General features: G+C 41.0%; 1 protein-coding gene across 1 annotated transcript; it reads left to right on the top strand.

Annotated features, from left to right (window-relative positions):
• The first annotated feature begins 44,835 nt into the window (after positions 1–44,835).
• On the top strand, positions 44,836–71,822 carry pik3r1 (phosphoinositide-3-kinase, regulatory subunit 1 (alpha)). Its single transcript, XM_061733934.1, has 15 exons — positions 44,836–45,027; positions 46,204–46,799; positions 60,779–60,871; positions 61,623–61,697; positions 61,898–62,029; positions 62,607–62,808; positions 63,115–63,197; positions 66,717–66,918; positions 67,008–67,188; positions 67,271–67,396; positions 67,475–67,617; positions 67,694–67,870; positions 67,956–68,030; positions 68,890–69,060; positions 69,308–71,822. Exons 2-15 carry the CDS (start codon positions 46,466–46,468, stop codon positions 69,495–69,497), a joined length of 2,184 nt encoding a protein of 727 aa, XP_061589918.1. The 5' UTR covers positions 44,836–45,027; positions 46,204–46,465; the 3' UTR covers positions 69,498–71,822.
• The last annotated feature ends 267 nt before the right edge of the window (positions 71,823–72,089 follow it).

Genomic DNA, 72,089 nt, shown 5'->3' with positions numbered 1-72,089 from the left:
GATGAGTGATATGACCCCGGTGTGGTCCCACACCGAGCGCATTATTGAGCGTCTGAGAGGGATTTAAAGTCCAGGACTTAACACAGATCAGGCCCCGATTCCCTGCCTCAGGAAAAGCCAGGATGGGGGTTGGAGCCACGGTTATGAAGGCGGAGGCTCCCGCTGAGAAGAACGCACCGATGTGGCCTCAGATGAAAGCAGCTCTGGAAGCACTGATTAGCTCTACGTAGTTGTAAAAGAATCAGTATTACTGTCGGTTAGTTCGGGACGAGTCTATTTGCTTTGGAATCAGGTGGAAGTTTTGAGTCTGCTTGAATATTTAAATCTCTTTTGCTCCCATGTTAGTTTCATTTCCTCTTTTTTTTCCCCTCTGTTTCAGAGAAAATAGTTTTCTTTTAAATTGTTAAGTCTTTTCTTGCAAATGCAAACAGCCTCTGTCTTCGGGTCACGGGACGCGGTTGGCGGATTTAATGTTTGTGTGCTAAAATGTCTGGAAGCTGTGATGGTACACAGTGAGTGTTCTATTCACATCTAGAACTGGACTTTCAACACCATAAAGTAAAAAAAAAAAGTGCTATCGTGTTTGTAAACTCGACACTATTACTTAACCGTCTGATAACCACGGAGCAATAAACCTGGCTGCGATGCTCACTGGCATTCCTGTACAAGTGCTTCTGACGCTCGTGTCCAACTCATGCAAGGACAATAAATATTCCACGTGAGACCAACTTTTTTAATCTCTTCATTCATTGTGAAACGTTAATAAAGTGCAACAGATAAAAACTAACTCTGTCTGCATGTTTTGGCCTTTATTTAGGACCTGCTACGTGAAGTGAAAAACCCAAAAGAGCGTTATGTAAACACATTCCCTGCACGCACAGCCCAAACAGCCACAGCTGGCTGAACTTGCGTAAGAGGCCCTGGCTCAGACTCCACGTATGCCATCTGGGTTTGTAGATCACTGGAAATCTGCTTTAGTTCAGGCCTGTGTCACAGGCACCAGCTGCACGGTCCTGCATCGGGTGGATTAACATAAGTGCAGGATTGAGGCTGTCCCAGATAACTAGAGCATCAAAAAGAGACCTTTTGGCCCCAGTGGTTGCCAAAAGAGTTGGTGAAACTTCACAGAGGTTGACTAAAGGTTGTGAACTTGACATTTTAGCCTACTGTGGTGCCGGATTCACCTGAACGCTGCAGGACTGAGCTCAGTGAATGCATCTGAAGAGGTTTGCTTAATGAGTGGTCTTTTACTTGAACTTCTGAGAAAGTACTGTACAGGTGTGTTAACGCAGATTTGTACAAATTAGAAGCGTGTACACCCAAAGGTAACTTCTTGATGCATGTTCATTTGCTCATGCTTTTGGGAAAAGTAAAACCTGCAAAACTCAAAAAAAGGAGTACAAGATGCACACCTCTAATACAAAACAGCTTTCATTAATCAAAGTATTCACATCCTCATTGGAGTTCTCCTCAAGCCTCCCCCAACCCTCCATGAGGACCGGCTATGTCAGAGATCCATCCACATATGGCTTTAATAAATGCTACAATAGCAGGTCATCTTAAAAATAAAAAAGGACTTTTCTTTCAAATCCACGATTGTTGTTTGTTCTTGCTAGTTTACCAGCTGTAAAAGATTAATGTTTTTCTATGTATCAGTTACTGTGTTGCATTAAAACAGTCTGAGCCCATTAAATATTTTATTTGTTTTTATTTTTGGAGGAGAATGTAAGAATCTTTTTTATTTCTTTTAATCATGTCACATTTGTTCAACCATGGATTATTTTGAGGTTTTCATCCCACAGAGAGCATGTTTCATCTACTACTTTCACTCAATGACATGTTTAAGTACAAACTTGAGCATACCTCAATGATTCTGAATAGAATGCAGAATAATACTGTACAATACTTCATAATACCGCACAATACAACATAATACTGCACAATACTACATAATACTATACAATACTACATAATACTGCCCAGTACTGCATAACACTGCACAATATTTCATTATACTGCACAATACTTAATACTAAGGTAGTATTGTGCAGTATTAGATAGTATTGTGCAGTATTATGAAGTATTGTGCAGTACTATGAAGTATTGTGCAGTATTATGAAGTATTGCACAGTATGATGTAGTATTGTGCAGTATTATGAAGTATTGTGCAGTATTAGGTAGTATTGTAGTATATAGTATTAAATAAATGTTGAAATGTATTTAATACTACTATTGAAATTGTTCCAAATCAATTCTTTGCAAACAGATTAAAAACACTCAGTCCCATATTTATTCATGTATTTGTCTGAATATTGTTACTGGCAATTGAAATGAATGATTTATTTTAGTAAAATTGTCCTTGCCGGAGGGAGCATATAACGACAGCCGGAGGGGAGGACCTAAATCAACTGTGGAAATGTGATGGTGGGGTCTGGGTGGAGCCTGTTATTGATCTTGCATACCTGATGACCGTTGACAGTTCAGATCTGTCTTTTACAGAGACAATGTTGTACCAAAATGAGATATTGTAGGTGAGAACTGGCTCGGTGATTGATTCATAAACCACTATCAGAACTTCAACTGTAGCTATTAAAAACTATATCTGAAACGAGCGTTGGCAGAACTGAAACGAGAGCTTGCAGACTCAGAGACGAGACACTGCCCCGGTGGCTGGTTTGATGTGACTTATAGTCAATGAAATTGCCCGTTCGGTCAAAGGGATGAAACAGTCTGGAAGGTTCTTTCATTAGTGAACTTTCTGCCTGCTAAACGTGTTGATTCATGACGTTTGATTCATCTTTGCTTGTCGGTGACGTAAACAGCACATTTTCCACACAGAGAGCGGCACTGTGGATACTAATTTATTCCGTTTTTTTTTTTGTTTCAACTCGAGGCCACAGAATGCGAGCTCACTGATCACGAGGTAAGGTCTCGGTGCCTACATCCATCTGTTACAGTCTAGCTCGGTCAGACATCTGACTAGAATGCCTCTTTTGTTGGTTTTATGTGGGCTTGTTCAGATGACCCAGAAATCACTGGACATACATACATTTGTTATCTGGCCTAGCAACACTTCAGGAACCCCCCCCCCCCCCCGGAGGAGCTGGAAAACACTGCTGTGAGAGGAATGTGTGGAATGGGCTTCATACTGTCCTGCAGCTGAGACCCAGTCCTGAGTAGGCAGAAGGAAATTACTTAACAGATGGATGGACAGAAATGTATAGAAGTTGTAGACAGTCAGGCTAACCTGTTGCAAAGCCCCCGCAACATGTGAAAATCTTGTGGTGAGATTTCTTTGACAAAATTCGACACGAAAGGATCCCCTTTTTTTTGAGGAGCTGTGGAAGGATATGAAAAAAAAAGAAATAGATATGGTTGGTAATAAGTTTACAGCAGGCAGGAGGCACCTCGTCTTACCGTTGTCACCATCTCAGATGGCAACATCCCAGGTTCCAGTGCAACTGATGCAGCAGCCATTGGCTCGTCTGCATTTGAGGGGTGGTATGACTTACTGATAGGTCAAGCAGAGTCATGAGCTTTGAGCTATTTACAAAAAGTTTATTTTTGGCATTATTTTACCATGAAATGTCATCAGCTCTGTATCACAGGCTACATTAAAATATCCCAGAATAACCCAGAAACAGCAAGGGAGTACGAATTATCGTGCTACATAACTAGCTTCGGTCCTTCCAGTCTCGTAATACCAATTTCTGCCATCTGTGGCGGTAGCGAGCAACTTAGCAGCTTCAGTATAACATGATTGCGCACGGTTCATGGGAGTACTTGAACTTGGTTTCCTTGACCAGGTCTTGTTTGCAAATAAGAATTTTTTCTCAAAGGTTTAGCTGGTAAAATAAAGGTGAAATAAAAACAAAAAACTTGTAGTTAATGTAGATATTGTTTGTGGGATGTCCTTCCTCCGCTTTCCCGCATTTATACCATCCTCCGCCTATACAGAACTGGATCAGCATGCTTATATTTATGACAAAATGGGCAAGTCCTTGAAGCAGAGGCTATGTACTCTCCTCTTTTTGTGCCCATTGACAGTCGTTTGCGTAACATTGGTAGTTGACTTTTAAGGACTTACAAGTAAGAACAAATAGTCCTTTTTATATATGTTTTGCACAGATACAAAGTTAAAATGACCTCTGTTTGCCTGTAGAGGCAGTCCGTTGGTTTACCAGAAGCACTTACCTATGAAGGAAAGTCATGTAGTAACAAGTACAGCCGTGCACTGATTAGGGGGTAATGCACTTAAATGGTGTAAAGTGCTCTGGCTCATAATTGGAGCAGAATGGATTTGCCTCAGTTGATCTGCCAGCATGGCACAGTCTTAGCAGTCACAGGAACCCACAGCTTACAGCTGCTGATTTCATCAGCTCACGATGGAGATCCAGACCAACAATGAGCTACTGTTTAATAGAAGCCTGCATAAAAGTGTGGAAAAATATCAGATATTTACATGTTTTACAGCAAACGTTTGCATAGATCACATGCCTGCAGTTACTGATGCAGTTTTGAAGGGGTCAGGATTCTTTCTAAGCAAACAGAGCGTAGCGTCAGTAGATGTGTTGAAACAGCTGACATGGCTGCATTTGATGGCTTTTCAAAACATTTTTCTGTTCTGTTGAACTTTGTTGTTTATAGTTGTTATATTTAAGCATTCCCAATTACTTATTAAATGTATGCAAGAAAGATTTGGAAAAGTCAGAGCCACACAATACACTTCCAGTTCCTCTAAAAGTAATTATGCCCAATATGTAATTGATTGTACCCAGTAAACATTAGCTGTTAGTATTTCTGGGCAATACTAGGGCAATTCTTTCGCCACAGCGATCCAGTGCACAGATTCCCAAGATTAAAGATTAAATATAAAAGAGTCACAAATTAAAAATGAAAAAAATTACCCACAACTTTCTACTGAGAAACATCAACATCAAGTGCAGGAAAAGTGCTGTCTCCAATCAAAACACAACTCAGACAAAATGACACAATTTTCACCAATCATCTACAAAAACCTGGAGGATATTATGGATCAGCTAAATTCTCCTCTGTGCTGTCTCTATACTTTACTCACAGCTTTCTTCAAGAAAGTTTCACCCGTCATGGCATCTGATCTAATTCAAAGAGTGAGCTCATCCCTTTTGTCAGGTGTTGTCCCCCCAAGACCTTGAAGACAGCAATCATCAAACCACTGTTGAAAAATAACAATCTGGTCAAGTTACTAGTGCAAAATTACAAACCCATCACAAATATTCCGTTCATCAGTATGGTTACAGAAAAAACACAGTTTAATACCTTCTTAACTCTGACCAACCTCTTAGACATTTTTCGGTCCGATTTTTCTGGTCCAGAGACTGCCCTTATCAAGGTGTTCAATGACAATTACATGTGGGGTTCCCCAAGGTTCCATCATAGGATCCCTCCTATTTAATATCTACATGCTCCTGCTAGCTCAGATAATAATAAACAACAAGATAAGTTACCATAACTATGCAGATGACACACAACTTTAAATTCCAATGTCACCAGGTGACAATGAGCCCATACAAATGTTGAGTAGATGCATGGAACAAATCAATGAAGTGGATGTCCCATAAGTTTTCTTCAGTTGAACAAAAACACAACTAAAGTAGTTGTTTTTGTACCAAAAGAAGAAGGTTTAAGAGTCGGCATACAGCTTCAGCTATTTCAGCTACAAACCACTGATGAGGCCCGAAATCTGGGTGTGGTTGTGGACTCAGGCCTGAACCTTCAGAGACACATTAAGATCAATTACAAAGTTGGCCTTCTATCACCTGAAGAACATCTCCAGGGTCAAAGGACTAATGTCTCAGCAGGACCTTGAAGAACTCATCCATGCGTTTATCTTCAGTCAAATTGATTACTGCAACAGTGTCTTCACATGTCTGCCTAAAGAGTCAATCAGACAGCTACAGCTGATCCAGAATGCAGCTGCCCAAGTTCTCAATAGAACTAAGAAAGTGGACCACATCACTCCAGTTCTGATATCTTTTCACTGGCCCCCTGTTCAGAGAACAGACTTTATAATACTTCTGTTAGTTTATAAATCACTGAATGGTTTAGGACCAAAATACATCAGAGACTTGATGCCATATTAACCATCCAGACCTCTCAGGTCTCCTGGTTCAAGTCTGCTCTTTGCCCCCAGAATCAGAACCAAACAGGGAGAAGCAGCTTTTATGCTCCACAGATCTGGAACAAACTTCCAGAAAACTACAGGAACGCTGAAACCCTCAGTTCCTTTAGATCAAGGTTAAAAACAGATTTGTTGTCTTTGACTGAATTATTTAAACCATCTGAATTGAACTTTAAAGGACCTTGAGGCTCCTTTTAAGAAATGAGACTCTCTAGCGCCACCCTTCACCACGACGGCCGTTGGGGGTACTGCAGCCAACAGTGAAGCCGGCACGGGAGAACGTGCATGCAGCGTCATGTGACGTCACATCCGCAGCCCAGCGCGGGAAATTCGGGACCGAATTGCAGCACATTTTGCAGCACACAGCCTGTTCAAGGCAAAGGAGAGATACACTAGAGGGCTCATTCTTTTTGGTTTGGAACGCTTCATCTGACATTATTACTAGAAAACTTAAAATGTATACAGATTTTTTTCATAAATCCTGCCACAATCCGGCCTCAAGCTCCTTTAAACCATGTTAATTTCAGTACTAAACTGTAACTAGCTTAACAAGTCTTTATTCTTCCACTGGACTGTAGCACATATTTCTTGTTCTACTTCTTTCCCTCTTTGCCATTCATGTTTTTATTATGTAAAGCAGCTTGAATTGCCTTGAAATGTGCTATACAAATAAACTTTCCTTGCCTTGCCTAACAGTAAAAATATTATCTATAAGTGGAAAACATTCCAGACAGTTGCAGATCTTCCCATGTGAATGTCCCTGAAAATGTATCCCAAGATCAGACCCTGACTATCAGACATACCACAAAACTCAAGAGCTACATTTCAGACTCTACCAGGCTCACTCAGAATGTTAAAAGTTGAAGTCCACGAAAGCACAAATAGGAGAGCAGCAAACAGGTTTGACTGGTTTGGAAGGGTTTACTGGACCAAACCTCTGGAACAATGTCCTATGGACAGATGAGACCAAAGTGGAGTTGCTTCGCATAAATGCCCAGCACCATGTCTGGTGAAAACCAAACCCAACACCTCAGCCCCACCGTCTAGCACGGCGCCCAGAGCCGGATTAAATAAATGGACTACACTAGGCAGACTGTGATTTTTGGGCCCCCCTCCATCGATGTTATTTATGAATTGAAATCTTAAACTTACCAAAGTTAATCTTAAAAATTAATTCACATTTACATAGCATAGTCATAGTCAAGTTGGTTCTTTGTATTCCAAAATAAGTCATGTGTTGTATATTAAACAGTCTATCAGACTAGTTCTTGATTTTTTTTGTCAAAACCCAAATTTTTGGGTTTTTCGGGTCGGATCGGGTGTCTATATGCGCAATTTTAACTCTCCAATTAGCAAAATACTGGATACCTTCCCCTGCCTCATCATTGGGCTTGCCTCGATGCGGGGTCCCACGGCTGCTTGAAACCCGGTCGGAATGGCGATTTTTGTAAAAAATGTATCAAACGAGCCTTTCAGAGAGGCATTAAATTCTTCCATTTTCTTTATTTTTTTCCTTTTTCATCCCCTGATGGAATTTTCCAGAATCTGTCTCGTTCTCTCGACATTGTGTGACAGTTTGTTCCAACTCCACCCATCTGGATCAGAGCACCTTGTGTCAATGCGCTTGGTCTGACGCAGTTGTATTGAACAACAGACACACGCATCATTGCACATATTGATATGCACAGACTAGTACACATTTAGGTCTGGAACGTGACTGTTGATATTCATAAGGGAAAAAACGAGAAAAAAAAAAAAATTGGGGAAAAAAAAACAAAAAAAAAAGGCCCCGTGCGGTCGCACGGTTCGCACACCCGTTGCGGCGGCCCTGTGCGTATGAATGCGTATATATATGTATGCATACTAAATATAGTAATAATGCACATATATATATATGCCTTAGGTTTTTACCGGCATGTTATCAACCATTAATATGTGTGCAGACAAAAAAAAAAAAAAAATGTTTTGTCCCTCTGTCTGGGCCCCTCCCCTGTCAATCGGGCCCTAGGCACATGCCTAGTTTGCCTTTGCGTTAATCTGGCTCTGACGGCGCCGGAGGCATTACGCAACTGTCTTGCAGCCACGGGTCCTGGACACCTTGCAGTCACCGAGTTCACTGAAGCTGGGTTGAAATGAGCTCATGTAAGATCACAATGATCTTAGACACATCAACAAATCTACACGAGAACTGCTGAAAAACAGCAATTAAGAAGGACCCGGTCAAACTCCAAATGATGGCCCAGTGGAAACAAAACACAGCTTTAAAAAAAAAAACAAAAAAAACGGGGCGCTTACTTTTGCACATGACCCTCTTGTTAATCTCGAAATGCAAAGTAACCATAGCTTTGAAATGAGCTTTGATCTTCACATTTTTACAATTCAAAAGTGCAGCGTATCATAGAACTTTTTTTTTCTCAATTAAGTTCCTTGAGCAACACCACATTTGGCTCGAAACAGGGCTCATTCTTCTAAGAGACAGTAGACAAATCTGCTTTTGGCAGATTTCTCACGCTGCGGGGACCGGTGGCGACAGTCAAGCTGCAGATGTTCACAGATTATAGGCTTGTGCAATAATCAGCTTGGTGGAGACGTGTTCACTCTCTCATTACCGGAGGCCGAGTGTTGTTGCAGACAAAGATGCTTGAAGACGTTTGTTCCTATTCTTTGCAAGCTGCACATGTGCATCTTTTTTTTTGTACGGTACGTATTTTCACAGCTTACATACGCATAAAATCAATCTTGCAAGAACACAAATAGAAGCAACGGTCCATTTACACAATTACTCATTTCATGTTTGTACAATCGCTAAAAAGCAAGCGGTTCGCACAAACACTGTTTCAGCAATTTCCCCTCCCCCGTATGGGAAAAGGTCATGAAAGGACTCTTCTGATGCCACGTACTGGGGCGCTGCTCTGCAGCTCGCTCGGGGTTAATAGCTCAACAGTCATCTGAGTATACACCCTTAAGAAAGCAGCACTTTTCAAAAGAGGTGCAGCGTCAAATCCTACAAGGCAAAGGGACACACGAATGAGTCCAAATCAAAGCCCCGCGTGCAAATGAAAGCTAACACAACACAAGTCCTCTTGCTTCGTCCTTTTTCTTTTTTTTTTTTTTTGCATGCCTCGGGCATGTATGAGATTATTTTCACTTGAAGACAAAACAACACCCACAGTTCAAGATTAATTAAGCAAGTTTACATGTGACATCCGAACTCCTGAATGTGTCCATTCACTTGGAGGTGGAACCCGTTCACCAAACCTTTGCTTGGGTTGCCTCCGAATCTGAAAATATGACGTTGCTCAGCTGAGTTACTGCTGGACTGAGACTCAAGTGACTTTTAAAACACCTTCTGGTTTCAGTTTCAGTTTCAGTTTATTTTATTTGTTAGAGAGGGACAACATACATTAAGAAACATTTTATAAAATAAAATGTAAATTGTAGCCAAAAGGCTAGTTTACATTGGCAGTCCCCCTGCCAGAAATAATAGGCTAGTACCTAGTAAAAAAAAGATTCAAACACAAGTACAAACACATCAGCAATAACATATAACATATATAATTCAACCCTTATAATATACACAGTTCATCCCCACATCGATATACACATCAATGTTCACATCTTTGATTATCGATCAACCAATTCCTAAGATTATATTGGAAGACATTGTATGAAATGGACTCTCTAATGTTCTGTGGGATGTTATTCCACTCAGGTGCTGTTTTATAAGAGAAAACCGATTGCCCAAATGCGCTCTTTCTAAACGGGATTTTGCAGTCTCCTCTGGTCCCTCTGGTAACTCTGGCTTCCCCTCCAGTAGCACCAGTTACAGGTTGATGGGTGTTCTCCTAAAATAAATAGTCAAAGAAACAACAGCAAGATGTAAACTAGCTGGTGTTCTTGGGATCATTGTTCTGTCACATGACTGATGTTTTATTGCTGTGATTTTTTATTTTCAGACCGAAGAGCCTTTGTCCTGGAAGCTCCTCCAAACAAACTGCACCTGTTCAATGTTCTTCTATTCGTGCCCTTGTGTACTTTAACATTCAACATCCTCTGTGAAAGATTTGGGGTCTGATTTGTAGTTTTGGTCATGAATTCTGTCGGATGCTCACTTGCATATGAACCAGAAATGGTTTAATTACCCCTTCTGTAGACGTGGGGTTACCACTGCATCTCAAAGAGCAATGCTTGTGTTTTTTCCTGTTTGACAGTAGGTTAACATACATGTTAATACTCCAAACCAGCAAATTTCCAAAACCACTGCTTTAATAGAGGTTTGCTTACCATCAAGAGCTGATAATTCGCTACATCTGGCTAGAAATGACCCTCCCAAATCCTATGGATGATGCAGAGTACGTATTACTTACCACATTTTCCTGTCCCCCCTCCCTTTTTCTTTCCTTTAAGTATAGTTGTTTATCTGACGTTGTATTTGTCCACTATCATCTGATGTTTCTTTGTTTTTTGTTTTGCATGTAAACAAGAAAGAAACGTAAGATTAGAAACAGAGTGCTAAAAAGAGTGCTAAATGCTAAACTTTGCTTGGGATTGTAGATAGAAACACACATTAACCATTTAAAGATACAAATAAAAAGCGTTGAATACATTGTAATGGTAATAACGATAATAAAAGTCTATTTCACACAAGGACTGCAGGAAACACTTTTCTTTAATGAGTGATTAATCTCAGTTGTTGACCAGAACACAGTCCAATGTTCCTGAAAGTTTCCTGCTGAAAAGCCTCTCACTCACATCAGGTCATCAGATGATGCAAACGCCAGATGCCTATTCCGGTAAAATGTTCGAATCTATGTTAAACGAAAATATTCATTAAAACTGTTATTTTCTGGGGAACAAGGCATTAAAATATAAGCAAAGTGATTTGGTCTTCAGACCAAGACGTTCAGAACTCTACTAATCAGATTTGACATGGAGGCATCTTCGATTTAATAGAATTCTCTGTGTGTGATGCAGAGTAGGGAAATACGAGGGAGTGGCAAATTAAAACGACAGACTTCTTGATCGTTTTATGCGATGAATGCATGAAGTCAGCGTATTTCTCATGAACTGGAATACAAATCAGTATCTGCCCTGCTGCTACACAGCGACGGACGGGGCCTTGTTTTGCTGTTACGCTGTTGATTTTACTTTAACACATACCACAAACTGTTCCTCAAAGACTAGTTGGACACTGAAAATAACAACCTGGAAATAAGGAGGGAAATACCCTGGAAAACATGAGGCTCAAAGTAGGAAAAGTTACAGAATCGTGGGGATTCCCTCTGCGCTGTAGCTGAACAGTATTAACAAAATAATACCACCTCCAAGACTAATCTACTGTATAAATGATAGGAACCAATCCCTGTATCCAGCACCATTTTAACAAGAAGACAGTCTCTTCAACTATCTACCCAACAGATATTGGTCATCAAGGTTTAAGGGAAGTAAATCAGGGCCTTATTTGGCCTGTTTGCCTCCAAACCGTTGGTTCGGGACCCGGTTACGTCTCGTCTCTTCATCCCCCGTTAAACTGCTGTAGATGAGACGAGAGCATCCGAATACAATTACATATTTACAGTGGTGTAAAGTAACGAAGTACAAGTACTTCGTTATTGTACTTAAGTAAGATATTTGAGAATTTGTACTTTTATTGATACTTTCATTTTTCTGTACTTTTACTTTTACTTCGTTACATTAGCAAGGAAAAAATCGTACTTTTAATCCGCTACATTTAAAATTGGACACGTCGTTACTCGCTACAAATTAAAGAACAGCACAGCGGGGGCTGATTTATGGTTCCGCGTTACACCGGCGCAGAGCTACGGCGTAGGGTACGCGGCGATGCACACCCTACGCCGTAGCCTACGGCGTAAAGTGTGCGTCGATTTAACGCGGAACCATAAGGCGGACGGGAAGGAAGGGGGGCCCGTGAATATACCGAGAAGGAGCCGCAGCTCCCGGGAGAGTTGCGCCGCAGAGGCGGCCCGGAAGGCCGGGGGAACCGCCGTCGCGTCGAGTACCGATTAGGACTGAAGCCTGAATTATGGTTCCTCGTTAAATCGACGCAGAGCCTCGCCGTAGGGTACGGGCCCTGCGTTGGTGTAACGCGGAACCATAAATCAGCCTTGAGCGGCAGCCGACGCGTGTCCATGAGCACCATTCTTTGATTCCACCCCTTCTAAGGTGGTTTTGGCATTTAAAAGTTCAAAAGTCTCATCCTTTATCAGCTGGGGTTGCTTAATGTTGTCACTGCATACTACAGGCTGGGGGTGGACCTGTCAGCGGGGCCAATGGGGTACAGCAGCAGTGATGAGCAAAGGGAGAAATTAAAATGGGCTAATGGAGACAAACGCTAAAGGGGTCAGAATAATATCACCATTATTTAGAGTTGTAAGCAAATTCTTGGATTCTTCATTCTGAAAATAATTTTGTACTTTGAATTTTGTACTTTGTACTTTGTACTTTGTACTTTTTACTTTTGTACTTAAGTACATTTTACACCATGTACTTTTGGTACTTTATTATATTTAAGTTGAAGTACTTTTATACTTTTACTTAAGTAATGTTCTTAATGGGTACTTTTTACTTTTACTTAAGTAATTTTCAAGCAGAAAATGTGTACTTTTACTTAAGTACAATATTTTTGTACTTTTTCCACCTCTGCATATTTATAATGATAGTGGTAAAACCTAACGAGGACCACAGCTACCCCGCTTACATCACGGGTTTGTTACCTGTCCCCATGAAGGCATCTACCCACTTAACGTCAGAATCTTAAATTAAGACATGTTATGTGCTTTACTGATGGATTTAGAGTTTAAAAAAGCCAAGAGAATAAAAACATATGAAGTGGAAAGACTGGGAAGTAAAAGCATGTATGTGTTTAACAGAGATGAAGTATGATTTATTTTTCCTAGGGAGATGGGAGTACCGGAAGAACACAGTCTTATGTTGGTGATTTGAGGCCAAACAAGGAGTTAAGGAAGCTCATCTGAGCCACTAAGAAAAAGCAATAAAAGATCTAAGAAATTAAAAAAAGCAGGCTGCATCCTCAGCAGAGTTCCTGCAGAAGTTACAGCTCAAAGCGGGGACATGAGTGAGAGCAGCTTTGTTGTGGCTGAAGGAATCGTGAACGTACACGAGCAGCTTTTTCCTGACCAGAAACAGGAGTCCAGGAGTTGGATCTGACAATGCAGCTGGTGGAGAGAGCAAAGGGAAACCAGCTCTTTGATGGTAACCATGACGCAGAGTCAGGCGCTTAGACATCACGCTACGTAACTTCACCAACACGGACTTAAACCCCTTAAATTATGTTATTTATTTATTTATTGCCTTTTTTTAAACAGCCATCTACATACAGTATATATTAATAGTTAGTACCTTAATCTGGCCAAACGTGAAAGGCACATCTGTATGCATTTGGACCTTGCAGCAGATGTGAGCCATCTTTATTGTCGACCCCTGAGTTCATCCTTAACTGTCAGTGGAAGTGGGCGTAAGCTTCAACCTAGTCCAGCAGCCGCTAATGCTGCGCTTCAGCCCCTTTCACTCTCTGCAATTTGGGAATTTTGCCTGACTGAAAGGATAAAGCCCCTTCTCTTTTCATTTTTGTTTATTGCCAAATGATCAAATTGGGACTTGGTATCAACAGGAGCTCAAAATTGAATGACCCGGACTCGCTATGTTGTTCCTAACTGACTCTACCCAACACTGGTGGATCCAAACATGGAAAACGGACTGAACAACCAAGCCTGGCAGGCAGTTGTGACACACCTATCTTACCTCAGTTACCACTAGGTAGCCATTTAAAGGGGACCTATTATGGCATCTAATACCTATTTTAAACAGGCCTTGAATGTCTTAAAAACAAGCTTTTGATTGTTTTTGCTAAATAAATTAGAAATTCAGCCTCTAAACCATGTCTTTATCATCCCAGTCTCTAACCTCATTCTCTATGAGGGATTCTGAGTGGGCGGGGAGGCTATGATAATGAGGCTCTGTGCTGATTGGCTGCCTGAATGACGCGATACACCGCTACGAAAAAATGGCGGAAGCTCCAGCCGGCGGAGTTACCGTGTCCTAACTGCATGCGATGCGAGCGAGCGAGCGTCAGCGGCAAAATCAATTCCATTGCTTTATTTTCTATTGGACTGTTGGACTGAAGCCACATCACACTGGATGGATCATCCGGGCGGTTGTACAGACACTGCAGAATTTGGTTGCTTTCCTCCTTCTCTGAGTTGGCAGGCTGAGGGGAGACCACTTTATATATGTTAAAGCAAGAAAAAAAAATTTCATAATTGGTCCCCTTTAAAATTAGTTCATGCGAATGAATGACGCTAACATTGCCTTATTTTTGCCTTATATCAGTCGTCATTTCAAAACGATACCTGAAATGGTGCCTGCCAAAGCAGCGGCTGGGCTGTGGTCACGGTCTACACCATTTTGAGCCATCCTGGTTTGGTCGGGGCAAAGCTGGCTGAAGGCAAGGGACGGAGGTCAGGAGCAGTTCAGGCCGGTACACCACTGGACGGAGGGGTGTCAACTGGTTGGCGGACTTCACTCCTGGACCCTTCTGTACCCAAACAGAGTCGGCTGCAGCGGTCCATTAGGACGGTTAACAGCACAACAAATCGTTTGATCTTTCAAATATATTTTTTGCTTTCTTTGCGCTCATATCACAGCTGTCAAGTTCACAAAAAAACATCAAGTGACTAAAGTGACAACAGCTGTCCTTCTACACCATCGATTACAACACTCGTGCTGAATTATGTACAGTAATCCCTTGCTATAACGCAGTTCACCTTTCACAGTCTCGCTGCTTCATGGATTTGCATTGTGTTCTGCATTCTCATTGGCTAAATAGTCTCCCTGCTTCTTCACTCCCTGTGTGTCAATAACATTGGTCGCTTAGCAACAATGGTGAGAATGGCCAATGAACTTCAGCGAGTATGAGACCCTTTGATGTATCGTTCATTACAGTTCTCAGATATAATCCATGGTGGCATTTCGGTTCATAAGAATCTTTTTGCCCAGAAAAAAAAGAGCGAAAACAACGACCCATAACTATGTTCTTATCTCGAAAAAACACACCTGCACCACGGGCTTTAGGAGAAAAAGACGCTACAGAGCGGAGTCAGGATGCAGCAGCACAGTCAGAAGAGCAGTGAAATATGCGCGAGTCACAATTTGTCCTACTGTACTTATTGTATTTCTTTTTTTTCATAATCATTTTTCAATTTCTCCCGTTCAAATCCAATTAGTCGTGTCGCGATGGGGCGGTGCTGATCTCCACAATTGGAAGCCTTGTATAATAATTGTAAAAAAAATAAAGGTTACTACCTCACAGATTTCACCTATCATGGGTTCATATTGGAATGTTACCTCCGCGAAAAACGAGCGATTACTGTGTACATTTTACCTGGTTAGGTTCATAAAGATTAACTCAATGTACAGTTGAATGTGACATCTAGCTACGCACACCAAAACATTATTCACACACGGCTGTAAATGTGTTTATTTTTGCTGTAAAGTTGAATATTAACAACATTGATGGACATTGAAGTGGTTTTTGGAGCCTGCCCCTGGTGGACACTTCATGTTACTACATTTACAAGATGGCATCAGTTCTACAAGCCAGCTGTTGTCCCATATATCTACCCCATGCCACAGACCTTCTTGGACTCTTTTCCATAACAAGTCAAGCAAAAACCTAATCTGACTGGTCCACTCTTAGGGCCTGATTTACTAAAGGTTTGCGTGCGTAAAAACCTGTGCAAACTTGACAGCACCCGCAAACCAAAGTGCCAGCTGATCTACTAACAGCGTACAAAGACGACTGCGTCTCTGAAATGCGCAAAATTGCACACGCAATTCAGTTAGTACTTTTGCCCTGATGAATAATCAATATGGGGCGTACCCGGCAGAAATCCTAAATACTGGGAGGGGAAGATGCAAATTGCTCCATTTACCACGCGCAATGAGATTTACCAAGCCTGAAAGTAATTGCGCGTATTGTGATTGCGTCTGTATTTAATACGTTTGAAAGGAAGGTGCTAATCTGCTGCTGCTGTTATTGTGGCAAGGAGGCGACATCCAAAATCAAAGAATATGCAGAGAGAGAGTCTTTATTCTGCTGCATGCTATTTTAAAAATGGTTGCACAAGTTTTATTAAAGGCCACTTTTTCTTTAGTTCTCCGCCTTATCTTGCCACCTTCTCTTATTGTGCCCCCCTCCACTCGCCCACAAGCAGGCCAAGCCTTTGTGCCAAAACTTTGTATTTTATTGATTACTTATCTTATTGAACGTGAAATCATCCTTCGTAAATTACATTTAATTAAAACCCGTGCTTATTAATCACAAAACACAGGTTAAACATCATGACCAAATCCGCTCCGACCCGCTGTGTGAGTGATCAGCGCAGGCAGACTGCAGCTTCGCCTGAATTATGCTTCTGCGTTAAATCGACGGCCATATGATGGTCCCGTCTGTCACACATTTACTGTCAGTGTTTGCTATATAATATATAATATTTGCAATATACTGTGGACATCTGAATAAAAACTTAACTCATAAATAGATGAATCAAAGCGTCTTTTTCTCCTCAGATCATGCCGAGCACCGCGGGGTCACGTAAACCCGACCAATTAAATATTAAAATCAAATTCAGTCCTGTGGCCCGTTTTTCTATTTCGTATTTTTGATCTGTGCCTAAAATTGAAATGTGAAAAACCAGACGTTTTTCCGTTTTTTGTGTTACCAACTGTATTAATTATAGCGCAGGTTTTCTCCGATATTGCGTTTCTTTTGGTAATGTTTAAATTTCTTTGCTGTAGTTCATGAATGTGTTTATTTGCCTCTTCCACTAATATCTCTAACTCCAACTCGTCAAATTTAATTTTGCACTTGTGACTTGTGACTGTGCTTTCCATCCAGACTCTCCATGGCGCAGATTTTGCGCTCGCAAACCTTAAGACACGCAACACCTCATTTAAATACTGCTGTTTGCACCTGTTATCAATTGCGCACGCAATCTTAGTTGATCACCCGCAAACCACACGCAAACAGCACGCGCAAACTTTTTCAGTGCACACGCAATTTAGTACTCTTTATTTAGGATCTTAGTAAATCGGGCCCTTAGTCGTCTCTGTGGTCTTCACTGCTCTTGTTTTTCTGGATATCGTTGAGCATAACATTAACTCGCACTTTAAAGAAGGGCTTAGGCGGTGTCATAAATTGTGTTGAATGCTGTGTTAATATTAAACAACCGCGGGTGCCCTTCCAGATGTACAGAAGGCGATGTTATAATCTCTATGAGACGGGTGAGACACGGGACTCCTCCAATATCAGAAAGGAGTTTTTTTAATGAGTTTGGCAGAGAGTTGAAGGCACAGGATGTCTGATTGTAAACAGGGACTGGAACCGGCTAATGTCTGTCCTCTTCATGCTAAATCAGATATGGGACTGCCCCAAGAGAGGGCCAATTCAAAGGGCACTATCAGCCCCATGAGTCCTTTTTAAAGCATAAAACTGAAGGGTTTTTGTAAACATGGAGGAAGCCTCTTCTAGGAAGCTACTGTAATGGATGCAGATGTAGTTCAGCTTCATTTTCCCAAAAGATGCATGTTCCCTGAAAAGGTTGTTGTCTGGATGGGAGGATATGTTTACCAAAACCAGATAAACAAACTGCCTGCACTCAACCGCACAAATGTACTCCAGCACCGTCAGAGATGCAGCCTCTTTGTCCTCGGTTTGCAGAAAGAAATCTGGATCCGTCAGATCACTGGACACTTTGGTCCAGAGAAGATGGTGCGGTTTCAGAATAATGTTCACATATGGCTTCCTCTTTGCCCAACGGAGCCTTAACCTGTGGTTGTGGATGGCACCAACAGCCGTGTTTACCTTCTACGAGCAAGGGCATTGTTGGTGTTGAAGCTGAGCAATGTGGAACAGCAGCATCGCAAGCGAAAGTCCTGGTAGGAGGTGGTCTTTGAATGAGTCGAGCCGAAGTTTTTACAATTTTATTTGAAGAAAAAAAAAAAAAATTAGAAATATTTTTTTTTCACTGAATTAGTAACTTATGGCACTTTTGCACTACGACTTACTGAGCCCGACTCAGCTCGTCACGCCTCTACCCGTTTGTTTTTCCACAGCCAGGTGAAAAGTGGGGGGGTTTGGGTGAAGCTGCTGTGACGTACTCGATTGCGCAACCGCTTTGTTCATGTCGGCGCTGATCAGAAATCAGCTGGAGCCGCGAGCGGCTGAGAGTAAAACAGCCCGTCTACATCCCTTTTTTAATTCTCTCGTCAGCCACCAGGTTTATGAACATCTGCACCTCAGAGTTGGATCACCAAACAGACGTTTTGTGCTTTATAATAAAATCGCTGCGAGCCGCGGGTCGCTCTCGCGCTGACTCCCGCTTCCTGATTCAAACGTCTGACAGCCCCGCCCCCCGACCAATCAGTGGCGCGGAGGGTGGTGACGTCAGAAATAGTCCCGGCTCAGCCCGCAAAGAACCTCGCCAGAATGGTTACAGAAATAGTATCGCTTGGAGCGGCTCTACCCGTCTCAGCCCCTAGTGAAAACGTGCAAGACGGTGCCGCACCAAGCCGAGCCGGGCGGAGGCGGGACTAATGCAAAAGCGCCATTAGTCCCACCCACTTCTCCCGATATACCTGCACATGTCCCATCTTTTATGATACTTGTTGCGGCCATCAAATTCAAAATTAACTAATGTTGTTCATGAAAATCGTAGGACGTCTCACTCTCAACATTTTCTATGTTCTATATGCTCTGTTGTGAATAAAATGTGGTTTTATGAGATTTAATTAGTCAACACCATTGTTACGAACCAGCCCCCCACAACATGATGAAACCTCCACCGTGTTTTACTGCTTATACTGAACGCTTTATAAAGGAATTGGACACCCTTATGCACTGCAGTACCAACATTATTTAAAAAAAAAAAAAACCTATCTCATATGAATGCCACTGTACCAAAGAATAAAAAAAGGCCCAGCGTTATACTTTCTGAGAGCATCAGATCAGATTCCAGATTTGAAAAGAATAGAGACTTTTTTCTCATTATTTGATAAGGATTAAGAGATACAGCAGTGGATGCATGAGATTGATGCCATGATCAGACGAGGGCGGGTGAGCAGCAATATTTTTTTAATGTGTCTTCCAGGAGTGATAAAACGCTGAAGAGCCATGTTCATAAAGTGAGTCATGCCCTGGCGGAGGACTGTGCTGCTGATTTAATGTTGTATGTCAAACAATGCTCGATCCAGTTTTATTGGTCTATTCCGGTTGCAAACACAGTCTGAGCCCCCAGTCATGCAGAGCTGTCCCGGCCTGCACGGCGAAGCCAGACGAAATAACAAGTTTGGTTTCTGGCATTCCGTTGACAGTTGAGAGACGTTTTAATGGGAGGGATCAGCAGAACTTCCATTGTTAATAATGTGTCTAAAAAAATCTAAACAATGCTCATCAATAGCTGCAAATGTATTTCTTCTTTTTTTTTGTTCACATAAAATCCAGCCTGAGATTTTACTAAAATGTGTTAAAAATAAGGGGTCTATTTGCTTGGTTTTCTTTCACTCTTATGCATTACACACTTTCATTATTGCTGCAAACTCAAACCCAGTCTTCTACACCTTAGATAAGAACCCAAAAGGATAAGAAAAGATTTATAATAAATTTGCTTGTAATTCCATCCATCAATCCCTCCATCCATCCATCCATGCGTCCGTCCGTCCGTCCGTCCGTCCGTCCGTTGACAGCAGCCTAAGCAGGAAGGCCCAATCCCTCTCCAGCTTTTCCAAGGGAATCTCAAGACATTCCCAAGCTAGCCCAGACATAATTTCTCTCCAGTGCATCCTGGATCTGCCTCGGGGCCTCTGCCTGGTTGGACGTGCCCAAACAACCTCCCTCCCCCTGGAGTCATCCCAACCAGATGCCTGAAACGTCTCATCTGTGACTCTCGTTTGAGTCTTTACCGTATGGGGGAGCGTTTCACCCTTTTTCTAATTGAGAGTCCAGCCACCCTGCGGAGGAAACTAATTTCTGCAGCTTACTTAATTCTCTTGGTCACCTCCCACAGTGTGTGACGTGGGGGTCAACTCATACAGGGACCACATCCCCGCAGACCCCGTGAGGATCCACCAGGCAATCTTTTACTCCACTCCTCCCTCACTGTTGAACAAGACACCAAGATATGTGAACTTGTGTGGTGGCAAAAATTGTTGTTCAAAAAGAATGTCAGGATACCTCAGCTGTCTTTCGGAAGTTTAATGAAAAGAGGAAGAACATTCAATTGAATGGAGCCACACAGAGCAACCGGTCACATGAACCGTCAGTCCGGAGTGAGCTGAAGAAGATTAGAAACAAGTTATTTTATACTTGGGAGCTGGAAAAGACAAAACATCACCCATCACCCTGGCAACCGATCATGTCAAGCAACACCTGATCCCAAACCCGGAGAACGGTTCTCCTTGAACTTCTCCAGCTGAGAATCTTGATGTCAGACTTGGAGATGACTCTCATCCACGCTTTCAGTACCGGCTGAAGATTAAACTAATAGGACCACATCATCTGCAAAAGAGTAGAGATGAAATCCTGCGGTCACGTCAAGGTTTGGTAGCGAGAATCTAGTCCTGTTTTTAATATTCTCTGTTTATATAACTACTTGCCTGTCTACCTTTAAAGCCCTTTGAGTCTCAACTGTGTCTGAGATGCGATGAATTGAATGATGCTGCGTCTCTAACAGCAAGACCAGGAGTTTTAGCACACTTAAAAGAAGGCCATCTCAGTTTAATGTTTAAATTAAAAAAAATCATACTTAATTATTAAAGAGGGAATGCTTCCAGCCTTCTCTGCTGAGAGAAACCCACCGACAAGTCCTGATGTCTGTGAACCGCCGTGGCTTGTGTTTGTGTTGCGGACGCTCCGCGGGGCCTCCCTGTTCCCAGCTTTTCTGTACAACGCCAGATGGTCGGCCTCATACACAATGCAGTGCCCTTTTCGCCATGTCCTGTACACTGATACCTAAGCTCGTGGTGGGAACTGAATGTGTAGCCTGGGTGGAAGAAGCAGCTCGTTGTTCAGACCCCCTCTTTTAACTGCTCTCCAGAGGCCAGGCCCTCTATCTCAGTGATGTATTTAAAGCCTTGTTTCTCCTCAGGTCCTCGTGCGATCTCTAATTCTCTTGCCATCTGCTGTCAGAGTTCAGCAGTCATTATTACTGCCCTTTTTGCCTCCTTGTGCCATAAAGTTGACTTCTGTACAGCGAAAGATGGATCCCTTTAATCAAATCTACTCAAGTCTACCATCACAATCTGCTCTTTTTTTCCAGTTTTTTCCGTTTTTATTTCCGTGTTTGTATGATGATCATGAAATGGCACATTTAAAAGTGATTTCCAAGTCAAAATCGTTATTAGCTGCTATTGTGCTGCTTTATTGTTTACAATAAACACAGCATCATTTAAATGTTGAATAACTATTTAAATTGTGAAGTTTTTATATAAGACATAAGATACATACGCTATTTTGATTAGTTTATCTAAAATATTCCATTCCTTTGCTTCAAAACTGATAACTAAATTCCTTTTATATTTATATCCATCAAAGTGACCTAAGATGATGAGCCTCATAACATAATGTTCTAATTTCTGTTCATAAAACCTCTTTGGTGTGAATAATTTTGTAGTGGGATTGCATGCATCTTAACCTCGATGTCCACCACATTCACCAAAAACAGCTGCTGAACTTTTTTTTTTTTAACAGAGTGAGAGAAGACGAATTTATCTTACAATCTGTCTGAAACTGCAACAGCATAACCCGCAGTGCCAGTGACAGGCAGATGGATGAGCTTCTACCAGGAAATTCAATTTGCAGCCAGATCTTATAGCCCCCTTGTGTAATTCAAATTGACAGTTTGAAGCCCTCGCTGTGTGTTGATGACGAATTTGAAATGCAGGTGAGAAATAGCTGGACAGATCCTCCACGTCGGTGCAGAGGGTGAAACAGAGATGTGTGTGTCTTTGGACGAGTGGAGACGGACATCCTGGGACCATCCACGGTGCAATTTTAGAGCTGCTGTGCTTGTGTATGAAATATCACATGTCATTCACTTGCAGATGTGTGGAGAGGTTACTATCATGTCTTTTAGCGCTGTTTTCTGGGTAAAAACACAATTAAAATCCTCTGATTGTATTTTGTCTCAGTGTTGGATGAATACAACCTCAGACAATGCAATTATTTATTCAACAAATGTGAAGTGAATCCAAAAAAATGTACATTTTGAATCCACCTTTGGCTTCAGTGACTTGAATTAGTCATTTCCTGTAGGGCTTTATCAGTCTCTCGCATGGTTAAGGAGTCATTTTGCACTGTTTGTCTTTACAGCGTTGCTTCTTGTCGTTAAGATTTCTCTTGTGCACGTATCTGTTTAAAGTCCAACAGCAGCATTTCAAGTGAGCTGAGGTTTGGATTTAAACTGAATCATCCCAAAGCCATTAAACATTTATTGCTTAGCTATTCTGTTTTGACCCTGTTTTAAAAGTTGATGGTCAAATTTATGTCTACCATGTGCCCAAAGCCTGTGGTCACAAAAGTGGTAAATATAGCCGCTGGGCATTACAGCCAAATATTTAACATATTACATGTTCATTTAAGGTCCTGGGCGTCTTTTTTTTTACATTTCTCTGATCATTTCATAGGCTGATTTTGGAGTAGGTTTTCTGGGATGTCAAATCAAATCAATCAAATTCCTTATCGTGCAGCGGTACAACTAAGTCGTGGTTCTCTGGGCTAATACACATAAACGAAATGACAAAATACATTACCATAACCAGCCACAGTCTGGGTATAAGGAGGATAAAAATGCAGTAATAAATAAAAGATAAAGTACAGTGAAGTGTGTAAGAGCATCGTTTCAGATTTATCTGCCTATTTGGTCCAACCAAGGAGCATGCACGTGCGCACTATTGCATATTTGACCAATTGTGTTATGATTGTTTTAATAATCTTTCTCACTGTAAAATTTTGAATTTCAAACTGTTTTGGAAATGGTTTTATAGCATACAGCATGTTGGCATGTTCGCAGGAGGATTCCTGGTTCAAATCCCAGCAGGAGCCCTCCTGCGTGGATGCTCACCCCGTGCTTGTGCAATGGACCGTGAACCTGTCCAGAGGCAGTTTCATTCAAAGGGAGCCGGGATATGATCCAGCAGATAGATCCCTGTGACCCTTGATAGGAAATTGGTATAACATAGGGAGTTATAGACGATTATTGATTTTATAACTCCGGCAATGTGTTAGCACACATCTGAATATTCCAGACCAGCAAACTGTCAAAGAATATGCTTTAATGGAAATCTGTACACCTGCTGATGGTCAAGGCTTGATGATTCACAGGACCCGGCCGTGATTTACCCTCCTAATTTCCATGGCAGCAATAATGGGGTACTTAGTATTGCCCTCCTTTTTAAATGTTTGACCTTATTTTTGTTAAATAAACAATGGCTCAATTAAAAGAATAATTTCAGGTTGTATGAATACAAGGTGAAACTATGATGTTATTCTGTTTTTACACATAAAAAGCGTAGGGTTAAACGAGAGATCAGTAACTTTTGGCTGAGTATTAACATAAGTGGGTTTTCAAATACATCACAACATCCTTGGACTGCGGAGCTCCGACTGCTTCTAAGCCAATGCAAGTATAGAAAGTATAGTAGAAATTAAAATAGTATAGCTTTTCTAGGAAATTCTGATAATTAAATGTAAATATCCCAGCGCTATCTCTGCAGACATATTGCCAACATGCTTCTTATTAGCAGGTTTATCAACTTGTTAAGCCAATTTTCCTTTAACATGGATCACATGTTGGCCTCTGGCCATCAATTAAAAGAACAATGATCATCTGAAGATAAAGAATAGTGATGGAAATTGATCTTTAGACCATGCCTCTCACATAAAATTCCGTAAAATCCCATTCAGCTCCATTCGTCATGGTTCTGTAACCATATTATCAATGTCCTGAGGAAAAAAAAAAAAAAAAAGCACACACTGGGCTCACCCTCTGCCCCTTCAATCTCTGTGAATGATTTCCTCCTTCACTGGGAGAGCTCTGCGGCAAACACATCAAACAAGATTACATATTTAGAGCAAGGGTATATTTACTCCCCTCTGAGACATATTTAATTTGGCCGTTGCCTTGGCAACAACATCACAAAGAGAGGCCATGGGGTTAGCTGTAATTATAGAGCAAAGCCTCTTCATCAGAGGCTTTAATCAGAAAAAAAAAATGAATATGCTCAGGCTGTCATGCAGACCCTGTGGCAACTTAGGCATGACCTTAGACACGATGTAATAGCAACCAGAGGACTTGAGACTCATTATTACACTTGAACTTGCAACCTCTTGATGTTCACATTATGTGTAGTTCCAAAATGATGGGACATTTGATATCACTGTTTTGCTGAGAGTAATCCTAAAAGAAGACGAGCTACTGAAGGGTCAGTGGGTTTCCTGGTCGTTGACTGAGAAAAAAAAAGTCCACTGAATTTGTTTCACATCAGGGGGGGGTATAAATAAATAATTCAAGCCGTTAGAGGCAATCCCCGCACAGGCACTTAGGGAAGGCTAGTATGAAGAAGCCCATTAAATAACCCATAATATGCTCACATACAGCTTCACTAGTTGTTAAAGGTCTGCTATATATATATATATATACTGTATGAAGTTGTTCCTGGGACTGTTGGAGCCAGTCTCCCAGTATAGGTCATAGCTCCAGCTACCACTGGGACCTATGTTGTCTTCACCTTCCACATGTTTTCCAAGTCTTCCTTCAACCCTCTGTATACCCCCAACTGCTGGTGTCTCTCATTGTGGTGTGGTGGAGAACATCCTGTTTATTCTCTGAGCTTCTGCTTGTGACGTGCATCTTCTCCGATGGGTAGCCAAGGCAGATTCCAGTTCCTCTAGTACTGAGAGTTATTTTAATTTTGAACTGTTCAGACGACTGGCCCACCTCTGTCCGTGCACTCAATGAGGGCTTTGATTGGTACCTGCGGTGTTGAGCCTGTAGCCAAGCATCTCTAGGAGTACTGCTACTGCGCTGTACACCATCTGATCGGTCTCATTGATGGTGCCAGTAGACATTGTTTGTGGCACAGCACAAAGCACTAGCACACTTTCAGAAGGTACTCTGTCTCTTAGTTGTGGTGAGGGAGGGGTCACGTGGGGTGATGATACCCGTCTTAGTTATGATCTTGCTTCTCTGCCCTTGTTTTACTGTTATCTCGCAGTCATGAGCTTCCTTTTGTTTACTTCCTATACATCGCTCAGATATAGCAACGCAGCAATTAAAGCTTATCTTATGTGAGATGGAGCTGATAACGTTTGAGCATTATTCATTTTTACTTTCCACCGAGCTTACGTCAGGGTACAGCGTAGCACACCGAAGTGCTACCAATTTCATTGTGGATAAAGCATAAACTAGTCTTAGCTTGCAGGAAATTGTTTCTTTTCAGTCATCACTGCACTGCAGGAGACAAATTAGTCATGAATACAGTCTCTGTTAAGACAAACAATACAAGCAAGAACCCTCCACGTGTCTGTGATTGGCAGGAGCAATGTTTGTTATAGCATAAAGGACTGGGCACACCTCCTCTGTTTGTTTCCAGGTTACAGTGCCAGAGCTGCATATGAAAACCAAAATATTATACATATTTATTCATTCATTTAATCATATTTGAATGTATGAAGCTAACAAAGCAGTTGTGGTAGCTTTTGCAAGAATTTGACTTTCACCCTACTGTCACCTCTGCCTATGCCTGCCTAACACTTCATGAGTTACACAAATGCATCTTGATGATGTCATGAAGTTCAGGGGAAAAGGTCTGGCTCTCACATCAAGTCTTTTAGGCTGCTATGAAGCAATGTTTTGCTGTGGAGAGAAAAATGGATCACATCATTGTGGATGTTGGCCTCAGCAAACCTTGTACATGTGAGCCTTTGAGAAAACCCTGAAGGACCTTCTACACTTTGTGAGACGGACACTGCATGCTGACTGAATGATAGAGAGAACATGCCAACTTTTATTTTAACTTCCAGTAAAAGTGTTGGAAGATTATACGTTTTAGTGGAATCTGTTCCTAAATTTGTTTGACTCCTGACAGCACAAGGTGAAAGGTTCAGGCTGGTTTCAACACATTTTACTCAAAAAGATATAAAGATGCAGCCAAGTTCCATCCATCCATCCATCCATCCATCCATCCATCCATCCATCCATCCATCCATCCATCCATCCATCCATCCATCCATCCATCCATCCATCCACCTATACCTCCTTATTCTGATGAGATGCTGCTAAGCGCGGACATAGAAAAGCATGAATGTGTTGTTTTTTCCGTTTTTTTTTTTGTTTTTACAACATTTAATATTAGTAAATCTAACCAAAATGTATTGAAAGCAAAACACATTTCAGACTTCCAGATCTGACAGTCATTTCACCACCTTCTTCACTGACTTGACCTTGTTGTTCATTGATGATAAATCAGTTCTTGTTCGTGTTGAACTTTCATGTTTGCCTCATATTGTTGTGTTAGAGAAGGCCTTGTCCTCATCTCAGAAACTTTATGTGTATCTGTGGTTTGCACAAATATGACGTGGTCTTTATCCCGTAAACTGGGCTGTGAGACATTACCGACATCATTAGCATTTAGTACCTTTGATATTTGACCCAGATGTTCGGTAGCTGAGCAGATCCTCTAAAAACCATCCAGCTAAACTGATTTCAGTCAGTCGGGGCAAAAGCAGATAGACAGGTGTTGTTATGCTGCCAAGTGAAATGTTTAAAAGATAAAGACAGAAGTCCAGGAGAAAAACTGGGATGACTCGACGGAGGAGTTTTAAGTTCAATCCATCAGGAATCATGTCTCAACTCTCGGAACGATTTCAAGCCCAAATGCTCCAAATGAGAGGGCCCTGAAGCAAGGCTGCAATCTCTGCGAGCTAAATCACTGGCCTGTGCTCATCAGCCGTAAACATGTCACTGCTGAACTGGGTCATTCCTCTCTGTGCGTGCACATCAAACGAGAGCCTCAAGTGCTGCATTAACTGGCTCTGCGAGTTCTGCGCTGCTCCTCCCCATGATGTGGCCCGTTTTTTTGTTTTTTTTTCCCTGTCTGCCTGTGTGACATGTCACCACATCTGGCCCTCACAGCATGCAGCAAAGAAGACACTCAGGCTAGCAGCTCCAGTCGGGGCCTGGGTTTTACATGGGAGGGTGGGGGGGATTGAGCCGTACGAGCGCCTTTAAAGATGCCGTAAAATAATCAACCATATATTTTTCTGGTAATGATCTTTGAGCAGGAGGCCCATCTGCAACGGGGGGTGGGGGGGATAAAAAGATGAGCTTCTTTTTTTTAATGATAGTTCATGTTTCTGTGCCACTGATTTCCCAGAAGTCTCCTCTACAGCTTGCCAACATTATTCATTAATCACCTTGCAAAGCTTTTTTCCCCCCCAACATGTCTTGTTAATGTTAGGCAGAAGTTAGAGAGCTTTTTTTGGTTCTGTTTTTAGCCAACATATGGCACAAAAAATCCTCCTCTTCTTCTTCACTCTTCTTTGGTTTACAGCAGCAGGATTTACTCTATATGTGTAACTGTTTACCAAAACCTGGTGATTTTACGCTAATACATTTAATTTGGGCTGAAAGTACAGTTGTGGATCTGTATACACTATTCATCATGAAACTTGGGAGCAGGTTTAAAAATGAGGTGCAGCAACATAAATGGACATCTCAAGAAAAACATTGAAGTATTTTTGACTTTGACAGCAACATGTCTCAGAAAATGTGGGATAGAGCAAAATCTACCACAATTTAGCATCATTTTCATCACATTGCTCACGTTTGGGGGACCAGTTCCTGGAGTTTTGGAAGATATACCTCCATTCTTGCCTCCTGTAGGATCTTGACTGCAGGCAGGCCAGTTCAGCACCCAACCTCTTCTGATATGGAGCCATGCTTTTGGAATAGGTGGCTTCTCTGAAAGATGCAAGACCTTCCCTGAACAACATGTTGTCCAGATGGGAGCATATGTTACTCTAAAACCTGTACCTTTCGGGGCAGATGTTTCCCATAACACCAGAGATGCAGGGTTTTGAGCCCAAGTAACAGCCCTGGGGTCCGTTTCAAAAAAAGCAGGTTCAACAAACTCTGAGTCTAATCCTGAACTCTTAGTTGATCTACTCTGAGAGCGGAAACTCAGAGTTTTCGGTTCCAGAACAGCGGTTTAGAGTTAATTTACTCAACTATAAGTAGTTTCACCTGGAGTTAAGCGCGTGCGCCACAACTATAAAAAGCCAGCATTTATTGAGCCCCGATTCGACGAGTCACCATGGCAACCGGCGACAACAAAAGATCCACATACTTTTTTTTTTTTTTTTTTTAACTTTATTTAACATTTCAATTTACAAAATCCCTTTGAGGAGACATTAGTTTGCATCTGAAGATCCACATACTTCACGCCACTGGATTTAGAAGTGTTAATACGTGCGTATGGCGAGTATGAGAGCATATTTCGGAAAAAAAACACAGCTGCAGCAGTAAAGGAGAGACAATTGGCGTGGGAGAAAGTTTCTGCAGTCAATGTGTAAGTTTGAATGCAGTATTCATTTAACATTTAAGTACACTGTCTTATAATATTACAGATGCAATGGTATTGAATGAAATTTTATTGTCATTTAGATCAGGGCCGTCAATTGGGTACGGCAGCTGCCACGGCTTCAGGGGAAAATGTAAATGTTTTTTTTAATACATTTATGGAATTACTCTGTGTCTATTTGTATTGGTTTATCCTATTACTTAATACATATAAAATAACTACAAATGCATATCAGAACAACATGATGGATTTCACTAGGTATTATCTTTCCCAACACTTGACTTTTTTTACTCTCTCTCTTTCTCTCTTCTTCTCCCTCCCTCTCCTTTTTGCATTTGGACTTTAACTGTTTGAAGTTAAACTCCTATGTCCCTTTGATATTGTTGCACTGACATAGTGAATAAAATGAACCGAATGAGTTAAATTGCGTTTTTCAGATACGCTTTTTCTGCTCTCTAACTCTGCCGCTTGTCCGTGGTGCAGAAAACGGATGCGTATTGCGTAAAGGCCCATTGGCTGAATTGACGCCACTGAGGGACGAGACAGAGAGAAACTCAGGGTTTATTGAAGTAAACCTGCTAGCAACCAGGTTAGGTTCAGAGAGTCTGTTACTACGGTAACTGACCGAGAGCTTAAGTTACCTCTCTTTGTGAAACAGACTAGAGTTACCTCTCTTTCTCTGGTTTGAGTTACCTCCCTTTGTGAAACGGAAAACTCAGAGTTTCCCTCATTTCAGGGTTAACAGACTCAGAGTTTTCACTAAACCTGCTTTGTGAAACAGATCCCTGTCCTTCTTTTTGATCCATGGCTTCCAAAAACAAGCTTCAAATTTCAATTTGTTTGACCAAAAGAAAAGTTTAGCACTTTGACTCCATTTTAAATGACCCTTAACTCAGGAAGGTCAAATGTTCAAAATACTTTCTTCTTTGCACAAAACAGCTCAAAACGCAAGATAAGCGGTTTCTGATATTTCTGTTGATATTTGAAACAAAACATCAGCAGAAAATAAGATGAGTTAGCTCTTCCCTAAAACTGGATTTTGTCTTCATTTTACTCGTTGTAATTGTTTTTATTGTGTACTCATGACATGGGCACCAGCACTTTCACTCTATGTGGGTTGGAAAATGTGTAGAATGGCTTACCTCAGCTGTAAATTCAAAATGCAATAATATTTTCATGCTGAAAGGGTAAAATGTCTATCTTTTAAAATTTGACAGGTTTTCTGTGTTATATAGTTGATGGAATCTAGGTTTATGAGATGTGCAAATGATTGAATTAAGTTTTTGTTTTTGGAGTTTGGCACCCTTGACTAACGCCAAACAATGAACTTCCTCATTTGTGATGATTTCCCAGACCTTCTCTGCAGATGTTGCTGTTGGTCATTTCCGCATTTAGTTTTTATCTACAGGAAGTGAAATACACCTTAATCTGCCTCAGATCAGGTTTACACAACCGTGACAGAATGTTCAAAAAACTCCTGAGCTCGTTTCGTGGTGTTCTTTAGGTAGTGCTGTGTAGGAACTATTCTCCTCACGGTCCTTCACAATGCTTCCCTGCATTTGGTTGAATCTGAGCAGATGTCATATGCCTGTAAAACTCAGGATTCATCTGGCTTCTTCTGTCTTCTGCCACATCATCAATAAACACCAGGGACTCGGTGTCAGTGGAAGTCTTCCATGCCATCATGCTGCCTCCATGTGTTTTGTAGCTCATGTGGGATGATTTGAATTAAAATCCGTTCCAAGCCTTCTATGTATTATTTTCTTTCCCCCCTGTTATTCTGGTTTGGATTGATTTTATATTCACCAGTCCAAAACAATGTTCAGGGTCTTTAATTTATTTTTAATCTGCCCGTTCTCAGCACATTGAACCAAATCTTGGTAAATATAAAAAAAATTTTACTATCTCTCTCTGTTTTCATAACATAAATATCAACTGTTTTGCTTCCACTGAGAGAAGCTTCGGCAACATCCACACTAGTGTGTCTGGTTATTACAAAACATGCCTTCAAATGAGAACCAGTTTGCATCCACACTAACGTTTCAGCTCTGTGGGCAACAATCTCCACCAACATTATACTGCCACACGGCCAATGTATGAAAATTCCACTGGACATAAGATTTGCTGCAAATGCAGTGGTTTCCTTCCTGGACATGCACTTTTATCAAAGATAATTACTGGCTGCAGAGCAGGCGATACCAAGGGCAGTAAAGACAGAAGCGCTCGCTGTTTTCTCTCCATCTGCCTGCCTTCTAGTGATGGTCACAAGATGTAGTTTCAGTGGATTTATGGAAGGGTACGTTGTGAAAATCAGAAGTGCAAATCGTGGAGCGAACCTGTACAACTGCCCCATTGTTTTCGAAGGGTTTTGGTTTAGATCGGGGCTGCAGCTGATGTTTCCAAAGATTAAAATGATCAGTGTAGTGTGGATGCCAGGGGCAACTGGAACAAAGGTTTTACTGTTTCAAAAGAAAACATTCTAGTGCAGATGCATTTTTGTGCTATCCTCCATTTGGAGGTGGGAATGACATCCAACTCAGATTGGTTGTAAGAAAATCACCAACATTTGTTTTGATCAAGCTAGTTGTGGTATTAAAAGTTTATAGAAAACCATCATCTATTTGTTATCTATACCAGGATCTGCTGGATCTCATCCCAGCTCTCTTCAGGTGAAAGAACCATCAATGAACCAGAGCACCTTGACTAAACCCACACAGGCATGACAAGAAGATGTAAAGACCCCTGCTGGGAGTTGAAACCTTCTTCCTGTGTGGCAACCATGTTGCGTAGAAAATCATTATGTTGTATATGTGCAACGAAAAAGTCAGAAGCAAAAGACCATGACTCTGAGTTGCAAAAGGGTGCAATGCCCTTTCCAGGCTTGGGACGAGGTGGATTGGTGCAGCATCTGAAGTAATGCTGGCTCTGTGCCGACTTGTTTTGGTGAGGAGAGCGCTCAGCCAAAAGGCAAAGCTCTCTGGTTTTTTGATCGCTCTATGTTCCTACTTTAGGTCAACTATAGGTCTTAACTGAAAGAAGAAATAGTGGATATAAGCACTTGTAATGAATTTCCGTCTGCAGGGTGGCTGGACTCTCCATTACAGATAAAATGAGAAGCGCCATCATTCTAGGGGGGGACTCTGTCTAGAGTCGCTGAGAGGCCAGTTGAAGTGTTTTGGGTATCCTTCCTGCAGAGGTGTTTTGGACATGTCCTGTCGTTGGAGGCTCCAGCGTAGACCCAGGACATGCTGGAGAGATTACGTCTCTCAACATGCTTGTAAAGATCTCTGTATTCCCCCAGAAGAGGTGGAAGACTTGGCCAGGGACATGGAGGCCAAAGCTTCTTTGCTTAAGCTGCTGCCCCTGCAACCCAAACTCAGATAAATGGAAGTTAAGGGATGGATGGAATGATGGTATTATACTTGCAACTGTTGCTTAGAGCAGCCAGTTTGAATTCTGCTGAGACTGAGTTGGTTCAGTTTTCCTACAGGGAACTCTGAAATTCTGACTGAGAAGCTCAAATTTAACGCACCATCATGATCAACTCCAGACATCTTCCAGGCTCAATCGATCAGAGATACTGTTGAAATAGCTAACAGTTGTCTCGGCTGCTTTTGAGTCAATTGTCAAATTACATAGTAGGCCTGTAAAAAAAAAAGGCTGTCTGTTGTTATTCCCCTCAGTTTGAATGTGAATTCACTCTGTATTTCTTTTTTTTTATGTAACAAGTGGGTTTTCCCAGATGTTGGGAACTTTGAGCGGTTAGTAAACCGCAGAGAGACACAACAGCAATGTTTTGACCTTTGGAATCATTTGAGCACATTTAAGAGCTGACTTTGTCAGTATTTGCCTGCAGCACTACCGCAGGATAGCTTGTGTGTGACATAATCACTCGTACCGTACCCTGGGTGTTCCCTTAGTTTAACCTTTCACTGCACAGAACTGTTGTTACGAATGCAATGTTGCTAAATCCACACGTGGATGTAAATGCAGGGGTCGATGGCAGGGGTCGTTGATTGTTGTTATTTGTTTTTACAAAACATGGTCCTGTTAGTGCGGCATGGAAACCAATGTTCCTCCGATAAATATAAACTTGAATTTATGGTTTGAATATGGCCCAATAGAGACTGTGATGTGGAGTACATACACATACATTTCTCCAGAGTGCAAAAAGAGTCCAACCAAGATGATTAAATAAATACATAAATCATTTAAATTATTAATGTTGATTTTACACACACACCCAAACACGCACACACCCAGTCCTGCTTCCTGTGTAAACCTTCGTTCCCCCTCTTCTAATCCTATTTTTTAGTGCAATAAAAATTATCTGATCATTGTGAGTCTTCATTTTAGACAAAAGCAACCTCCAACAACAACATATAACTTTTTCTTTTTACTGTGCCATTATTTATTTAAAGGGGGGTGCATCAGGTTGTAAATCCATCTGTAGCAGCACAAACTTGAATTGAGTTCTTAATTTATTTAACAATATTGCTTTTAGTTTTGTTTTGTTGATACTAAGGCCCCGCCACCGCATTTAAGTTGTGTAGAGGTCTGAACTTTGACCAGGTTACTCCAAAACCATCATTCGTTTATTCTTAATGTATTGGGATATAGAATTGAAGGTGCGCTTTGGATCCTTGTCCGGTCACATGACCCAGTTTCAAAGAGGCTTTAGCTGTCAGACAGGTGGCCTCACATCTGCCGTTCATGGTCTGCAGAATGATTGCTAGGTGTCCAGGCAAAGACACCTCTAATTATCAATCCTCCATCTATGTGTTTTGAGGTTCTATGAGGTTCCCCAAACACTGCAGCAGAGACATCTTAGAGGTTGTATTCTGTCAACCATTCCAAACAAACCATAATTGACCAGTCTTCTTAACTGTGGTACAATGGATTTGAATACTTAGCAGCTCTTTGTTTATTAGTTTGTTTATTTAATTGTTTTTTTTTTCTGTTTTACTGAGACATCCCCTCTTGGTAAGATGGGCAACTAATCTTTTTCACTGCTAGGTATTAAACTTGACATAACTCTTCCCATGGTGTGCAGCCACAATTGCCGCTCCAATGATAGTGCTTACTTCTTTCCCTCTTGGCATTGTGTTAATACACATCTGAATGCTCTGGACAAAAATGACTACTTTGATAGAAGTGCGGACATATGCTGATGATCCGTTAATCAAGGGCTGATGACAAACAGCTCCTGGCTGTCATTTACACTCTTAAATCCTATGGAAGGAGGGGATACTTAGTGTTGCCCAACATACTGATAACAGTATGATTTATCAGACAGCGCTAGAATAAAACCAATATCTACCTTCAATAACAATAATAGTTAAAGCTGCAAGCAGTGATGAACGGGCCCTCGCACCCTTGTGCACGTTCAGGCGTGCTGCAGTGGAAGCTTGTATGACTTGCATGAAGATGTCTTCAGGCCTGGACATTTAGTGGATGACACCACCCACGAAAGGTTATGACAGAAAGTAGGAACTATCAGATATCGACTGATCAGATGAAGGGGCGGGGCAAATTTGCAGCAATTATGTTCAAGGACTCAAAACCTAGTCTGATGACACCACCCACGAGTCTTTATGTCAAGCCATTCAAAAGTTATTGCACAAAATCGGATCTATAAAATATCGACCGATCAGAAGGAGGGGCGGGGCTAATTCATGCCAATGAAGGTCAAGTACTCAATACCGAGTCTGATGACACCACCCATGACTCTTTATATCAAACCATTCAAAAGTTATGGCAGAAAGTATGAACTATCAAATATGGACCAATCAGATGAAGGGGGGGGCATGCTTTTTGGCGTCTAGCATCGCCACGGTAACACTTTTGACTGAGAAAAGTAATACGTGTCGTCGCAGGATGGAGACACACATTTTGATGTATAACACACCTGGGTGCACGTTACGGTTCGGGCCGTATTAACTGCCGAAGGAATGGCATAAATTGTGCCAAAATTACACGATTAATTCAAAATGGCCGACTTCCTGTTCGGTTTCGGCCATGGAGCCAAGAGACTTTTCTTTAAGTTGCGACATGATACAGGTGTGTACTGATTTTCGTGCATGTACGTCAAACCGTATTGTGGGGCTTGAGGCACAAAGTTTTCTAGGGGGCGCTGTTGAGCCATTTTGCCACAGCCATTAATGCAAACCATTAAATATCAAATATCAGGCCTGGCTTGTGTGCAAAATTTGGTGAATTTTGGGGAACTATCAAATATGGACCAATCAGATGAAGTGGGGGCGCGCTTTTTGGCGTCTAGCGTCACTACGGTAACGCTTTTGACTGAGAAAAGTAATGCAGGATGGAGACGCACATTTTGATGTATAACACACCTGGGTGCACGTTACGGTTCGGCCCGTATTAACTGCCAAAGGAATGGCATAAATTGTGCCAAAATTACGCGATTAATTAAAAATGTTCAAAATGGCCGACTTCCTGTTCGGTTTCGGCCATGGCGCCAAGAGACTTTTCTTTAAGTTGCGACATGATACAGGTGTGTACCGATTTTCGTTCATGTACGTCCAACCGTATTGTGGGGCTTGAGGCACAAAGTTTTCTAGGGGGCGCTGTTTAGCCATTTTGCCACAGCCATTAATGCAAACCCTTAAAAAGACTTTTGGGGCACGTTTAGGGGGGCAAAAAGGCCCTCCTTTCGTCAGAAGGAAAATAGGAATAAAGAAAAGTCCTACAGATACAATAGGGCCTTCGCACTGTAAGTGCTCGGGCCCTAATAAAAAAAGAGAAGAACATCATCTTTAAGCTTTGGTAGTCAATTCTTGTGAATTATTTATTTTCTGATTCACAAATGAAGGAGCATAGTTGTTGCTTTTCTGCAAAACATCTGTATGCTCTTAGGACATGCAGGAATCCTAAAAACAGAGAGCACTTGAACTGTGGCTAATATTGAAAGTTGAAAGATTTATAGACTAATCCAGTGAAGAAAGACATCGTCTGCACTGTCTGGTGAGCTGATGGTTTAGTACAGAGAGGCGTCTTTCATGCCAGGGGAATGCTGCGACTTGGCCAGAAACTTTAAAGTGCAAGAAGAGAGTGTTGGTGGTATCACTTAAACCAAAAGATGTACAAAATTACAACTTCTTTTCTATATTTTTGTTTTGCAAATGCATATAATTAAAGACTAATAGCCACCCTACTGCACTGAGATTTGATGATTAACTGTTTTTTACCGTAATCTTGGGATGGGTTGGATGCTCATCCCCTTAATTTCTTCCATCTGACGTTTAAATAAGTCAGTGTAAAAATATAAAAACAAAATGCCCCCCCCCCCACCCCTCCAAGAAAAAAAAAACTGATGGAAAGAGTAGAAAAATATGCATAGTGTAAATGAGAACCAACACATTAAGAGGAAGTAGAACACTTGGCTTTTTTGGTGGTGTGGGATAGGGGGTGGGGGGTGCTGTTTGAATAGCCGTTGGTGGGTGATGCATTTCACAAGTTCGTCTTATGTCAGTGAGCATTATGGGGTTACCCATGTGAAAGTTGTCAGCTTGCTCACAAAAGTAAAGGACCAGTGACTGCAGGCGCTTGAGCCGATGGGCTCAAAACACTCAAACAAGCCTAGTTTATTAGATCTCTGAAATCACTACAGATTAATGGTTTAAGGAGCTCAACACACACACCAAGGAATTATTCAAGTTTGTCTACTGTTACAACATTAAAGACAATGCGTGCCATTAAAACTAAAGCTTAACTTCAGCATCTGAGAGTCCAAAAAACATTGAATGCAACACAGACAAATTAATTTGGACATATTCTGAATTATGATAACAAATGCAGTGTGCAGACTTGGCACCCTCATGTCCAAATAAAGAGAGCTGAGCTGAATTTTTAACCTCACTGTATATATCTTTCAATTACAATGGAGTGTGTAACTTTCAAAATAACGATTTTCTGTGGCCTACTTCTATGTGTGACAGAATATAAGCAGTTTAAGAGCCGTTCACACTTTGTAAATTGTCACGGTAAGAGCTGAGTAGGTTGGACCCTTTTATGTAACTAAAGTTAAATGTATGTCATCTGAAAGTACTGGTGAATTATTCATTTCAACCTCTGAAGTAGCTAGAGAGCAGTAATTTAAAATGACTAGGGATTTAAAAATAAAAAAAGTACAAAATCTATAATGCCAACAGGGCGTAGTGACAGCTTCTGAAACAATTATGTCATGCAGTAAATTGATGTTTTTGCAAGAAGAAACATGAAATAACTCCCATTAAGACAATTTATCATGTCACTGCTGACATGGGTGAAAAATATTGGTAGAGACATTAAAGAAACCCCCCACTAAAATGAATTAATTCAACGCAAGGATTTTTCTTTTCCATCTCCTTCACGATTAGTGGAACAATAGAAATATGCGGTCCAACTTGCTTTCTTTGTCACTAAGACATTGTAAAATTCTGAAACTTAATATCAGTCAATTAAAAATATCAATAAAACTGCTGTAAATATCCACACAAGCTTTCACTCACGGATGATGACGCATAAAACCAAAGTCAAATCCCAAGGCAGATCATGTGTGGTTCTGGTAGTACTACTGCTAATCCCTTCTGTCATGTGGAGATAAATGCTTCAAAACAAGTGTTAGATGAGGGCAGTAACGTAATTTACACTTTGTACACTGGGAAGTTTAAATTTGTGTCCATGTAGTCCCATTTCCAATAACACTAGAGTCGCACAAAACCTAAATATCACAAAGGGAAACCTGTTATGGAAACACCTAGAATTTAAAACCCTTTTTACAGTTTCATGAGGTGGTTTCTCAGATATGTCGATAATCCAGTTCATCTCAAAAGTGTAATGGAAACACCTTTTTTGCATTTGCACATCTCTAGCATGTGACTAAGTTAGTCAAACCAAAGCTATCGAAATCTTGATACCAGGTGTTTATGGCCTCATTTCTTTTTTTTTTTAATCAAAGTCTTTTTAGGTTTTGCATATCACACAGAACAAAGACAAAACAAGTAGAACACGAAACCCACTACCCACCCCGGCCCACCAGACCTAAACCTCACAAGAGTAAGTGTTTCTTGAGATGAGAAACAATTAGACAGTGCAAAAGTATACAGATACATGCAAAATTAGATAAATAATGCTACTTATTATGGGGTTACATTCCTTGATTCCATATTGTTGATAAATGTCATGAAAGGCTGCCAAGTTGCATCGAACTTCGAGAGAGATCCTTGAAGAGAGTATCTTATCTTCTCTAACTTGAGATGTTGCATTACCTCCTTGATCCACTGGGAATGTGTAGGGGGAAGAGGATCTATCCACTTGAAAAGTACAAGTCGCCTGGCCAACAAAGTGCAAAAATATGGCCTCATTTCTATGTTGTAGTTGTGCTGTAAAGCTACTTAATCATTATGTATTGCTGCTTTAGATAAGGACTTTGAATAATCATTTGAATGACCATCCGCTGTCTTCTTCTGTTGACTATTTACGCAACAGCTGTAGCGGCAGTGGCAATAACTTGTCCAAAAACAAAATACTTTTCTGTCCATTTGCTTCGAAGTTGAGGTCTTCTTTGTTTTGAAGAGAAGTATCACAGGATGAGATTTTAGGAGGAACAAAACACTGTTCAGCGGAACAGCAGTGCTACCCTGTCGCAATTTCAGAACAGTGTTGAATGAGGTTTAGTGCTTAGGGTGTCTGCATTTTTTTTTTTACATAATTCAATTCAAATCAAAAATAGTTTATTTATCCCCAGGGGGAAATTATTGTTGCTGTAGTCATTTCATTTAAGACAGAGTTATTGCTGTGGCCAGGAGGGATTTCCTGTGACGGTCCGTGTTAAAGCGGATCTGAAGAAGCCTCTGACTGAAGACACTTTGTTGTTGAATCATTGTGTTGTGAAGAGGATGTTCAGGGTTGTCCATGATCTTCTTCATTTAATGAAGTATCTTCCTTGGCCCAATCATGTCTAGAGGGCCCAGAGCAGTCCCCAGAACAGGACTAGCCTTCTTAATCGGTTTGTTCAGTTTCTTGAAGTCACTTGCTTTGTTGCTGCTCCCCAACAGATGACTGTACATGTGATTGTACTTTCCACAATAGACATATAGACGATATACAACCTCTTAGTACAACTGTTGAAGGACCTAAGCTTCCTAAAGAAGTAAAGTCTGCTCTGTCCTTTCTCATAAACAGTATCAGTGTTGTGTCTCCACTCCAGTCTGTTGTCCAGGTGAATACAGGTACTCATATACCACCTTCACTTCTCCCATGACGGAAAAACTCTTGCCCATCACTGATACACCTCACAACTGCAGGGTCAACTGAGTGGTTCTGCAGTTGACAGGACTCTGACTTGTCTGAGGTTTCATTTTTGTCTTCTGGCATTTCTTACGTAGTAATCAAGGTTGGATGATGTTAAATGCACTGGGGAAATCGAAGAACATCCTCACAGTGCTGTCTGCTTTGCACAAATGACAGTGGATTCATTGAACCAGGTGTATGATGGGATATTCACTCAAGTTTGTTCTCTCAGATGTAAGTCGCTTGGATAAAAGCACCTGCTAAATGACAGTAGTGGTAGTAGTAGTAACTCCAACCCCACTGCAGTTTGCAGGAAGGTGCTTGTTTGATTATTCAGGTGGGCCAATAAAAGTATCTCCAGGACTTCCAGGATGTGAGATGTTAGGGCTACAGGCCTATAGTCATTAGGAGAAGATGGATGAGGTTATTTTGGTACTGGAACAGTACCACAGAACAGAATGTAAATACAACCAGATGTGCAAAGATTTGTAAAATGAAGAGTTTCTGAACAGACTGCTGAAGTGGGAAAGCTAGAAAACAATATACTGTATTCAGACTAATAAGAAGAACTCAATAATGGGGTCTGTATATGAAATTGTGAAAGTCTGTAAGACTGTTAACCTTAGTCGTTTCTTTGGCCTCGGCCTCAGCTGCCGAGGCCTCAAGTCTGGGATACATAAACATTATCAACATCTGTGGCTGATTTCCCCCCTTTAATGTATATTCCCCTGGTGCTCTTAGGACGAAGCCTGAAGAGTCACATGAGCTGTGTGTCAGTCATTGGTATTTATCCTTCTAGACCTATTAGTTGCTTTGAATATAGTTAACCACAACATACTGCTATCTGTACTCTCAAACGTGGGCATCTTGGACATATCACATTCTTGCTTCTGATCTTATCTCACTAGGTATTCCTTTAAAGTTTCATAGCAAGGACAACTTTTCTCATCCTCCCAACTCTCCACAGGGGTGCCCCAAGTCTCGATACTTGGCCCTCTTCTCATTATTATGTACACTATCGTTTATCTGCTCACATGGCTTCTATTATCACTGTAATGCAGTGACATACTACTATCCCTATCAATACTGCCAAATGACCTCACAATCCCTTCATTAATCTTAGCTTGCCTCTTCAACGAATCCTCCTGGATAAAGAAATACCACTTTCAATTTAACTCGTCTAAGATTCCAAGGTTGCAAAAAAAATGTGATTGATTACCAGTTATCTTTCTCTGACCACATCGCAAACTGTGTCCTGGGTATACCATCTTGACTACTGCAATACTGTCCTTTCTGTCTTACTAGCTTGCTTGATAAAACCTCTACAAAAGTTTTGTTGCTCATTAAAAGAACACCGACAGGCTTTGCCCTCTCCTCACAGAAGGTGGTCTACATCAAGACTGTTCTCTGGCATCGTTCTGAAGTGATGGAACAAGTTGCCAGTGGCTACAAGAACAGAACCATCTCTCTCTACATTCAAGAAGTTCTTGAAAATGGTGTTTTTCCAACAGTGCCAGGCTGATAGAAAGTGAACCAGCAAAGAATCCAGGAAGGGCACTGGCCACTACACACCTGCAGCACTGAGGGCACAGCACATAGCAGGGAGAGGGGGCCCATACCCAAATCCAGTTAAACGTTGCTTCTTCATTTCTAAGACATGTGTAAATTACCATGAATTCATCCCCTATGTATACTCAATATGAAGCTATAATTAGCTGTGAATTAGCTTAGCCTAGCTGTGAACAGTAAACTGAGAAAACTGAGAAAGAAAGCAGCCTTGACTAGCTTGACTGGTCTTAAAACACCTTTTAACACTCTGTCTACTGATTCTGTACAAACTTATTTTACATTTTCCCAGATGTTGTGCTAGGCTAATCTAAATGGCTGTGTAAGAGAGGTTTCAAGCTTTTCATACAAATCTTATAAATAAACCAAGTGGGGTTCATTTTTCCAAATGTGAAATCGCTTACTGTTTTTGAATTTGGTTTTATCTTTTGATTCAAATAAATTTGTGGAAGTTTAAAGTAAAACAGGAATGTACCTCAGTCATGACTGGATGACATTCCCCCAGAAAACTAGTTTCTTTATTTTATCTCTAAATGAATAGCTATAAAGCTGTGATTGTGATCGTAACTGACAGAGAAAACAATAATTCATTTGTGCACCAGATGAGTTTCAAACTGCAAGTTCACAGGGAAAATAAATTGTTTTCATTTCGAGTAGACGTCATAAATATTACAGCTCTCTTTCATTATCCGTTCAAACTATCCAGGGCAAACATGATGAATGCACAGTATTCTGAGCTTGAACACATAATGTGTTTTAGTGTACTTTATCTAACTGTATACTGTGTTTATTTGCTATTAATGATCAAAAAGAGAGTATATGGTGGACATATAAGGGTCTAGTTTTTATTGCGATCTTGCATGAAATATGAAAGCAATATCTAAAATAGAAGAAGAGATAAGCAACACGTCAGATTCTGCTGCTGAAAATGAAATTGATAGTATTAATACTGATAGACAGGGTGTATTTATTTAGAAATAACAATAATTTCATAATAGAATGGAAAAGTCATACAGTTTAGGTATTGACACATCAGTGTTTGAGTTTTGAGCTCGAGTTCAGAATGTCACCTAAATAGTGGTGCATCATTCAAACTTGCACTTGCCTGTTTGTGTCTGTTAAAACATTTAAAAGAGCATGAGGCAGGATTGAGGCAATATTTATGAAAAAAATGCGTATACGTTTTAAGTTTTCTAGTAATAATGTCAGATGAAGCGTTCCAAACCAAAAAGAATGAGCCCTCTAGCATATCTTTCCATTGCTTTGAACAGGCTGTGTGCTGCAAAATGCGCTGCAATTCCGGGCCCGAATTTCCCGCACTGTCCTGCGGATGTGATGTCAAATGATGCTGCATGCGCGTTCTCCCGTGCCGGCTTCGCTGTTGGCTGCAGTCCCCCGATGGTCGTCGTGGCGCTAATGAGTCTCATTTCTTATTCTTGCCTGAAGCTCCTTTAAAGGGGACCTATTATGAAAAACACGTTTTTTTTTGTTTTAACATAAAGTGGTCTCCCCTCACCCTGCCAACACATAGAAGGTGGAAAGCAACCGAATTCTGCAGGGTCTGTACACCCCGCCCGGCTGAATCTTCCAGTGTCATGTGACTTCTACGAGCCGTTCAGAATCGGTGAACTGGTCAGTCTAGTCGTTCAAATATTAATTTCCATTATCTGCAGCTGATTTAAATATCCAGTGGCTGTCTGCTCCAACCACTTTGGTTGGATATTTGAAGGGAATAAATCTTTTTATCTTTCAGGTCACTCTGGCTCATATTTGCAATATTTTCATGCATTTTTCAAGCATCTTCAAATGAAATGTTAATGAAACTCAGTGAGGCACATCGAGAGTACATTCTGTTTAAGATTGTCATTTCACCACAGCAAGTTTGAAGTTCCTATTTTACTGTTTCAACACCATCAGTACTCATTTTCTGTACTGTCCTTCCTCTTTTCTTTCTTTTTTTTTTTTTGTTCCAGTGAAGATCGCCACTGATAACATTTATAGGGGCCTGCTCCTGAGCAAAGCTGCTTACAGTTTCTTTTAGCACAGTATAGGGGATTTCTGCAAGCCTACTGCTGCAGTATTTTCCTGCCATAATTAGGCCACCCACATGCACAGTCATGATTCTCACATGGTGACTCTGTAACATTTACAGACCTTCCATTCAGAAGACATGTAATGATTCATAAAACACCTGACCCGAAACAGGCTTACGTGCACTTCTGACTGTAATTTCAACCAGTGCTCGTTCCTTGGACTTCACGTAACATCAAACCTAAGCTGGACTGCAAACATGGCAGCCAAGGTGAAGAAGGACCATAAGCATCTATATGTCATCATGCCAGTCTTCTCAGGAAGACTAGCGTGAACTGCTGTCCCCTCATACAAGCCTATAGAGGCCTGGTGGAGAGCATCCTGGCATCACTGTGCACAATGCAATTATTTACAAATGTCATAAACCTGTATTTTATTCCCAATGGAACATAAACAACGTACCAGATGATGAAATTGAGACGTTATTCCATTTCATATCAAATTTGAGCTCATTTTGATTTTGAGGTCTGCAACACATCTCAAAATAGTTGTTGCCATTGTGTACCATCCCCTCTTCCGTTATCATCTGTCTGTAAATGGCAAGTGAGGTTACCAGTTGCCGGAGTTTTAGGAGAGAAATGTTTTCCCAATCTTGATGAAGCATTCTAGCTACTCAACCATCAAGTGTCAGAATGCGAAAGGGACATTTCACTAAGTCTCAGTTTCATCATGTGTTTTTATGTTCTATAGGGAATAAAATATAAGTTTATGACTGTTCCAAATAACTTTATATATTTATATTTTACACTTGACAATAGAATTAGAATTAGAATTGACATTGTATCCAAGCAACTAAATTCAGTTTATGCTCATATGTGATGGAAATACATTTGGAACAGTTGGGGTGATACTACAGGTATTGTACGCCAAAACCTCCAGACTCAGAGACAGTTGCTCTGATGAACTCTCATCACTCATAGAGTCTCAGACTAATCAACCACAATAATAATAATAACCACAATTGTGTGCCGTAACAATGCACCTTTCAATAACCATGACTACCTCATACTGCTGCACCTTTCACTTTTAAATTGTATATACGTTAATAAGAGCCATTTGTCTATTACTGTTTGTAACTATTTAATTCTGGGTTCAGTGAGCGAAAACAAACGAAAACAAATTCCCTGTCTGGCATGTTCATACTTGACCAATAAAGCTTATTCTATTCTATTCTATTCTATTCTATTTTCTATTCTATTAAGACTGTAGTATTTAATACTTCAGTATTAGATACTGTAGTATTATCGAATAATAATACTAGTATATTATATAGTATATATAGTATAGTATATATGTATATATATATATATATATATATATATATATATATATATATATATATATAAATATATGTATATATATATATATATATTCTATTCTATTCTATTCTATTCTATTTTCTATTCTATTAAGACTGTAGTATTTAATACTTCAGTATTAGATACTGTAGTATTATCGAATAATAATACTAGTATATTATATAGTATATATAGTATAGTATATATGTATATATATATGTATATATATATATATATATATATATATATATATATATATATATATATGTATAATTAATTCTGTGTATATATATATATATATATATATATATATATATATATATATATGTATATATATATGTATATGTATATATATATGTATATGTGTATGTGTATATATATATATATATATATATATATATATATATATATATATATATATATATATATATATATATATATATATATTATTATTATTATTATTATTATATTATATACTAATTCTTAATATTAAGAATTAGTATCTTACAATAGGATAAAATAACCGTTTGATTCAACAAGATGCTCGTAATAGAACCCAAATGGATCCTTTATTAGTTATGTAATTTCCATAGGCGTTTGCTTGGAAAAGTTAGGGGGGCGTGTGCCCCTCTGGCAGCTACGTGATTGGTTAGACTCTGTGATTGACGGGGACAGGAACCAATGAGCAGCTGTGATTTTGTCTGCCCCCCCCCGCCCAGGGGCGAGCCGTAGACGGGAACATTTGTTCGGTACAGCGAGTCTCCCCGAGCCGCAACGTCGACTGGCCGCGTTTCGTAACACGTTGTACTTCACTTCAAATCGGATTTAGATCCCAGCGGAAGATTTTTTTTTGTTTTTGTCTTCCTCTGTAACCGTACCGGTGGAAAGATCGTGTTGGGTTTGATTATCCCTCGTTCTCCGGAGGAAAGGACTCGTGCACACTCGGTGAGTTCCTGCTAACTTTGTTAGCACTGTCTTTAAAAGCGAAAAAAACCCAGCCTTGTGTCCGATTTTAGTTACCGCCTACACGCGTGGTTCGTTTAAACTCGACCTAGTTTTCACTCCCGACTTGTATTCGCCTTCATTCTGCTTAATTTCGGTCATATCTTTGCTGCTAGCTTGGCTACCTGCTCCGTCGACATTTTTGTAGGTAATTTAAGTAAACTGCTTTCCACAGATTTGCTTCCAGCCCTCCTGTTTTTTTTTTCTTTCTTCTTCTTCTTCTACTCCAAACGATAACATGCCAAAGAGAGTTGCGGGCTATTCAGTTTTGTGGAGGAGTGACGATGACATGAGAGGTCTCACATTAGCAGCCATTTATCGGCTCTGTGTGCCACACAAAGATCAAGGGTCAATTATTTACTTTTATAGTAGTTATATTGCTGACTGGTTATAACAACCTTCCTCATGAGTAAGGCCAGACACAACAGACACAACCACTGTAGTATTATTATTATTATTATTATTATTATTGTTATTATTATTATTATTTTTGAAGGTATATAAATGTTTTATTTGGCATCGCATTTAAAGCACTGGCAGCAAAATAACTAATAAACACACAGCTTTGTTTATTTTACTCTGCTTTATCTTTGATGTTCATGCAAATGAGATAAATCCTCCTTTGCATGTGTATACACAACCATTTCTAAGAGACATAGTGTAAAAAAACGGCGTTCATCTGCTTCCATTAGTCTCATAGTAGTCAATCACTGTGCAATAATAATAATAATAATAACCTCAATCATATGCTGTAACAATGCACCTTTCATTAACCATGTCTATCTCATACTGCTGCAATTTCACTTAAAAAAAATGTATATATGTTGAGTTATTTGTCTATTAACTGTACAGTGAGCGAAACAGCCGTAGTCAAATTCTTTGTCTGGCATGTTCATACTTGGCCAATAAACCTGATTCTGATTTATATGTTGTGTTTAGCCTAGTTGTGGCCGTGGGTTAGATTCATTTCTGCACACACGATTTCTAATCATACTTTCGTTCAGAATTGCTTATCTGCTTCTTTAAATGATCAATTTTACATTTTAAAACTAAACCTACAATCTGAGATTACATGTAACGGGCGATGATTGTCTGAAATGGTCTCTCTTCATCTTACAGGCCTGGATAAGCACTCTGGAGATCGCAGCTGCAGCCCATTTTCTGATGGGTACATACTGCGGGGTGACCCACCAAGAGGGCAGCGAATTATCAAGAAGAGACATAAACTGTGGATAAATGAAGACCTGTTAGGTTTTTTTTTTTTTCTTTAATAAATCTGTTGTTATAGGTTTGTTAAACAAATGTACACGTGGAATAAACGTGAACAGTAACTGATACAAGCTCAGCCCAGAGAGAAGAACCTCAACGTAAAGCAGTCAGCATGAGCGCCGAAGGATATCAGTACAGAGCTCTTTATGACTACAAGAAGGAGAGGGAGGAGGACATTGATCTGCATTTGGGGGATATACTGTTGGTAAGCAAAGGAGCTCTGGTGGCTCTTGGGTACACTGATGGTTTTGAGCAGAGACCGGAAGACATTGGCTGGCTACCAGGCTTCAATGAAACCACTCAGGAAAAAGGGGACTTCCCAGGCACGTACGTCGAGTACATTGGGAAGAAATGGATTTCTCCTCCTACGCCAAAACCAAGACCTCTGAGACCTTTACCTGTAGCTCCAGGCGCTAAGGCAGATGGAGAATCGGACTCGGAACAAGGTGAGTTTATTCAGAAATCACACGCAGAAATGACTAGTTGATAAGGAAGGTTTTATATATTTTGTTTGACTGATGGAATTCCTTGTGCAGTTCAAGAAGTCTGAGGATGTCAGAAAATGGTGAAGAGAACATCAACAATAAATATTTTAAAAAACAACAACCCAATAACAACCCAAAAAAATGGGTTTTCTTGTTGACACGTTCATGTTCTATTGTTAAAAACTGTGGTTATGTTTCGCTTTGGCACCAGTTAAAATTTGAAGAAGCAATCACAATAAACAAGAATTTATGTCACCGACCATCTGCTTCCCTGGCTGGCATCCCACAACCCTTTCACATGCTTTTTCCAGAACTTTCGGCTGAATGCCGGAGCTTTCAGGAGCAGATGGAGTTTGCTATATCTGAGGGTTTAATATCACCAAAAAAAGCCATTTAGTCATGTTAATCAAGTCAGACTTTGATATAGAGTTTTTGTTGCCAAGGCATTCTGCCCAGGACTGTCCAGATGTAATGAATGCGAACCACGCTCGGTCCTAAGGGCTGAATGTGTATCCAGGGTACAGTACAACAGCGTGTCTTGTATCAGCCATATGGTACCAGTGGATATTATCTGTTTTTCGCCACAAACTGCATCTTTTGGGAATATTATTCCCATATCACTGTTGGGAACGATGCTGGGATTCATATATACATCTAGTTGTGTAGAAGCGCAGCAAAGTTGTTAACCGATAATGGCTGTGTTTTCACCTTTCAAGCCTGAAGGAACATTTTCATGGCAAACTTTCATTGTGATTAAAGTATATTTATGTAAAGTAACAGGATGGCTGACAGTTTAACTTCCTCAGCTGGTTACAATTTCATTTTTCTTGTTTCAAATGTTTCAATGGATGGCTTTAAGCGTTCCAGTTATAAATGAATATAATAATTGATTGGAATTCATTGAAGTGAAGTGGTTGGAAATGCTTCTTCCTTGCTCATGTACAGGGTAAACTTGTAACAAAGATTTTCATATTTCATGTTGTGTCATCATCGGGTCAGCTTTCTCCAAATCTACGCGTGACTTTGCGTTCGCCTTTGCCACACTTTCTTCTACAAAATCTTATTTTTATGATACGATTTCTAAAGATAAAAATTAGGCGTTTTGTAATACCATAACTAGACATTTCCTCTGGCAGTTGGCACACTGAAAATCTCAAACTGGGTCACACATATTTAACATAACGAGGCATGAAAACAATAACTGGGACAAGAAGCACTGATTTTACAATTTTATCAAACCAAGCTTTGTTCCTCTATGTGCAGAGCACAGCACAACACACTGAATATGACCGCTGTTAATAGCATAAGAAACTGTTCCTTAAGTATAAATTAGTTTGTGTCATTTTTTTAAAGAGCGTTTTGAATTCTAGGTTAGAGCTTTACAGTTTGAGTTCAGGCCACAACTGTGAAGATGCTGCGCTCGCACGAATGTGCACTTAAATCTCTCAGCACACCTAAAGTGCAGCTGTAGCTGCCAGGTTTCTGCTCTTTGTGGTACAATTGTGAAATTCTTTGCTGTGGTTTGCAGAGCAGGCGCAGAACTGTGTGAAGGGGGCTTGTGTTGAACAGCTACGTCCACGTTGAGTGGCAGCAATGCTGAGCCTGGGGGGAATGTGAATATAGCACAGGGAGAAGAAAAAAGTCTGTGTCCTGGTTGTGGGAGGACGGGGGGGATGGGGGCGGCTGGGACTGTGGGTAAGGGGGATCAAGGGTCCGTGTAAGGGATAGTGTGCAATGGGATCAGAGCTGAGGCTTGGCAGAGGGGCTGAAGTAGGGGTTGGGGTTGGTCTTTGGGGGAACGCCTGGGAAGGAACCAGGGCTCTGCATACTCGAGGGGGCTTTGAAGAGGGTCTCGCTGCTCCCAGAGTGTTTGTGATTTACTGCTCACCACCAAGGGATCTAGCTCCCTTCCTCCTACACCACTTTATTTCTTTTCTTCCTCCTCCTTTTTTATTTTTTCTTTTTGAAATGTTTTGATAGTTCCTACAGTCAGATCTGGGAGGGCATAGAAGGTGGAGAATTGAGGCACTTGATCGGGGGGGGGGGGGGGGGGGGGGTTACATGAGCACAGCAGATGTGGAGAGGGAAAAGGAGAGGGCAGGGCTGGGAAACTATTCTGCCCAACCCCTCCCCCCTTTTTTTTTTTCTTCTTTTTTTTACTACATTTAAAGCACTGCTCCTTTTCTGGGCCCCTAAGCAGAGAGAACATAAATGTGAATTGGCCTGCATTAAATAAGATTTAAGTAGCGGTATAATGCAGGATGCTAGTAAAAGAAACTGCTTTTTAGTATTTGGGAATAATTTTTGTAGCATTTTAAAATTGCTATAGTGGTTCATAGTGGCGTATCATGAATGTTTTTGTGTCTTGAAATATCTCCTCTGCGTGTTCTTACAACATTCAGCCTGCATGTTCAGACTTGTTTGAAGAAGCATTTGATGCCGTCAGCCTATCTGCTCCCCGAGCTTTATCAGTATGTTCACGGCATTCATGTAATATTACAGGATATTGCAAACAAAAAGAAAGCATTGCACTTTCACAAAAAAAAAGCAGTAATTGCATGCCTTTCTCAGTACAAGCACCCCACTCTTGAGGTTTTTCCCAGCTAGTAATGGCTGTTTCACATATCTCAGCAGTAGATTTAGAGCTTTGTTCTTTTTATGTATGAAATATAGATACTAAAAAAAAGGGCTTCTAGAAGGAAGAGAACTGGCTGCACGAAGGGGACAGTTGCATGCAGAGTATGCTGCATAGCTGGAGGTTGAGATAATGCAGCGCTCCTTCTCGGGGCCTCTTTAGCACTCAGGCTGACATCTGCACTATTGAACACCCTTTCGGTCAGTACTGCCTCTTTTTCCCCCCCCTCTCCCTAAAGCTTCACTTTTCGTTTAAATTATGCATATAGTGACTTTTGTGATATTTTCAGTTTAGTATTTTTATAAAATTTTCTGCACTTTAAGGACGCTCAAAACTCACTGCCTCCATGCAGATCAGCGGCAGACGTTTATGGTGCGATAGCTGTCGTAGCGTTCCTCTGTGGCACTAAAAGCAGCTGTGGCCAGGAATGCGATGGCGCTTCTTTGGTGGAGGGGTGTGCGGACTGCACGCTAGACTGATTTGTAGCTTTGTGATGAATCAGTATTGTGCTAAGTGCTGATTGCAGTAACCAGTGCACAAAGCAGCCCAGACAATAAACGGTCGCACGCTGAATGGCCCCCCAGCGATTGCTGTTTCACACTGCCATTGTTCCCGCTGTTCATGTAGCTGGCTTGAGACAAACTTGGATATTGAAACTCATTTATTATAATTTTTTATTTGTAATGCATACGTTTAAGATTTAATCGTTGGAAAATCATTTTTGCCATGCTTGTTTTCTGAGACACTAAAAATAATAATAATAATATAAAGAGGGTGGCAAGTCATTCGGCGCAAATCCACTAACTGCAAGCATCAGACTCGAGCTGGATTTAAATATATTCTGTGTCCCCCGACGGGTGTTTTATTAAACGTGTGTCTTCTTGTCGTTATCCCTGTATTTGGCTATTTCTCCAGCGCTAATAGGACAACAGAGATTCGTCACTTTTATTATATTTCATAGTAACTGGTAAAATAACATTTAAAATGTGAAACAAGAATTGACTGTTTGTTTTTTTATATATGGTGCTTGAAGTGGCTGAGACTTGAGGGTACAAACAAAATATTTTTTGTCTTTTTAAAATTCACTGCTGTCAGGTGCTGTAGTGTTGATTGGTAGAAATACGAGTATTGTGATTTCAGGGCTAAAATCTTTTTTTTTTCTTTCTTCTTCTTCTTCAACATCAAGCTGCATAATTACGTCCAGTTGGAGTCGTGTGCACAAGGCCGTGCATAAAGGTTTCATTACTTGATTGTGTGCAGAGATTGTAGTCTGAATTTGGCAAATCTTCTTTACTGGAGGCAGAGCATGTCTGCTTGCAGGATTAAGAAAGATGGTTTAAAAAAAAAAAGGCAGAGACATAGACTGACGGACTTGAAGGAGTGGATTTAGAAAAAGGTGAGATTACAGGGGAAGATGATGTCAAGGAGGGCAGAGAAGGTATTTCAAATATGAGAAAGGTGTTGACATGGTGGGGCAGCTATTGTGATGAGGAATGCCTTGTGCTGCAGAGGACCATAATGCTTTGATTAAAAAAAGATGAACTATCTTTTTCTGTACTTAATGTTTCAAAGTGCTGCTTAATTTTACATAATACACCCTCTTGTATCCTTTTCAATGTGCATGAACTGTTTAGACAAGAAAAGCAAGACCAGCTTCATTTGCACCTTGTGACTTACGTGGAGTATGCCCCTTCATAAGGACTTGCGTAGCCCTGTAGAAGATTATGGGTGATCCATAGTCCAGGACAATCACTTCCCAGTCCGCCTCAAATCATTGCTTTAAAGTTATTCAAACAATTAGCCCATTAAGTGCTGTTCCTTTCTTTTAGTGTTTTATTTACAGTTGCTGACACAAAAAAGTAGTAGTAAGTAGTTGTGTACCAACCAGGTTCTGCTTATCAAATGCACCTGATTAATTGATCATCGGTAGATGGGAGCAGAGATGTTATTCAGGTGTGTGTTAACACAATTTCAAGGAGGTAAGACATCAGCAATGATATCAGATGAGCCGTTTTTGTTGCTCAACAGTTTTGGGAGATTTATGAAGCCATGTTGAAATAATTTGTAGTTGGTCTTTTTGCAGTGAAATGATTCACAGGTGGAAAAAGTTCAAGACAGTTGTCAGTCATCCCCTGACTGGATTTCCCTAGCCTGCCCAGCCATCCTAATTATTTTACTCTTTAAATACAAAGAAATTAGTCTGGTTCGCCTGGAATTGACTTGGATTTCTCTGGGGAAGTACCGATGGATGCAGAAGAACCTTCCTCTCAATGCCATTAGTGATAATCTGCAGCCATCTCGGCCGTTTTGAATATCGGCCCCTTTATGAGTTATTACATGAAGTCTTCTGCCGTCTCGTGATAAGTTCGGTATGTATACTTTTGAGACTGGTTGAGCGAGAATTAGAGCAAATTTTTGCAGAGTAAAAGGGCATTGCTTGCCGGGCCGAGGCAGGTTCACCGCAAGATCAAACAGGGTATTTAGAAGTATTTGCCAAAAACCCAAGGGACCCATCCCAGACCCTACAGGCCTTAGTTGTCATGTTTGATATTAAAGTTCATGAAAGCATGTATGGACCAAACAAGTTTGGCTTGTTTGAAGGGAAAAGCATCTTCTCTCTCAAAAGAACATGGCAACACAGGTGTGGTTTGTAAAGAAGTGCACAAAGAGGAGTACACAAGACTTCAGAGGCAACAACTTCTGGACAAATGAGACCAAAGCTGGGGCTGGGCAAGTGATCGATACCAGTAATCAGGATATATAACCGGCTTAATTTTGCCCATGCCAGTTAGAAAAATTCAAGTCTGCTCAATCTGTGTGTTTTCATGTACACGCCACTTACTTTAAAATCACAGATAAATGTTCCTTTTTTAAGAAAGTGTCCTAGTTTTAATAGTTGAATATACGTGCAGCAGAACTCTCTTCTGAAGACAAAAAATTAAACTGAAATAATTCATCTAACCGAAGTGTAGATGTTGGAACATTTTGAGTAAACCAATGGTGGTGATACGTAGGCCTGTGTTGAAAAAATCGATCTTCCGATTCTAAATCGATTCCCATATTAATTCCCAAAAATCTTTTCATATGTCTGAAGATCGTTTTTTTCATTATTACATTTTCGCCCGGTGAACTTGAATCCCAGTAGTCACATCATTTAATTCACGCATGCGCATGGTGTGAACTATCAAACAATGAACATGGCGTCGAAGAGTAGCAGTACCGTGAATAAAGCACCGGATTTGAAAACTGCTGAAAGGCTTAAAAATGTGCGTTTTGTTTATTTTTTTTTTTCTTGGACTAAATGAACTTTTCTTTCGAGAAAATGCTCCAAGAGGGGTCACTAAAAGCCGGGGACACTGTACGCTTCTCTGCCCCCTCTTGCCCCCGCTGCCCTCTTGAACAAAACAAACACGTTGAAGCGGCCGCCTGAGAAATCAGCGCCAAAGCTACGTAACGACCAAATTACTTCCAGGTACAGGGCAGAGCAGCTTCCTCAGGACTGGGAAGGTTGGAAAATACTTGCTATTTGAGCCTGTGTTCCCGTCTGTTCACGCAGACAACCAGCTGCATTAAGAAACTGACCTTGCTCGGGCTCCACGCGAGGAGAGCGCGTCGTACTGTAATACAAAATTACTAGGGATGGGTAAAAATATCAAAAAATCAATGCATCGCAATTATCCCTGCCCTAATTCAATATCGATTAAGAAAAGCCTCTGAATTGATTCACCTCTTGGCCATTGGGGGCGCTGTGCGCAACATTTTCTTATGATTTGCGTTATGTGGACGGTGGCCGCACGCAACCAAACATTAAAATGGTCACGATGGCAAGCGAAAAATCATTCAGACCAGAGTTTGGACTAATTTTGAATTCCCATTTAAAGAAGGAACACGAGAAACAGACAAAAGTAGGGTGGTGTGTAAGTTGTGCCAGGCAGAACTAAAATACAACAGCAACATGACAAACTTGCGGAACCACTTAAAGGTGACCTATTATGGCATTTAATGTATATTTTAAACAGGCCTTGAATGTCTTAAAAACAATCAAAAGCTTGTTTTTCTTCTACATAAATTAAGAAATTCAGCCTCTGGGCCATGTCTCTATTTTTACCGCTTCTAACCTTCTCTATGCGGGATTCTGAGGGGCGGGGAGGCTATGATAATGAGGCACTGTGCTGATTGGCTGCCTGAGTGACGTGTAGCAGGGGAGGGAACAAAGCCTCTCTCTGGCAGAAGAGCAGCGGCTCCGTACACTATTAAAGCGTGTCCCATGCGAGCGAGCGTCGGCGACAAAATCAATTCCATTTAACGGTTTCAGAGTGGACAGAGCGTCCAATGTCACGCAGCTCGACGCGATAGTCGGACGCTCGCATGCAGTTATGACACGGTGTAAACGACTCCCTGGGATCTTAAAGCATGAATTACGGTTCTGCGTTAAATCAACGCGTACCCTACGCCGTAGGCTCTGCGTTGGTGTAACGCGGAACCATAAATCAGCCTTTAGTTCCCTGAAGGGGGGAACGGTTCACCTTGTCTTCACACTAATTCATTTCTTATGTTACAAGACAAATGAATCATGTACTAATAGTGACACAGTGAGTGGCTCCGGTGTTACCTAACGAGTAACACCAGAGCTAAGCTAAATACTTAGCCCATGCAAAGATCATACTTGTAGACAAATATAAATAACAAAAAATGAACGCCACTTACCGCTGACTTGTGTGCAGTTGCCGGGTCCGTACTGTTGATACTGATCCTTTTATGAGGGTAAATGTCGATGCAAAACCTAATTTTTACTGTCCTTCGCTGTTGAAACAGCCACCGCTTCAGAACAATGGCGGACGCTCTGGCCGGCGGAGTTAGTTGTGGGCGTGGTTTCACGCAGCAGAGGCCGACCTAATGGAAAACGTAACGACGGGAGCAGAATCTGAACGGCTCGTAAAAGTCACATGACACTGGAAGGATCATCCGGGCAGGGTGTACAGACACTGCAGAATTTGGTTGCTTTACTCCTTCTCTGAGTTGGCAGGCTGAGGGGAGACCACTTTATATATGTTAAAGCAAGAAAAAAACGTGTTTTTCATAATAGGTCCCCTTTAAGCCGACACCATACGGATGCCCTGCAACAACCTACGGCTAAAACTGTGGACCCAAAACAGATGCAACTCGACAAAGCCTTTGTCTGCAATTCTACCGCCAAGATCTGTCCGCGCACAGAAGATAACAGAGTCCGTGGCCGTCTTCATTTGTAAGGACCTTCGACCGTACAGCGTTGTGGAATCATCAAGGTTTTAAGAAGATGGTACACACACTTGAACCACATTACGCGATCATGTTGACACAGAACTGTCGTGTGTTTTATTTTTTTTATTTTAACATTTGTACTACAGTACAAATGCACAAGTGAGCCATTATGGTGCTGCTAAGTTTAATTGCTCAGTTCATTTCTATGTGAAGTAACATGCCACGTGTTATAGGCATGAAAATAAAAATAATGAAAAATTGCCAACAGGTATTTTTGTATTTCTACATCTTACTGAATCGATATCGAAGAATTTAAATCAATATCAAATCAAATTGATACCTAAAGAATCGAAATTGAATCGAATCGTGAGGGTCTTACAATACCCAGCCCTAAAAATTACTATTCCACCAATTATATTATTACAGACGTCGCTGTTAAAGTACATGATCATCAGCCTCTTTGTGTTGTAACGTTTATGCTTTTCACTCTGTAAGTGATCCTTGCACGTATTCTTCCGTGTCCAGTCAACCGTGTGCTGGCACACAACACTGCACAACCAGTGTTCTGTGCTTTGGATATTTCAGCTTAAATTTCAAAATTTTATATTAGTTTAATGTTCATGTTATCTATATTTTACTATAGCTTGTTTGGTTTATTCTGTTATCAGACACATGCTTTGTCATGACATACCTGAAAAATCCTGGGTGCTTCATGGCAAGCTGTGTGTCTGGTGACAGAATAAATTAGACAAGCTAAAAGTATTTGTTTACTGCATGAGCTGTTGCAATTTCTTTCTTTTTTTGCACTTTAAATGGATATTGAAAGGCCTATTTGAGTTATTTATTTCTTAGTTATTACTTCATAAAATTAACTTTTGGAATTTTTTTGTTATCCCCAAAAAAGGAATGTTTTGTTGGACACCAGAATAACTAGTGCCATGTTTTTGCCTTTAAATATGTTTAAAAGTATGAACACATTAAAGTTTTCAGTTATAACTGCATAAATTGTGTATATTTCATTAATTTATATAGTTTTGGGGTTACATTTGCATAAATGCTAAAAACCAAATTCTCAGAAATTAAAACCAAAAAACACAGAAAATGGAAGAAAAAAAAACAGAATGTGGGACAAAATAAATCAGATTTCATACGGCCCTACATCAGTTTGCTGCCCTGGATCTGTTTGATATTTCTGCCCCACACGATGTTTCTGAAAGCAATTATATCAGTATACTGGGAGGGCAATTGGTCCTTGAAGCCGTCATAAGCTGCTAATACTCGCTGTTGAATCTCAATATAATACTAGTATTAATATTTTGCATAACTACACAGTCATATAATTCAGGCAACAGCTCAAAAAACATTTTTAATAACACTAACCCAAATCGATGTTGAATCAAATGGGATCGATTCTGAATCGGAATCTAATCGATTCTTGACATTTGAATCGATCCCCAGCGATACGGGAATGATCCTCTGTATACCAACCTGTCGACTCTGATGTGAAGCCATCTGTCTGACTGCTAAAATTTTACTAAAAATCTAGATAACCCACAACAAAATGGCTTGCACAATTATATATATAAAAAACAACATAAAATCAATTTGTGGCTGTGATTCAGTCAGTGTAGAGCTCTACCTGATTTGAAATGTTGTGACCCTTAAGATAATTGTGCATAAACAAACGTTTCAAACCTCTAAATAGAAGCATAAATGTGAAAAAGATATAATGGAAAAGATGAAAAAAAATGAACATAAATAATGTTTGAGTGTGATAACGTTCAACAGGAAACTGATGATGTTATTGCTGCTGAAGGTGGTTCTATTTAGTCATACCCTGCGTCTGAATTTTGGCTTATCTTAAAATTGGTTTGGTTAAACAAGCATGAAAAGATGCTGCAGTTCGGCACCACCAGAAGTGGAACGTTAAGATGTCATCTCCTTTTTAGATGCACAACTCAATAAAGCACTCACTTTGGGGAAGAAATTGTTTTGAACTTGCATAAATATTCAGAATATATGTTTCATACAGTCCAAATCCCTAGTTTCTTATGGCTTGAACTTCTCACATTAGAATCCCACTGGATCTATGAAAAACACTTTCTGTTGTGACAAATTAGATGTTAAACTACCGGCCTCTTTGCAGTGTTGTTACACTCTGGGGTGGTTGCACGCTTTTAATGACTTGTTTATTAAACTAACAGGGTTGTCGCATCACCTCATTCAGAATAAATCTTGAAATTATGAAAGCATATTGCAATAGTTCAGATCATATTTGCACACTGAAGCTGGTACTGAACATTCAAAATGCCAGGCTGTGTTTAACACACAACAGTCGAGTTTGTTCTTAATTTGTTTTCAAGGGGCTTTATTATTTCTGAAGGTGGTGCTTTTTAAAGTTAATTACACACAAAGAATTTGTGTGGGTTTTGAGATGCACTGGCTGTTAGCTCAGTAAAGGGTTAATTGTCAGGCTGTAGCAACAGTCTCCTCATTGGCTGTTGCTCCTCATGTATGCCGTAGTTTCCTGCCAGTAGGGGGAGACATTGTTTGTCCAATTTCTTGTTTCAGCTTACAGCTGCATCCCTCTTTGACTTGCAGAACATCCGAGTTAAAACATGCTCCCAGTTCTGCCCTTGCAAATTTTTTAGTCTGGTTTTGCTAAAGGTCTAATTGTCAGCATATGCAGCCGCTTTTTCTAGATGATTCTTCACAGATTCTGTACACATTTTTGTGCACTGGTAGCACACTTTGTTCTGCTCGACAGTGTGTTCTCATTGGTGCTGTCGTGCTCTGTTGTTTTACAGGCGTCCCTCAGCTGGACCATCTCCACATGAGAAGAAACGGTGTAACCTGAAAATGCTGGTTACTTGAGCAGGCTTTCTAAATTTATCTAAAGTGCTTGCTATCTTTAGTGCGTCCACCGTGCCCCGACTCCGTCCTGCCCACAGTCTGCAGTTCGTTCGTTTCAGACATACCACTTGAGCCGGTGAGATTGTCTCCCACAGCACAGCAGCACCAGCAGCAGCTGCGCTGACTTCCTGGACCTGCGGTTGTCTAACTGACGGCTGACTGGCTGAGGCCTTTTGGCAGCCCTCAGGTCTGCCAAACAAGCAGACTTGCAGAGGCACGTCCGAGGGGCCCCTGTCACCTTAATCTTCTTGGCTGAGTTACCACAGAAACCAACTTGCAATGAAAAGTTTGTCACGTGATCTACAAACCTTCAGCTTTTCTAAACCTTTTTTCTACTTTAATATTATCAGCAGAAGAAGCAGTAACTTCAGCTTAGGGCTGGGCGATATGGACCAAAAGTCATATCTCGATATTTTCTAGCTGAATGGCGATACTCGATATATATCTCGATATTTTTTCTGTGCCTTAATTGGGGTTTCCCCCAAAGCATTATAGCATAGCATCTCTGTTAGCTTCATTTTTTTCTGAGGCAAACCCTTAAAAAAACAGTCAGTTTTAATACAATGCCTCGTGCCAAATGTTACACAGGTACCTTTGTTAACAGAGGTCTGCACAATATCAAAATGTATAAAACAAATTAAATAAAAAGAAACTGCCTGCATATATAGAATAAAAATGCTTCTTGAATAAAATAAAACATATCCCTTTCCTGCATAACAATTAAATTAAAATACACTGTGCAATTAATACAATGTAGACAGTAACAGGCAGACTTTTCCACTGAGGTTGACAGTTGTGCAAATAACAAAACATTTGTGCAAATCTCAAATAAAACATTCAAGTCAATTTGTCACAAAATAAGCTATATCAAAATCATAAAAAAAAAATGTAAAAAACAAAATATTTTTTTTTTTTAAATCGATATAAACGATATTGTCTCGTACCATATCGTGTTTGAAAATATATCGATATATATTAAAATCTCGATATATCGCCCAGCCCTACTCTAGAGCAAAATTACCTGTCCTTATTTTACCAGAGCTGTCATCAATCCTGAAATGGACTTAACACATTCTTCTTTTATATTATCTTTGTGTTTCCATGGTTACAAGATTTGGCCAGCAGGGCAGAATTGATCATTTTGATGTAGTTCCAAGGCATCTCAGAGATCATCCCTGATGGCTTGAAGCATTTCTGACATATTTTGTCTGCTACTCAATACAATTCCATTGGTGCCAAAACTGTCACGTCGCTGACAGTACCAAGAAGCAACTCAATCCACAGACTGGTTGGTGTCCCTCACAGGCCAGCTGGTGATAGAGTAAATAAACATGAGTCTGGATCATTTTGATGATCTGTCTCGGTGGAAGAGTTATTGCCAGTTCATCAGAAAACTTCATTGAGATGTTGTTTTGTTTTTGTGTTTTGTTTTTTGTTTTCGTTTAAATTCTGTCCAGCCTAAAGCGTCAAATCCTGACTGTTTTGTAACAAATATAAAATAAAGTGGCTGTTTTGTTTAATTTTAACAGGTATGATCAGAGAAGGAGTGGGTGGGTTGGGTTTCATTTAACTCCTACTTGTGAATTGAGTTTCTCAGAAAAGAGGATGGCTGTAGGAGGAATCGTCTTAGATATCTTCTCTGGTAGAAAGGTTAAACTTCCAAGGTGTGTAATGGCAGCACCGCTTGTCTCCATGTCTATTTAGGGAAACTTTGTTCCACCTCAAAGTTTGCTACTTCTGAGAAACTGCCCCTCCTGGTCCTGGCATTTCCAATAATCTCTTCCAGATGACCAGTTGTCCTACAAGACGTTTTGTGTGTTCTGTGGTTAGGAGGACTTGGGTAATCCAGTTTCTTCACATGCAACTGCCAGCTTGAGTGCTGCGCTGGCCTGAGGATGTAGACTTGGATGAAGTGGTTCATTTATTTGTCTGATTGGACCTTGGTGAAAGAGGGCAGTTCCTTGGTAGTGATTAGCGAGCATGCATCGTTAAGAGTCGCAGTTGCCCTTTTTAATGTGCGACTTGAAAAAAAAAGTAGTCATTCTTAAGGTAGGGTTAGATATGGTTTAGAGAAAGGTTCCATTCATGGTTTTTCAGCATTTTGTCTGTAGACTTGGTGTTGAACAGTTGGGCCTTTCAGAAAAATAGCTTTCCAAAATACGCCTTTGCAAATCCAAATAAAATCCCTGCCAGCTCCTTCATCCTTTCATGTCCACACCTGGGTACAGAAGTTCTAAAGGCAAAATAAGCTTTAAAAAAATGTTAAGACCTGGCTAACCTCATGTCACAGGATATTTGCTCAGTTCCTTGGACCACCAAGCCCTAACTTTAGAGCTCAGCAGCTCCACTTTTTGAATCAGTCTTTTATTTATATATATATATATATATATATATATATATATATATATATATATATATATATATATATATATATATATATATATATATAAAAAATATGTATGTGTGTGTGCTTCTCTCTTTCAAAACGGTTCTTTGGTAGTGTATCTGCTTCCTTTTGAAGGTCTGAGGTTGTTTTTTTTTTTTTTTTTTTTTCATTTTGTTTTAAGTTCAAAACTTAAAACCGTACTGATTCAAGGGGGTTTCCAACATTACTGGTTAAAATCAGCCATCAAAGAGGGTTAGTTTAACACCTAATTTCACATCTTAGTACTTTTGCTGTATTTAAGAATTAGGTGGATTGAAATATTTCAACCAGTTCTTAAATGGCGACAACTTGTTTTTTGTGTTGTTGTTGTTTTATTTTTTTTTTGTAAGAGAGGTAGAGAGAAGGGTGGAAGACACGCAGTAAAGAGAAACACGCCGGGATTCGAACATATATGGTGCGCCCACCCGCTCAACCAACTGAGCTATCTGGGGCCCCGTCTCACTCTTTGTATGTATAGTTGCATAGAGTTTTGTTGTTGTTTTTCATTTAAGGAAATCTTTTTCCATGTTAATGAACTTGTTACGGGTGGATTATGTTGTTTCTTTGGTGTGTCGGTGCACTGGTGGCGTCTCGCGTTCCTAAAAGCTTTTACGTCCTTTCACAAGTTCAGAAGAAGAAGATTCAAACAATGAAGCACAGCCCTGATTCATAACTAGTTGGAATGCAGTCACCTTTACTGATTATTTTTCTTTAAATGTCTTGCAGGTTTCAGTTTGCCAGACCTGACAGAGCAGTTTTTGGTCCAGGATACTGCCCCACCCATGCTGACCAGACTGCTGGAAGCCATTGAAAAGAAAGGTGAGTTTACCTGGAAAACCCCACCTTTCTCTACCGGTGGACTAGATCCTCCTGCTGATGTTGACCCTAGATGCCATCATTCAGAACCACATGACGTGACCTAGGGCTGGGCGATATATCGAGATTTTAATATATATCGATATATTTTCAAACGCGATATGGTACGAGACAATATCGTTTATATCGATTTAAAAAAAAAATAAATAATAATTTGATTTTGATATAGCTTATTTTGTGACAAATTGACTTGAATGTTTTATTTGAGATTTGCACAACTGTCAACCTCAGTGGAAAAGTCTGCCTGTTACTGTCTACATTGTATTAATTGTACAGTGTATTTTAATTTAATTGTTATGCAGGAAAGGGATATTTGTTTTATTTTATTCAAGAAGCATTTTTATTCTATATATGCAGGCAGTTCATTTTTATTTCATTTGTTTTATACATTTTGATATTGTGCAGACCTCTGTTAACAAAGGAACCTGTGTGACATTTGGCACGAGGCTTTGTATTAAAACTGATTGTTTTTTTAAGGTTTTGCCTCAGAAAAAAATTAAGCTAACAGAGATGCTATGCTATAATGCTTTGGGGGAAACCCCAATTAAGGCACAGAAAAAATATCGAGATATATATCGAGTATCGCCATTCAGCTAGAAAATATCGAGATATGACTTTTGGTCCATATCGCCCAGCCCTACTACATGCCATCATTCAGAACCACATGACGTGACCTGCGTTTTTCTCATTGTAGGTCTGGATAACCCCACTTTATATCGAACATTTACTGCCGGTGCTGGACTTGAAGTCAGACAGTATTTCGATTGTGGTAAGAAGCTGTTTGTGTTTTGTGTTAAACCTGTGACTTTCCTGTAAGATACACTGGTACACACAAGAGGAAGTGTCTGTGGGGGTTGCATGATTCAGTTATAAGGTGACGCAGATGACTTTGGTTTGCACTTATACAATGAGACACCAGAAGGAACAGCTTGTATTTAAATGTGCATGTTGTACTGTGCTGCATTTCAGATGCACCATCTGCGGACCTGGATCAGGCCGATCTCCCGGTCCTGTGTGATGGTCTGCGTAGGTACCTGCAGGATTTGCCCCAGCCCATCATCCCCACTGCAATACAGCCTCAGATGGTGCACACCGCCAAAGGTGGGCGCTACGAGTCAGACTGAGCAATACTTGATGTACTGTACGCCTGTCTTAAAAGAGAAGTGATGTAACGTACCCATCCTCTTTGTACGAGTCCTTTGAACAGAAAACCTCAGGCGTTCCTCAGCGTTGACTTTTTATATTGAATCTTTCATCATCTGAGTATCTTTATTTAAAAAAAAAAAAAAAGGGGGGCATGTATAAAGAGCGTTATGTCACTTCATCTTTGTCTCTCTTGCAAGCAGAGAAAAAACCTTGTGCACCATACTTCGTTCTGTAGTTCTTCATTTTTTGCTGTCACATGGCCAGAAACAGGATATCTGTGGTTAATAGGAACTAAAACAAGGCTGAAAGTTTATCTCTGTCATCTATGAGCAGCCAATCACCTGCTAGTGTACCTTACGCTCACTGCCAACCACACATTCTCTGTGGTTTTTGAAGCTTAGCTGCACATGATGCTTTTTTCCACTGCTTCATTGTTAGAAGAACAAGCTTCCATTTTGTACTTTTCAGCTGAGGAAGACCTTTCATGCAGGATCACTTTTTTCATCTCTGCATCTGTCATCCTTTTCCACAGAGGTGGTGAACCCTGAGGAATGTGCCCAGCTGCTACGTCGCGTCGCCAGCACCCCAAGCCTGCCTCCCCAGTACTGGCTGACTCTTCACTGTCTGCTCAGGCATTTCGCCAGAGTTTGCCAGAACGGCTCCAAGAACCTGCTGAACGCCAGATCACTGGGGGAGATTTTTAGCCCCGTGTTTTTTAGACCGCAGCCCACCAGGTAGGTGCTGGTGTGTCAAAGATAGATGCTCAGGCAGGGGGGGCAGATAAGTGTGCAGGTTCAGTCATGCAGTGCTGACACACACAGGCCATCAGTCATGCACTTTCAGGCAAGAACTCAGAGGCCGCAGTCTGTCAGGCACTCCTGGGTTTTATCTGTCGACAAATATAGACTGCAGCTTTTCTTCTTACCAGTTGTGCTGCACAATTAAAGTCTGAATTACCAGCAGATTGAAACCAAAGCAGCTGAGGCTGTCACCTGGGCTGTAAAGCTTTATTTAACATACCTCTCCTCCCCCTTTTACAGTTGTGAACCCAGTCTGGACGCTCACATCAAGATCATTGAGGTCCTGGTGACCAGCGAGTGGCCTGAAAGTCGAGCTGCTCCAGGTAGTTGATCTCTGCGTTTCTGCTTTCCTTTTCATCTACTGTATCTTTGAGTTATTGAATGCAACGCTGATATGCATCGCACTTCTGCTGTTGAAGAAAAACCATGAGGGATCTGTGCATTATTTATTGGATGCAGAGCTTGAACACGGCTTCTGCCGACATGAAAGTGCACGACACAATCCGAGACTGGAGCTATTAATAGCATGAACAGAGGCGTTGAGACTTGCAGCTTGTGCACTTGCAGAGGACCACAGGGCACTTTGGAGATAGTCATTAAAAACCATTTCACTATGTACCAAACTTCCAGAGGTGGTGTGTTCAACTAAGTTTAAACATGTCCGTTTATGACTTTAAACTTATAAATTCCAGTGCATCAAGATTTTATTCACAGAAGGAAATTGTACATCTACATAGAAGACTACCATGTGAAGTTATTGATAAAAAAGTGTCAGATTTTATGGCACTAAACCAATGCTTTTTAAATTTATGTGGGGAAAAAAGTTGATGAATGCACAACTGTTTTCGTGCGTGTGTGTGCAACAGGATGAGACCTATTGATGTGCTGCTGGTTTTCAGGTTGCTGCTCAGATTTTCTCAGAGGAAGCAGTTTTTTTTTCTCAGTATGCTGCTTAGATGAGTTGCGTGTCAGTTTTGTTTGTACAGTTTAAGTGAAAAGCTGTGTCGTTGGCTGGCCCAGAGGCCCAGGCCTGACTGAGGTCGTCTAAACATTTTATTACCTGTTGGGGCTATTTATAATGTGCCTGAGTCCGGGCTACTCTCAGCTGTCGGTAATTTGCACCTGCAGGAGCTCTGTGGTGGCGGTGGGATGGATGGATGGGTGGGTGGATGAACGGATAGTCGGTCTGGCAGGGAACATAGAAACCCTGACTGCTTTTAGCACATGACCCGGACAAAAGTTCACGTTCGCCAGACTGGTTTCAGCTTCATACCAGTAACAGGGATGGACAACGAGAGAACCTGCTTTGTAAACACTCACATTAAGGCTGTGTGTTAGTTTCTGTGAATGGTGCATGTGTGTGCGTGCGTGCGTGCGTGTGTGTGTGTGTGCGTGTGTGTGTGTGTGTCCGCGCCTCCTCCCAGTTACTGCGCTCCTATTTTAAGTAAGTGACAAAAGGCCCACTTAGATTTGGTTGGCTGGAAAGTCAGCCCGTGCCACAGAGCGCTTCTTGTTAACCGACTCCCCCCTCTCTGCCTGGATGTCCACATGTCCTGCCCCTCAAACTGCTCAGTCATCAAATATTTCAAACTTCGCAAGTTAATCATAAGACTGCAATCTCCACCCTCCACCTCACCTCCTCCTTTACAAACAAAGTTGGAGGGAGTGACCAGAGACTGAGAGAGGCGTGCACACAAACGCAGCTGGCGTTCAGAACAGGCTGCACAGACACCCGAGCAGCTACTGCTAATCATTAACCATCTGCCTCCACGTGAGCAAGCCTCAGGCTCTCAGAGCTCAGAAAGGGAAAGACAGAAAGGGAGGGGAACTCGGTCCTTCACCTCACAGCAAGAACTGAACGCTCAGTCGACTGAGCGAGGGAGTCAGTCACACTGAGCCGTCGCATGTTGCACCTGTCTCACGCCGAGGGGATTACCTGGATTTCACTAAGAAGCGCACAAATCCGTTGGATTTTTTTTCCTTTTTTTTTTTAAAGAATTAAAACAAGCCACATCCTCGTATTAAAACTATGAAATGGAGCTCGTCCGGGGGAGTTGAACTCAGCTCTGTTGGATTTAATTTAACCTTTGGGAGTAAAAGAGACATTTTAACAAAGACGCCGTTGAGCCACCAAAACATGCACAACTTGCAACGTAAGTTTAAGATGCAACTTCTTATTTAAAAAAGCAAAGAAAAAAAATGTAAGCTGTTTCTGCTGCTTTCTCTTTTGGGTTGTAATTAAAAGAAACCTCATGCGTAGAAATAAGAAACATGAAAAAACCATTACGTTAGTTTTTCGGGTGTTTTTTTGTTTCTTGTTTTCTCTGAGGCAAGTGAAAATGAGAGAACAAAAAAAAAATCACTTTTCTAGGTCACAGACTTGGATCTAAAACCTGATATCTATAATTCCTGGATTTGTACTCGGGACTTGTGTAGATTGTCAGTGACTGCTCTGAATTATGACGACTATTTACTTTTACTCGAATCCTTAATTCTGTACCAAGAACTACTTCTAATTTGGTTTGACTCAGGAAATCAAGTAGGCTATCTGTCACGCCAGTGTCATGCTGTGGGATTACACAGTCATATTTCGGGGCACTGGGCGCTGCTGACCGGGCCAGGCATTACAATCGAGCTGCGTACGTGCTGCTGCAGCAGAGCTGGCTTTGTCTGCGTGCCAGAAGTGGGCCGGCCCAAGTGTCCCACGACACACGCAGGGAGGAGGGGCCAAGCAGCCTGCAGGAGAGCAGGCAGACGGGCTGAGCAGAGAGACGGAGGATGACTGGGGGGAGGCATGAAACGCGGCACAGGGTCGATTTTCTAGAAGACAGAAGCTGCTCGTTTGCTTTTCAAGGTGGAGACAGAGTGACGCTGCAGAGAGGAACCCGGGGCACTGTTTTGTAAAGAATTGGAGAAGAAAGATTTAAAGGAAATGTGCTTTAAGAATGACCTCATCGTTCTTAGGAAATGAGCGATGCAGGAGCAGTCAGTGACAGAGCTCCTGCGTGATTGGCTGTGGTAAGTGATGTAACACGTTACTGAGCAGGTTGCCGTTAATGGCTGTGATAAAGTGTTAATGGTTCCTTTTTAGAGGAGAAGAGCTCCGTGTAGAGGTGAAGCCTGGCTGCTGCTCTGAGACTGCTTGGGTCACATGACTGGGTCCAAGCAGGAGAAATGTCTAGTAATGTTGAAAGAAATGCAGACATGTAATGTGGTTGCTTTTGTTTCTCAATGAGCACAGCTTCACTGCAGTAGAAGAGCTGTTAATGTAGCGTCAGTGCAGATTTGTGGGTTAAAAATACCCATCCACCTTATCTCTGCTACTCTTAGCTGGACTCGTATTGATTTATTGATCATAAATCCATACAACAGAACTTGAATATCCCACATTAAAGCTCAGCTCCAAGAGGATTTTTCCATCAGCTGCTTCCAGTCCTACATTTGTGCCCTACATAAGTTTAAATCTTTAATTTCCTGCTAATCGTTAGTGTGCATCATTACTCAAAAGGCTCCCCTGCTGCATTCACAGCTTGGAATATTTATAGGTGTCCTTTTTCTTGAATGAAATTCATTCTCACTGACTCACGCCTCATCCCTCCTCCCCTGCCTCCATGTTGCTACCCCTGCGTTTGACAGGGACAGTTTTTCATCAGCCGGGGTCGCTCAGTGGGGAAAAAAAGGAGAAAAACGGGGAGCTAAATCTTTGATTTCTTTTTTTTTTTCTCGAGTAGATGAATCATTTAGTGTCATCGGAGCAGATCAAGCGTTTTAATCTGCAGAAACGTGCCAGAAAGTCAAGTAGTTGACGTAAACACGAGCATCTGCTTCTTTTGTCCCTGCAGCTCTACCTCCAAAGCCACCCAAGTCCACATCTGTTATTAACAACGGCATGAACAACAACATGGCTCTGCAGGACGCTGAATGGTACTGGGGAGACATTTCTCGTGAGGAGGTCAATGAGAAACTGAGGGACACTGCGGACGGTACGTTTTTAGTCCGAGACGCTTCGACAAAGATGCACGGGGACTATACTCTGACTCTGAGGTGAGCAGCTTCTTCTCCGTTAGAAACCATTCAGCGGCCGTCGTTCATTTGAAAATCGGTTTAACGCCTTGTTTTGTTTTCGTGTACAGGAAAGGAGGAAACAACAAGCTCATTAAAATATTCCACCGGGATGGGAAGTACGGGTTCTCAGACCCGCTGACCTTCAGCTCCGTTGTTGAGCTCATCAACCACTATCGCAACGAGTCGCTGGCTCAATACAACCCCAAGCTAGACGTCAAGCTGCTGTATCCCGTCTCTAAACACCAGCAGGTGGGAAGCAGCACTTTTTAAAGAACCTTTACGTTTACCTTAAACATATTCACCTGTAACGTTATTCTGAATCCGTCTCCAGGATCAGGTGGTGAAGGAGGACAACATCGAGGCCGTGGGGAGGAAGCTTTGTGAATACCACCAGCAGTACCAGGAGAAGAACAAAGAGTACGACCGTCTCTACGAAGAGTACACCAGAACATCACAGGTGGGTCCCAGCCTTCACTCGGGAGCTTCACCACCCACTTTGTGGGTCAGACGTCTAAAATCAAGCTTCTTTTTGCAGGAAATTCAAATGAAACGCACAGCGATAGAAGCTTTTAACGAAACCATAAAGATATTTGAGGAGCAGTGTCAAACACAAGAGCGGTACAGCAAAGACTACATCGAGAAATTCAGAAGAGAAGGCAACGACAAGGAGCTTCAAAGGTGAGCACGAAGGGGAAGCAGCAGTGTTGGCTGATGGTTAAACGTTCAAAACTGACTAATTTCTGGGTGTTTTCAGAATCATGGGCAACTACGAGAAGTTGAAGTCGAGGATTAGTGAAATAGTTGACAGCAAGCGCAGACTGGAAGAAGATCTGAAGAAGCAGGCAGCAGACTACAGAGAGATCGACAAGAGGATGAACAGCATCAAACCGGACCTTATCCAGCTCCGAAAGACCAGAGACCAGTACCTCATGTAAGTACAGCGCACCAACGCTGTTCCCAGTACCCCTGAAACAGATCCACCCACTGTTTCTAACCTCCTCACTTCTGCCTGACAGGTGGCTGACCCAGAAAGGAGTCAGACAGAAGAAACTCAACGAGTGGCTGGGAATCAAGAACGAGAACACGGAAGAGTAAGTGTACCGCCAGAAAGCCTGTCGTCCACATGCGTGACTAGGCATGGGACGATATGAAAATTTAATATCACGATATTAGTGGACAAAAATATCACGATTACGATATTATCACGATATTAGCGTGTCGCTTATAAAATTCTTAAAATGCAAGGAAAAACACTAACCGTGGATCCACTGGTTCCTTCAGAACATTTATTCTCAAATCATTCTCAACACAGTGACACTTGAGGTAGAGAACAAATAGTGTACTGTAAATGTTATGCATTACAAAGTGTAAACTATAGTACCGGTACCGGTACTTATTTGAACTTTCTTTTTTTGTAAGAAAATACTTCCCTGAGAGTCGAAAGAAATAAGTGACAAATAGAAATAAAGTGACAAAGTAGAGCCAAATGCACACTGATTGTATTACTCTCTGAAACTTTAACAGTGGCTGGCTGCCTGCTACTTAGTACGGCTCTCTGGAAAAATAATAAAATAAAGGCACTGCTCTGTAGTATACAAAACAAAAGCTGCATGGCCAACACAAAGATTGAGTGAAAATAAAGTGCCACAGTAGTCAAATGCACACGGATTGTACTACTCTCTGAAAAAATATTAAATAAATAATAATAATAATAAATAATATTAATAAAATACATGAAAAAAATAACACTGGCTTCTACCTGGCTGGTAGCCTTGTGTGACCAAAAAAAAAAAAAAAAAAAAAAAAGAATTGACGATAATTACAGTACCCCACAATAACGTTATCGCGGCCGTTTTTTATCGCGATATACGATAATATCGTATATCGCCCCATGCCTATGCGTGACAGAAATATATTTGTGGCTAACGTTTGTATTAATTTCCCTTTTAGTCAATATTCTATGGTGGACGATGACGAAGACCTCCCCCACCACGACGAGCGGACCTGGAAGCTGGGGAACATCAACCGGCTGCAGGCAGAGGCTCTTCTTCAGGGCAAGAGAGACGGAACATTCCTGGTTCGAGAGAGCAGCAAAGCAGGATGCTACGCCTGCAGCGTCATGTATGTATCCGAGTGAGACATCGCTCTTACACTGACGTCTTTGTGTTGGGGGGGCGGGGGGCACCAAATAGGCTGCAGGAAATGTAATTATATTAAATCAATTTGATGTCCTCCTGGGCAAAAGTCCCCATCTCTTATTTTATTTTGCACAAAAAAGGGTTCTGTGTCGTCGGGGGATTTTTCCAGTGTTGACAGATTGCGGACGGTGTTTTTGGACTTTTGTCTGACAGTTGTCCTCCCTTTGCAGCGTGGACGGCGAGGTGAAGCACTGTGTCATCAACAAGACCCCTACAGGCTACGGCTTTGCTGAACCATACAACCTGTACGGCTCCTTAAAAGAACTCGTACTCCACTACCAGCACACGTCCTTGGTCCAGCACAACGACTCTCTGAATGTGACGCTAGCAAACCCCGTTTACGCCCAGCAGAGACGGTGAAGACTTGGACGGCCTCTCATGGATGCAGATATTTGAGGACTCGGAGCCTGGAGAAGAAACAAAAAAAAAAAGCGCCCCTGATGCCTGACTCGGACTTGAAAAGCCTGGAACATTTCAGAGACTTTGACCACGAGCCTGAATGTAGATTTCTCTGTTTGTTGCTTTTTGTGGGAGCCGAGCAGAAACTGCTGCGCTCCCCCAGCGGAGGACTTCCGAGGCCTTTTCCTGATGGTGCTTGCTCTTTTTTTGAAGCTTTACCAGCCGGAATGTTGAATCGCAGCAGATTAGTACTCTTCAGATGGATCTGTACTCACCGGCCGCCACTTCTTTTGATTTTCCACATCGTGTGTGTGTGTGTGTGTGTGTGTGTGTGTGTGTGTGTGTGTGTGTGTGTGTGTGTGTGTGTGTGTGTGTGTGTGTGTGTGTGTGTGTGTGTGTGTGTGTGTGTGTGTGTGTGTGTGTGTGTGTGTGTGTGTGTGTGTGTGTGTGTGTGTGTGTGTGTGTGTGTGTGTGTGTGTGTGTGTGTGTGTGTGTGTGTGACAGAGTGAAAGACTGTCCATGTGACCAAAATTCAGCATCAGGAACGTTGGAGACTGCGTAACGCGTTGCCGTGTTACCTGTTCAGGAGCAGACCATGGATCGGCTGAAAAATGTAGCAAAACAGCACTTTTTAAAAAAAACTTGTTTTTTTTCGTTTGTTTTTTTCTTGGAGAGAGAAAAAAAACTTCCTCTAGACTTGTACGAGAAGAGCATCTTGCCTTTTTACCTGAGCGTTACAGCGTAGACGCAAACTGTGGGCAAACGGACTGGTGAGTTTATGTACATAAAGATGAAACTGTGCAGTCATGAATCAATGTGCACCGTACCAAAAAGAAGATCAGTTCCTGTTTAGTTAATTCTGATCTGCTATGCAATTCTTCCTCCATTTTTTTTATTCAGAACTGTTTCTCTGTTGCAACCCACAATATAAGCTTGTTTTATTGCTTGAAAACTTATTTTCTCTGTGTAAATATCCAAGAAGATATTTAGTTATAAAAATGCCAAGACACAGTGAGAAAAAGCTTATGATTTCTAAAAAAAATGATAATAGAAGCATACATCTTATGACAAATGACTTTAATAGCTGGTATGATGATGGAAATGTTTGTTGTTTTTTTTTTTTTTGTTTTTTTTTTTGCTCCAGACTGACGTCCCTCTCAGGGAGAGCCTTCGGAGTGTTTGTGCTGCTTCCCGGCAGCAAAGCGACGCGCAGTTCCGCGTCTGCGCGCTCAGAATGGGCTGACGGGATTGTACGACCCATATCACCACCCAAAAATAACCGCAGGATAGATTTATTTTGTTATAAAAAAAAAAAAAGATAATGCTCCCATATGAGAATATAAAATCACTTCACAGTTAGTATTTTTCTGTATCAGAAAATCACTGTTTACATCGGTGGATCGGCTCATTTCACAGAGTGACTTCAGGTTTCAAAAGCTACATTTTGAAATCTGAGGTTACGGAAACCGTCACAGCTGAGCTACTGTCTCCTTCCCCACATTTAGAATAAACCTTAAATAATATCCGAAACGACTACAGCCCTCGAGTGTCGGATGTGTTCATGTTCTGGGTCTCTGAAAATTGAATTGAATTCAATTGAATTAACGTGGAAAAAAAAAAAAGTAGAATTAAACCAGCTGAAGCTGGAAGGCGTCCACGCGTGGGTGTCACAGCTGTCCAGTAAAATCTGTAACCGATGAGTCGTGAGAGCGTTGATGACACGCGGTTGTTTGATCTTCACCGGCACATCAGACTGTCGTACTTGTTCTTCTCCTGGTAATGCTGGTGATAAACAAAGCTTCCTCCCCACCGCCTCCATCCTTTGCACACCGTTGACACGTGGAGAAGACTGCGCAAGAAAATCTTTCAGTATTAGTTTCATCATTTATAGTTTCCTGGTGCAGAAATGCTCAAACTACGGTACACACAGCTGATTTAATATGTTTAATATGTTTCTGAAGTACTTGATCACATAACTGATCTGAAATCTAATTATCTTCACGCTCAGAAACGATGTTTATTGATCACAGACGTGTAACATCTTTTCAACTTTGACACTTAATTTTATTTACCTCCAAACATCTGGTGGCACAAGCCTCATTTTTTCTTTTGTTTTCCCTCTCCCAGTTCTGGGTTGTACAATTTTGGTTGTCCTTTTTATTTTTCATTTGAAGCTCTTTGTGTCCCGCCCACGATTGAATTGAGCGTTCCCAGTGTTCCCCAGTTTGGCTTCAGATCTGTATTGGGCTTTGTTAAAAATGAAATAAAACACTTCTTTTTAAGAAACTCGTCTGTTTGATTTGTTTTGAATCAACTAAATGTTGAAGTTGTCCTTGTTGAAGTTTTGAGCAGGAGCGCGTGAGATAATATAAGTTTGGTTAACCCCAAGCTTCGCTATTAAGAGGCTAGGAGAAGCTTAGCTTCCCCAAAGTTGTCACACAAAAAAAAATCACATTTTTTATTTTTTATTATTAGGGCCCGAGCACTTACAGTGTGAAGGCCCTATTGTATCTGTAGGAATTTTTCTTTATTTTCATTTTTCCGACGAAAGGA

Source organism: Cololabis saira, chromosome 11, assembly GCF_033807715.1.
Source record: "Cololabis saira isolate AMF1-May2022 chromosome 11, fColSai1.1, whole genome shotgun sequence".
Taxonomy (NCBI): Eukaryota; Metazoa; Chordata; class Actinopteri; order Beloniformes; family Belonidae; genus Cololabis; species Cololabis saira.
Note: the sequence above shows the minus strand (reverse complement) of the source record. Positions and strands in the feature narration are given on the sequence as shown.

Excerpts from the sequence above, each read along its gene's own strand:
- pik3r1 (XM_061733934.1), top strand. The coding sequence starts at position 46,466 with ATGAGCGCCGAAGGATATCAGTACAGAGCTCTTTATGACTACAAGAAG. Across the intron at positions 67,397-67,474 it reads AGTACACCAGAACATCACAG|GAAATTCAAATGAAACGCAC; the intron begins GTGGGTCCCAGC and ends TTCTTTTTGCAG. Across the intron at positions 68,031-68,889 it reads AAGAACGAGAACACGGAAGA|TCAATATTCTATGGTGGACG; the intron begins GTAAGTGTACCG and ends TTTCCCTTTTAG.